A 60,634-nucleotide genomic window follows, 5' to 3' on the forward strand; every position below is an offset into this window, starting at 1 on the left:
GGAGGCAATCTATAATGAAAAAGTGTGAATGTTTACTCACTCCACTTATTGTCCGGCTTGTGAAGACAATTTGGAAACCGTTTGATGTTTAACACCTTTAACATTAAAAGTTCCATTAAATTAATAAGAAATCCATAAAGCGACATGTACACATGCAAAGTGTTTCCATGTATGGTGATGCGAACTACCTAGTTGATCTAACATTTTGATGAGACATAGTTTAATACCACGTTTTCCTTCTTTGGATGGCTTTGAGAGTTTTACGTACATCCATAGCTTCATGCTTGGGACCGGTAAGGATATACACCCCAATCAAATCTGTAAAAAGAAAGTGCATCCTCTTGCCATCTTCTTAAATCAACTCCTTTAAACTTCATCAACTTGCAAAACTTTGATGTCATGTCTCCTTAAATTTTGTAGATATCGATTATGATAAAAAAAATACAAAGGTAAGTTGTAACAACTCTCACTAAAATTAATACTTAGTATGATAATTATCCAATAAGGAAATCCTAATTGAAACACCCAAGTGATTCTGCATAAACCCAAAATTTCCAGAATCGGAATCAGGATCAGGGCCCCTAAAACTCAAAGGGGGTAAACCCTAGCTAACGATGATCAACATAAAACGTTGTTTAATTCTTATTGGTCAAAATCATCAAGTCAGCAAGGCTAGTCCCGAACCTAGACAGCCTATAAATAAAGTGCTTCCCTTACGGACCGTAAGGGATATGGCTTACGGTCCGTAAGCCTGCCAAATTTCGTGTATAAATAGCAGACATTGGCACTTGCTTTCTGTGATTGAAACGACGTCAATTCTCACTATGTACGTCGAATTAGAGCAGTAGTAGTGCAATTAAAACACACACGGGTCACGAAGTGCAGCTACGATGCCGGGTATTAACTCGATCGTTGTTCAATTCTTTTCTTTCCGTCAGCTTTTATTTTTGTAAATAATAGCTCGGGATTTTACCCTCTAAATCCCTAAACTCTGCTCGTTATCAGGGTAATAACTCTAATCGCTGCTACGATTCAATCTCCGATCGATCATAACTATCCAACGATTGTCTGAGTGCTGCTCAAATTGAGTTATACTTTGTTATTCATCGTGATTTCGACTTGAATGTTTGAGTGCTGTCCGAACTCGGGCTATACTCTGTCATTCGTTGTGAATCCGCGGAATTATTAAGTATTGCACTTGTAAATCGTTGTGAGGGTTTTATCTCGTGATTATCGTTAAAGTTGAATTGAGTTAATACAACTAATACGGGTTCCCTTGTATCTAGAAATTAGAACTCGTAAGCAAGGAATTGCTAGAATACTTAAAAGCTAAGTAAACTTAATAAGTTAAATAAACTTAGCAGTTAAGTTAGCTGAGTAGATTAATTAATTTAATTAATCAGTTAATCAATATTAATTAAGCTAACAAGATTAATTAAGCTAAGTAAGGTTTATAGATATATATGAGGTCGTATGAGAACGTTTAATATTAATAATTAAATATATTATTTTTTTTACCTTACTCCGTTTTTAATGAAACTTAGGTTAAAACGTAGATAAAAATATGCTCGTTCTGAAGACATATTCGTCGTTTTATAAAACGTCATATTTTAAAAGTTATAAGAGAAAAACGAGTGAAGCAGCTGAATTAATATATATAAGCAAGCTAGCTAGCATGTCAAGCAGGTAGGTAGGCACGTCAAATCCATCCCACATCGATCAGAAGATTATTTGAGGTGCTTGCTTGCTTGCTATAAATAAGAAGCTTAGGATTCATTTTTCTTTGCTCATTTCTCTTCTTCTTCTCTCTATACGTTGGTGTTCTAACCAATAATCACCGATACGATATTCTGTTCGGTCGATTTAGGAACCAACTAACGGATGCCAAAGTATTATACTTTGTGAATTTCGTTAAACGGAATCCAAAGTACTATACTTTGTGAGTTCGTTAAACGGATGCCAAAGTGCTATACTTTGTGAGTTCGTTAAACGGAATCCAAAGTACTATACTTTGTGAGTTCGTTAAACGGATGCCAAAGTACTGTCTGAATAAGACTACACTTTGTGAAGTTCGTTAAGGTTCGAATCACGTGACTATCGTTAAGGTTTGATTTAGGTTTTACACAAATACGTATTCCATTCTGTTAAACTATATGTTTAACTACCAAAAATACCCCCAACTACACACTCACAATCAAACAAACTAATAGATCATCAGAAGATCCAGAATAATAAAGTGCATGCTTAATTATCAGAAGAAGTAGAATCAAGAAGCTTGTTAACTCAATCTTGCATATTTATAAAGTGAGTCATTCTCTTTTTATCAACTGTTTTACAAAACTCCAAGTTATTTTCAAAGTTATAATTACAGGGATTAAGTCTATGTAATCATCAAATTACAGCCGGTATGCGGGGTTTTGTATACATTACTTATTTCCCGTCACACTTGGACAACGAGTTAGCCAAGGGGTGATCTGACCACAGTCACAGACACCATTTGGACAACGAGATAGCCAATGGGTAGTCGAGTGACAAGTACTGTGGGTAGTTGGTTTGATATCAGAAACATTGTAATTCCCCTTAATACTGTAAATTATAACAAATATGTTTTTGTGCAAACTGAATGAACTCACTCAGTATTTCCCGCTGACAAAACCTTTTTAAAACGCGTTTCAGGTAATTACAGTAGATTGGAGTAAGGATTAGATCCAGCACTGAAAGACTTCAAGAAGTGGCTTATTTTATTAATTAAATGAACTTAAGGAAATATTGTTTTTGGGTTTATCCCGTATTAAAAGCTACCTTTGTAAAACATGGAATTTATTCCATCTATTTAAATAAAATCCGGTGTTTCTAAACTCTGATATTTTTCCTAACTCACGGTCCTGATGAAATTTCCGCTGCAATGTTTTTCAAAATAATCACCGGTACCACTTGACTGCTCGCGGCTTCCGATTCCGGCTAGGATGGGGTCGGGGGTCGTGACAGAAGGTGGTATCAGAGCCACTGCTTTAAGCCTATAAGTGTTGTGATAATAATACTTAAGCTTAAATAAAAAGAGTTAGGAGATTACTATTTAGTAGCACAGCTGATAGCACTCCGAATGATATTTAGACTTGAACTTAAGAATTTTGCCTTAAAATAAACTTTAAGGTAAATTACTTATATAAGTACAATGTAATGGATATTGGTATTCCATAAGAATGACGATTAGCAGGCAATAGCACTTAATTGCTTCTTGCTTATTGATATTATTTGGTCTAGAATAAGATATGTTATGGGAATACAAATTTCCTTAATTCTGGATAAAATCCCTAATAAAAGAGGCACTTTTAAAATTTTGAAAAAAATTCTATTTATGGGAAATAGAAAATTTTCTCCGGCAAAACTGGGTATAGAGTAGCAGACTCTCCAGCTTGTCCGGATAGATTGAGGTTACCTCTCCGGCGCGAACCGGGTAAGATGGGGTATATAAAATGTCAAATTAGTGACAAGATTTCCCTAAATAAAATCATGACCAGATATCTGACTTGTTTTTGAAAATATGAATTTGCTAAATACAATGACCTTATAGAAGGTATGTATATTACAGCATGTGAAAAATATAATTATATAGATATGTATATCTATAAGAAATTCCAAAAGTCAGTTAGGAATAAAACACAAGCATATGTGTCTAGATTTCTTTATTAGGAATTTCTTTTCCGATATCAAACATTATTTCGTTTGATCATTTGTCTCGTAGTTCGTGTGACAAAATAAACAGTGGAAACTCTATAAGTTGGAACACCATCAAAAATATAAAGAATTACCAATACGTTATCATAAACTATTAACGCAAGTAAGAAACATGTAAAGTTGTGCTAATGCACAAGAAAACACATGAAACTTAAAATTATATGTCCACAGACATCAAAGTTTATCACACACGACTTCCAAAGCAAGAATATAAACTTGGGCACGATAATAATTCCGTCAGTAAAAGAACTCCTAAATAAAAAAGTGGCACTTTGCCACATGATCTTACAAACGATCTAAATCTCACTGAGGTATGTTAAAACAAGAATCCAATCTGAGTCATAATTATTAACACTGCAAAAAGAATCCCATACCTTCGCAAATCCCTATTTCATTTTATTTGACATTCCCTGATAATGTCACTTAACAACAGTTATCACACAAAATTCCAGATAAAGCTCTTATATTCCCTTCATTGCAATTTCTGACCTCTATGAATAAACTTTTGCTACTTCCCCTAATAGTCATCATAATGAGGATTTCTTTTATAGTGGCAAATATTGATCTATTTCATTTATTGGTAAATCTACACGGTACACATGCACTGTTTGTTGTACATATGGTTCATTTGAATTACGAAGACTATAGGAAAGCTTCATTCCAATTTGTTGTTTTATCCAACCTCAAATATCATTTCGCTATACTTGATCTTTGCATTGTAAACCGCGTTTTGCAAAATGATTACTCTTTGATATTTGATCGATAAATTTTTTTTTAAAAACACTCGATTTCCTTTTTAATGGTATACATGGTTTTGTTGTAACCATGACAGAATTTTCTTGAACTCGTTTTGTTTACACCAAGTTCAATTGTTTGAACTTACTCGCATTACGTATTCAATTCAAAGTCCCATATGATGGATTGAAGCCATCATATTCTAAATAGTCCCAACAAGCATTTCAATTCTCTTGAACCGTAACATGCTTGTTTAGTCTTCGAATTCAACAAATCATTTCTTTGATCACGATCACCTTGTGATAACATTTTCACAAAATTTGAAGATTGTGCTAATCTAGGAATTTAATTATTTATTAATCTATATTGAATCCACTTTGTTGATTTATTTTATAAAAACAATCTTAACTCAATTATGTGCTAAGATAATGATCCACCATTTCATGTCCTAATTCCGTAATCCTTACAACCTCAATCGAGCCTTTCGTGATATTTCTTACCTTATCATCATTGATCGAAAAACATTATATAAATTTAATTGATTATATATAGAAACTTCCAATATAGTATTCCTGTATTTAAAATTTTTGTTAAAACCATTAAGGTAAAGAATTTATATTTTTACGTATAAAATTTTGTTTAAAGTATATTCTCATTTAAGTTTATGCATTTATTATTGGCAATTAACATTAGTTTTATTATTAGTAATAATATATTAATAGTAATAGTGTTAGTATTATATTTAGATACTAGAGTTATTATCAGGGGCATGTATTGAATAGCCTAGCCTTAGTTAGGCATGGACTGGCCACCTATGCTTAAACAAGGCAGAACTAACCAATATCCAACCATGATAATAACTATTTAATGTATATAAATTAAGTCATCATACTTATTTAGTAAATTTCAATTATATATAAAAATATTTTTATATTAAATATATATAGAAATATATGTACTCTGTACTGTAAAAAGAAGACATATTTTCATAAAACAATTAAAGGGACGAATAAAATTATCTAAATAATTGTCTAAGTATTCATGAACAAGACGTATTATAAATAAATGTTCATCTTGATTAATATTTCACAACTATTAAATACTTATAGAAATATTCTTTTATAAAATATATATATTAAAATATCAAATGTTATTTACGCAAGCCAATATTTAAGTATGCTTGATAAACATTTATTATTTTACTTTTATGATTTAGAAATACCCTATTGTAAAATCTTATAGTTAAACATACTTGATTTTAAAAATGATAATTGTAAATTCTACGATATTAAGTAAACCTATTTATAAAACATATATCATTATTTTGTCAAAATTACCACGGGTTTTGATATTTTAAACCTATCTATCTATATTTATTTATTATTCTACTTTATGATAACATAAAAAGAAATGGTATTTAATAAATCAAAATATCACCTATCTTTAATCAAACATTTTGATTAAAATCATCTGAATAAAATTATGTATTAAGACAAAAATACACTAACTTTATTATCTTTTCGTGTATTCTTACAAATCACCCATCTCAGCACATTGATTTTCTCATATCATAATTCAATATTTGACGAATCATTTTCATGTTTTCATTTCATTTTGAACCTGTCAATCTTAAATCTTCCTTAGGTACCAATCAAGGTAAGTTTTCTTCTAACAAAGAATTTTACTAATTCCAAAAAGTTCTTCACATTCATTCTAAAAATCTATAGACCATATATCTTTTGGCTTAAACATAATCACCTTGGAAACTATATCATTTCATCGAAATGTCTCATCTTTTGAAATATCCAGATTCGCCTCCTTGAAACTCTCAAATTCGAAATCGATAAATTTATTCGGTCATCATTGAATTCTTTCAATCATTACAAACACTTTGTAGCATCCGAATAGATTTGTAGCCTGTGCTAAACCCTATTCATACGCCATTCGTTTGATTTGTCATATTCTTGGTACAATTATGTACTCAGATTACGATACACTAAATTCTATTGTTCAGTACCATTTAAGTAAACGATATTGATTTTCGGATAATCATTAACAAATCATTTCCCCTACTTCCATTCACAAATAGATATTTATCAATTCAGAATCTCCCTCAAATTGATCAAAGTAAGTTCATTTCAGATATTGAATCCAATTGTTCCTATAAACCATTTTTATTTTTTTCATACCCCTCAAAATATCTTTTGATTCCATTTCACGATGCATTGTTTCTCTTAATTAAAAGAAGAAACATAACCCTAGAAAATATCATAGTCCGAATCTCGAGGACGAGATTTTTATTAAGGTGGGGAGGATGTAACAACTCTCACTAAAATTAATACTTAGTATGATAATTATCCAATAAGGAAACCCTAATTGAGACACCCAAGTGATTCTGCATAAACCCAAAATTTCCAGAACAATCGGAATCAGGATCAGGGCCCCTAAAACTCAAAGGGGGTAAACCCTAGCTAACGATTATCAACATAAAACGTTGTTTAATTCTTATTGGTCAAAATCATCAAGTCAGCAAGGCTAGTCCCGAACCTAGGCAGCCTATAAATAAAGTGCTTCCCTTACGGACCGTAAGGGATATGGCTTACGGTCCGTAAGCCTGCCAAATTTCGTGTATAAATAGCAGACATTGGCACTTGCTTTCTGTGATTGAAACGACGTCAATTCTCACTATGCACGTCGAATTAGAGCAGTAGTAGTGCAATTAAAACACACACGGGTCACGAAGTGCTGCTACGATGCCGGGTATTAACTCGATCGCTGTTCAATTCTTTTCTTTCCGCCAGCTTTTATTTTTGTAAATAATAGCTCGGGATTTTACCCTCTAAATCCCTAAACTCTGCTCGTTATCAGGGTAATAACTCTAATCGCTGCTACGATTCAATCTCCGATCGATCATAACTATCCAACGATTGTCTGAGTGCTGCTCAAATTGAGTTATACTTTGTTATTCATCGTGATTTCGACTTGAATGTTTGAGTGCTGTCCGAACTCGGGCTATACTCTGTCATTCGTTGTGAATCCGCGAAATTATTAAGTATTGCACTTCTAAATCGTTGTGAGGGTTTTATCTCGTGATTATCGTTAAAGTTGAATTGAGTTAATACAACTAATACGGGTTCCCTTGTATCTAGAAATTAGAACTCGTAAGCAAGGAATTGCTAGAATACTTAAAAGCTAAGTAAACTTAATAAGTTAAATAAACTTAGCAGTTAAGTTAGCTGAGTAGATTAATTAATTTAATTAATCAGTTAATCAATATTAATTAAGCTAACAAGATTAATTAAGCTAAGTAAGGTTTATAGATATATATGGGGTCGTATGAGAACGTTTAATATTAATTATTAAATATATTAATGAAACTTAGGCTAAAACGTAGATAAAAATATGCTCGTTCTAAAGACATATTCGTCGTTTTATAAAACGTCATATTTTAAAAGTTATAAGAGAAAAACGAGTGAAGCAGCTGAATTAATATATATAAGCAAGCTAGCTAGCATGTCAAGCAGGTAGGTAGGCACGTCAAATCTATCCCACATCGATCAGAAGATTATTTGAGGTGCTTGCTTGCTTGCTATAAATAAGAAGCTTAGGATTCATTTTTCTTTGCTCATTTCTCTTCTTCTTCTCTCTATACGTTGGTGTTCTAACCAATAATCACCGATACGATATTCTGTTCGGTCGATTCAGGAACCAACTAACGGATGCCAAAGTATTATACTTTGTGAATTTCGTTAAACGGAATCCAAAGTACTATACTTTGTGAGTTCGTTAAACGGATGCCAAAGTGCTATACTTTGTGAGTTCGTTAAACGGAATCCAAAGTACTATACTTTGTGAGTTCGTTAAACGGATGCCAAAGTACTGTCTGAATAAGACTACACTTTGTGAAGTTCGTTAAGGTTCGAATCACGTGACTATCGTTAAGGTTTGATTTAGGTTTTACACAAATACGTATTCCATTCTGTTAAACTATATGTTTAACTACCAAAAATACCCCCAACTACACACTCACAATCAAACAAACTAATAGATCATCAGAAGATCCAGAATAATAAAGTGCATGCTTAATTATCGGAAGAAGTAGAATCAAGAAGCTTGTTAACTCAATCTTGCATATTTATAAAGTGAGTCATTCTCTTTTTATCAACTGTTTTACAAAACTCCAAGTTATTTTCAAAGTTATAATTACAGGGATTAAGTCTATGTAATCATTAAATTACAGCCGGTATGTGGGGTTTTGTATACATTACTTATTTCCCGTCACACTTGGACAACGAGTTAGCCAAGGGGTGATCTGACCACAGTCACAGACACCATTTGGACAACGAGATAGCCAATGGGTAGTCGAGTGACAAGTACTGTGGGTAGTTGGTTTGATATCAGAAACATTGTAATTCCCCTTAATACTGTAAATTATAACAAATATGTTTTTGTGCAAACTGAATGAACTCACTCAGTATTTCCCGCTGACAAAACCTTTTTAAAACGCGTTTCAGGTAATTACAGTAGATTGGAGTAAGGATTAGATCCAGCACTGAAAGACTTCAAGAAGTGGCTTATTTTATTAATTAAATGAACTTAAGGAAATATTGTTTTTGGGTTTATCCCGTATTAAAAGCTACCTTTGTAAAACATGGAATTTATTCCATCTATTTAAATAAAATCCAGTGTTTCTAAACTCTGATATTTTTCCTAACTCACGGTCCTGATGAAATTTCCGCTGCAATGTTTTTCAAAATAATCACCGGTACCACTTGACTGCTCGCGGCTTCCGATTCCGGCCAGGATGGGGTCGGGGGTCGTGACAGAAGGACCGTAGTTAGGAAATATGTTATCAGAGTAAACCACCACATTTTATAATATTAAACACATAGGTAAAACCCAAGTTTTCAGTAAATATAATTTTATAGGGGTACACCCTATTTTATTTAAGAAAAACATCTATTTCTTTTTAGGTAACTTTATTGCCACTTTTCCAAGCCTTCAGTGTTGTCCAGCTGGCTTCTATTTGGCTTTCACATTTTGTTACCTGAAATGCGTTTTAAAAACATTTTGTCAGTGGGAAATACAAACTGGTGAGTGAATCCTAGGTTAACCAATTTGCAGTATTGAGGGCACATCCGCAATTACATTTGTTTCCAAGACATCACAATTAACATCAGTGGTACGGTCATACTCAACTTATGGGATGTTACCACACCAGTAACCAATTTTGTAATCAAAACCCCAACATACCCACTATAATTTTATTCTTTACAAATACTCAATAACTACTTTTTATATATTTAATTTAGTGAGGTTTTGTAAAAACAGTAAACAAAAAGGTTTACAAAAGGTGGATCAACTCACATTGTTGTTTTAGGGTTTTCAGTAAGGATTTCCTGGGAATAATCTATAAATTACACAAATGCACGTGTGTTAGTATAATAACCCATTTTAACATTAGTAATACCCTCCCCGAGACGGCATTCCAACGACTACGTCGGGCAGAACCACGACAGCCGTTACGGAACCCTAGATCAATCGGGCAGCGTATCTAATACGTCTCCAGGGGTTATAATACTTACATCGTAGCAGAACCTCGCTATCTAGGGGGTATAATACCCGGGTATAATAACTTCCTACAAAAATTGTGATTTGAGAATTGAATTGTGAACGACGGAAATCGAAAACTGATGCGTTCTATTTATAGTTGTGAAATCTGACTTCCAGGCCGCCCGCGTAAAACACAGGCCAGGTTTACGCGGCCAGCGTCAACCTTGGTCAACACAATAGCTTGGCCCGGTCATCTACTAGGTTCGACATGATATCGACACGTGTCAGCTCAGGGCTGCGCCACAACTTAGGTCACTCGCGGCCCGCGTTAACTATCGAGAACTATTACGCGGCCCACTTCAACTTAAAGAAATCAAAGGAACCCGGTTTACCTCTTCATACGGCCCGCGTAAGATGTGGGGTGGGTCTACGCAGCCCGTCTCAACTTAATATTTATTGTTTTTAATTTATTTTAATACTATAACGTATTTTGGGCTTGGTTTTCACATACGGGATATATTATAATACATATTGGGACATTTTAAGATGTATTAGGGTGTCGGAAATTTTTTTTTGAGGGTGTCGGTTTACGTTCGGGTTGTTATATCGATAGTTCATTAGTGTTTTTAGCTTTTATATTTTAGAGTTAATTGCCCGGATGGTCCCTGCGGTTTCACGTTTTTTCATGTTTAGTCCCCACATTTTGAAACTAGCATGTATGCTCCCTATGGTTTATCAGTTTGTTACTCGGACAGTCCCCCAACATTTACTCTACTCTGGGGACTATCCGAGTAACAAAATGACAAACCATTGGGAGCATACCTGCTATTTTCAAAAGGTGGGGACTAAACGTGAAAAAAACATGAAACCACAAGGACCATCCGGGCAATTAACTCTACATTTTATTTAAATACTTCAAAATTCCAACAAATAAAATATTTAATAAGTGTCAATGTATTATATATTTTGTTCATGAACGTTTTTTTTGTGTTCATTTGTTACCATTTATGTTCATGAACATTAGTTTGCGCTCAATTGTGTTCATCATCGTTCATTTTCATTCGTTGCCTAAAATTAACAAACAAACACAAACAAACACGAACAAGTTCATTTCCTTAAGAAACAAACACGAACATAAAATCTTGTTCGGTAAGCGTTCGTGAACAGTTCGTGAACACATATATTTCTTAACAAACGAACACGAACAAGGACTTGTTCATGTTTGTTCGGTCCGTTTGCAGCCCTACTGGTGACGAATGGTGCTCTGGTGATGCTCCGGTGACGGATGATGCTCTGGTGATGCTGCGGTGATGCTCCATTGAAGATGGTTCGGTGACTGTTGGGTTTGTTTTAAGGATAAAGAAGTGGATGTGAATATGAAGTGTGTGTTTGTTTGTTTAGGAAGAATACAGCCCTTGGATCATGTTTTCATCAAGGGTCAAGAGTTAATGTTTAGTACATCACACGGATCGACCTATTACCAGCGACGCCAATAGCAGCGACGTAGTGCAATAGGGGCGACTGGTGATGTCGTCGTCGCTATTGCACAGCGTCATCGGTACGTTTTCTTGTAGTGTATCACTACAAGAAATTAGGGTGTTTACCTGTTAGGGCTGGATTTTTACAATACATGATCCTCACATGTGATCCTAACCAGTGATCCTTGTTTCTTTGGCAGATAGTGATCCTCAGCAGACTCCCAGGATCAGGATCACGGACCATCATAGGATCCTCATGCTAACAGTTGCTTTCGTTGAATTTAATGTTGTTTTGCAGGAATGACTAGCAGGATCCGCTCTTAGCATCACAATTAAAGGACACGTCTTCACAACTATGGCATGTGCTTAATCGGAGATGGACGTTGTGAAGGATATGGAAACTTGGCATGATTTAAGGGCGATAATTTAGGCTAGATTTACTTTTATTTCTAAAGGGGTAATGAGCTGATTATTAGTCTTTTTACCTAAAATAGGTCACCTACACTTGTATATATAACACTCTTCCTCATTCGGAAGAACACACAACACAATTCTCACACGCTTAGACACTCGAAACTATAGTGATCCTTGTACTCAGCTCATTATCATCCGAAGTTGTAACTATATTTTTCTTATATTGAAGTTGGTGATCGGTAGTTGCCATCACCCGAGGTTTTTTATGCCGGAGATCATACATTGATCAAGGGCTTTTTCCTCGTATAAATCATTGTGTCTTTGCATATTTCTCATAAAAGTGATCCTTTACTTTCATAATTAACCAAGCATCATACCCCGTTTACATAAAGTTTGGTTACATTATCCTTGTGTGATTTTTGACCAAAACAGTTTGGCGCCCACCGTGGGGCAATTGGTGCTTCATTCATAAGAAAACCTTTTGTTCGAAATCATTTCAAAGAATTACATGGCTTCATCATTGAAAAACATGTCCACGGCAATGTCTGCAGTCACCTCGTCCCAGAACATTCTGCCTCCACCACCGGCAGGATCCCAGAAGAATGCTGAGAAGAGACAAACTCCTACTAATTCTAAAACTCCATCTCCTTCTGCTATGAATTCTTATATTCCCAGTACTAGTGATGTATTTACTTTGATTTTGCAGATGAAGGATCGTATGCAGCGGCAGGATGAAACTAATGAAAGGATCCTCAGGGAAATTGGAGATCTCAAAAGACAAAAGAAAATGGCAGAGGATCATTCCCCACTGATGCCCAAATCCTTGAGCTTTGATACTCCAATGATTACTTCTCAGCCATCAGGAATTCCAAACGTGCAAATTATGGGAGAATCAAGAGGATTGCACCTCGGATCGACAACAATGACTCAGGCATCAGGCTCACACTTTCAGCCGGCAGGATCCTATCCCCAGCATATGGGATCCTTCATGAATTCGGGAGCCTATCCGGGAGCACAGCAGTTTCAAGGATCCTACTTTATTCCAGGATCATCCCAGGTTCAAGGATCCTCCTTCGTTCCAGGATCATCCCAGGTTCAAGGATCCTCCTTCGTTCCAGGATCATCCCAGATACCAGGATCCTTCCAAATACCAGGATCCTTCCAGATGCCAGGATCCCTAAAAAGTTTGCAAACAGGAAGTCTAGATGTCCATCAAGGGGACTTCATTCCAATGCAGACCATTGCTTCCACTGGTCCCTCCGTTATCCCCGAATCCCAGCAATATGAATTCACTAACTTGAACTCAATGGGAGGTAACACTTTAAATAATCATCTTACTACTAACCATGGATTCATGCAGGATACAGGTGTCAATCATGCTATGGCCAGAGAATTGCAGAAGCTAAAAGATATGATCTCAAGTGTTCCAGGGGTAGTCAAGCCTATCCCAGAGATTGCAGATGGAAGCCACAAGGTATCTCACTTTGCACCACCAATTTGTGATGCAGAGGTACCCAAAAGGTTCCATATCCCTACTATGAAGCTGTATGATGGCACAACGGATCCAGAGGAGCACATAGCACAATACAGGGAAAGGATGGAGATCAATCCTATCCCAGAAAAGCTGAAGGAAGCATGCCTATGTAAAGGATTTGGATCCACTCTTACTGGATTAGCTCTTAAGTGGCTGCTAAGTCTTCCCCCTTACTATATTACTTCATTTGCTAATTTAGTTAATTTATTCAATAACCAATTCTCTTGTAGTAGAAAATTTGAAAGATTAACCAATGATTTATATAGAGTAACTCAAAGTCATAATGAATCATTAAGGGATTACATAACTAAATTTAGTAAAGAATCCTTGGACATTCCCAACTTGGATATGGCTACGGCTGTTGAAGCCTTCAAAATAGGACTACTTAAGGATTCATTATTCTATGATGATCTTGTTATGACACCATGCAGGAACCTAGATGAAGTAAGAACTCGGGCACTCAGGTTCATCCGGCTAGAGGATGACAAGAGGATCCAGGAGAGACAAGTAGGATCCTCAAAACAGGAGAAGCAAGGATCCTCCTTCAAGAACAACAAATTCAAATCCTACCATAGAAATGAGAACCAGAATGTGCATGCTGTTGACCAAGAAGAGGATGATGAAGATTATCCTCCAATCTCAGAATATTGTTTTTCCGTTGATAATCAGGAACTAATCCTTGCAATGCAGAATCTAGGTGAAAAAGCTAGGTGGCCCAGGAAGAATGATAAACCATCCGGGACTAAAGACAAGTCAAAATGGTGTGCATACCATGAGGATTTCGGGCATCTAACCGAAGAATGCATAGCTTTAAGAAAAGAGATTGGATATCTGTTAAGCAAGGGGCACCTAAAAGAACTGTTGGGAAGAAAAAAGCAAAGGACTCAGGATCCTGAAAGGATGAAAAGGCTCCAGCACCTCCGGCAAATGCACAAGTGATCAACGTTATTTCCGGAGGATCAGACATCTGTGGTACATCCTTCTCGGCGGCCAAAAGGCATGCAAAGGAGTCAAAAATGGATAATGGAGAAAGACCTATTAGAACATCAAGTGTCTCAGAGGGGAAGATGATAACGTTTGATGAGGATGATCACATTAACATTCAGGATCCTCATCATGATAGTTTAGTTATTACTCTCTTTATCTCTAACCATTTTGTCCGCAGGATCCTTATCGATGGAGGAAGCTCAGTAAACATTATCCAGCTTGATGTTCTGAAGAAAATGGGTATCCCAGAATCAGACATCACACCAAGATCCTCCGTGCTTGTAGGATTCAGCGGAGAAACGAAGAAAACTCTGGGGGACATCAAACTCCCAATCTACGTGGAAGGACTACATAATTATCAAAAAATTTGCGTTATTGACTGTTTATCTTGTTGCAATGTTATCCTTGGCAGGCCCTGGATACATGATATGAAAGCAGTCCCATCCACCTACCATCAATGTGTGAAGCTCCCTAGCCCATGGGGAATAATCAAGATCGACAGTGATCAGCAGGAGGCTAAGGATTGTTATACCTCATCCATGAAGCCAACCTCGAAGCCAAGGGAGCAATAGCAATTACAGTATCCTCCGAGGAATGTCTTGGAGGCAAGGGAACAAGATGTGGACGAAATCCTCTTGGATCCTAGTGATCCTGAATCAAAGATCTATATCGGATCAGGGATCCTTGGCAAGATGAAAGAAGACTTAATATCCTTCCTCAAAAGAAGAAAATCTACCTTTGCTTGGAAACATGAAGATATGACAGGTATATCTAAGGATATTATTACTCACAAACTTGGCATTGACAGGTCTATCAAACCAATCCATCAAAAAAGGAGGAAGTTTGCACCGGAAAGGAATGCCATTATCCAAGAAGAAGTAGAGAGACTACTTCGAGCAGGTATGATCAGAGAGGTAAAATATCCAAAATGGTTAGCCAATGTGGTCGTTGTCCAAAAGAAAAACGGAAAGTGGAGGGTATGTGTCGATTTCACTGATTTAAATAAGGCATGTCCCAAGGATCCTTTCCCATTACCCCACATTGACTCCATGGTGGATGCAACAGCGGGGCATGAACTGTTAACCTTTATGGATGCATCATGTGGATTCCAACAAATTCAGATGGAACCATCTGACCAAGAGGATACAGCCTTTATGACCCCAACAGGTTTGTATTGTTATATTGCCATGCCTTTTGGATTAAGAAATGCAGGTGCAACATATCAAAGGCTGGTGAATATGATGTTCAAAGATCAAATTGGACAAACTATGGAAGTATACATAGATGATATGGTTGTCAAATCAAAGAAAGCTGAGGATCACCTAAGGGATTTGGAGGAAGCATTTGATATCCTTGATAATTATAACATGAAGCTTAATCCTTCAAAGTGCCACTTTGGTGTTAAGGCAGGTAAATTCCTAGGATATATGGTAACCCAGAGGGGCATTGAGGCAAGTCCGGAGCAAATTAAAGCACTAGTAAACATCAAGTCCCCTGCCAATGCTAAGGATGTGCAAAGGCTAACAGGCAGGATAGCAGCTCTGAACAGGTTCATATCAAAATCCTCAGAAAAATGTAAAGAATTTTACGATATCCTAAGGAAGAACAAGAAGTTTGAATGGACTGAGAAACATGAGAATGCTTTACAAGCCCTTAAAGAATATATGTCCTCAGCACCAGCATTATCAAAGCCCGAAAAAGGAGATGTGTTATCCTTATATTTGGCGGTATCCTCAACCGCTGTAAGTGTTGTCCTTGTTAAGGATCACGAAGGTACACAATATCCTATCTACTATGTAAGTAAGAGTTTACTTGATGCCGAATCCAGGTACTCACACCTCGAAAAACTTATTCTTGCATTAATCATGGCATCAACTAAGCTAAGGCATTATTTTGAAACCCATACTATTGTTGTTAGAACTAACTTTCCAATTAAGAATGTCCTCAGGAAACCAGAGATGTCAGGAAGAATGCCTAAGTGGGCAGTAAAGCTTAGTGCCCATGATATAAGATATGAGCCAAGAACAGCCATTAAATCCCAAGCACTAGCTGACTTTGTGGCTGATTTTAGTAGTGATCTGCAAAAAGAAGCAGAATTGGAAGTCCAACAGCTGGATGAGACCAAGGATCCTTGGATACTACACACTGATGGATCCTCAAATGTCAAGGGCACAGGGCTCGGGATACTACTAAAATCGCCACAGGGGGACATAATACCCCACTTCCATAGCCTGTGAGTTCCAAGCAACTAACAATGAGGCTGAATATGAAGCCTTAATTGCTGGCTTGCAAATTGCTAAGGATATGGGGGTAAAATATCTTAAAGTATATGTAGACTCATTATTGATCACCAATCACTTTAATGGATCCTATGCTGTTAAAGGTGAAAAACTAACCAAATATTTAGAGATAGTCAAAGAATTGGCACTCTCTTTTGTTTCTTTCAGCCTAACACAGGTACCAAGGGAGGATAACACGGAAGCTGATGCATTGGCCAACTTAGGATCATCCTTAAAAATTCCAGAAGACATAAGTATCCCTATCATCCATATCCTGGCTCCTGCTATTGAAAATCAGGTGGCCATGGAAATAGAAGAGGATACTGCAGTAATCCCTAGTGAAGAAGCTCAATCTTATTCAGGATCATGGATCTCACCAATCATGAGATACTTGCAATACGGGGAGATTCCGATGGGAGAAAATCCTAGAGCTTTCAGGATTAAGGTATCTCAATTCACAATCTTAAATAATGTATTGTATAAACGATCTCTTGCAGGACCATATTTAAGATGTATCGAGGATCCTGAAATTGAAGAAGTATTGAGAGACTTCCATGAAGGAGATTGTGGAAACCACACTGGGGGCAGGGCATTGTTCTCAAGGATCCTTAGAACAGGATACTACTGGCCAACCATGAAAAGGGATGCTGTAGAATATGCTAGGAAATGTGATCCTTGTCAAAAACACAGCAATATCCTTCATCAACCAGCTGAACTGCTACACCCTATACCATCCTCTTGGCCATTCATGAGATGGGGGATGGATATAGTTGGCAAGCTCCCTAAAGCACCTGGTGGAAAAGTATTTATGCTTGCCATGACTGACTACTTCTCTAAGTGGATAGAAGCTGAAGCTTTTGCTCAAGTCAGAGAAAAAGAAGTTATATCCTTTATCAAAAGAAACATTATAACTAGATTTGGCATTCCCTCTGAAATTGTATGTGATAATGGTTCCCAATTCATTGGAAGCAGAACTACTAACTTTTGTGACAGTTGGGGAATCAAGATGATAACATCAACACCAGTTCATCCACAGGCCAATGGCCAAGCAGAATCATCCAACAAGATCATCATCAACAATCTGAAGAAGAAGCTAGGATCCAAGAAGGGAAAATGGGCAGAGGAGTTACCTTATGTGCTATGGGCTGATAGAACAACTCCCAAGAATGCCACTGGTCAAACACCTTTTTCTTTAGTATTTGGGGCAGAAGCAGTGATCCCAACAGAGATGGTGATCCCAACTGCTAGAACAAGTGCTCGTGATCCTGAAGAAAATGCTGCAATCCTGGCTCAGGATTTGGATACTATTGAGGAAATCAGGGATCTGGCTAGGATAAGGATGGTAAGCTACCAACAAAGAATGGCTGGTGCTTACAACAAAAATGTTAGGATAAGGAAGTTCCAAGTCGGAGATATGGTGTTGAGAAAAACATTCCAAAACACTATTAATCCTGCTGACGGGAAGTTAGCACCAAAGTGGGAAGGCCCTTACTTGATTGAAGCTGAAGCAGGAAAGTGGGCATACAGATTGCTAACTATGGAAGGAAACTTGTTACCAAGAGCCTGAAATGCTGTTCACTTAAAGAGATACTTTATGTGAACATGATCCTTCAAGCATGTGATCCTTACATTGAAGTATCCTCAAAGAATCCCGGTGATGTCAGTGATCCTTACTCTGGTAATGTCCTTATCTTAAAACTATTACATTTCCTTACTCTTTACCAAAGGATAAGGATCCTGTATCCTTCATCCTCTTCTCACGAACCATTTGAGTTATGATAGTTCAGGTATCTACAGCATATCGTCAAGGATCTTCAAAAGCAACGCAGATCCTTGGGCTTGTCCCCAGTTATCCTTGGGATTATCCCCAGTGTCCGCCAGCAGCGCACGATGATCCTGATATAGTTCACGTCTTTGGGACCAGTACCCACTTCCGGGGCTGACAACCTCATCGTACTGGCTATACCCAGGATCCTCCGTATAATGGTAGACGTACCATACATCCGTTCCTAAGGTTTCTAACGTTTTCACGTTAGCTAAGGTTTTGACATTTTCATGTCACTAAGTTTGGATAGTCGCCAGTAAGGGCCATACTCCAGTTTACATACGATCCTTTGGGCTTGTCCCCAGTTATCCTTTGGGATCATCCCCAGTTATCCTTTGGGCTTGTCCCCAGTTATCCTTTGGGTTTGTCCCCAGTTACTAACTTATCTTTTATATTGGCTTAGTCCCAAGTTATATTCCATTTTTTCAGGTTTTCGAAGTTAAACAATTAAGGATCCTTAATCCTTATTATCCATTAAAGTTTTACTTATGGTTATCCCGTTTAAAGGTTAGGATCCTAACTTGGATCCTCAGGTATGATCCTTAACTATTTTTAATTTCATTATTCATTTGAATAACCTTTAGACCTTGACAACTGAACCTATGATCCTTAAAATAAACTACCTTGAAAATTTTCGATTATAGGATATTTGATCCAGGATCATATCCTAAATTTCTTAAACATAATTTGCTCAACTTTTCTTACTCAAACAAACATGTGTCAAAACAATTGAAAATAAAAAGGATAATAACACAAGATAAGCGACAAAAGTTTAAGATTTTATTTATTTACGAAAGGATTAACCCTTCAAAAGTTGTCAAAATTGCCAACCCACATTTCTACCAGCAAAACGTGGCCCGTCCACATGGGTTGGCAAAGGGTGTCCATTGTCTGTGCGGTCTTAGCATGTGCAGGAAATTAAAAGCGGCAGGATCACAAAGGTTTCATCCCCCAAACAGAGGATCCCTCCACCTTTTGTAATCCTACCTATTGTCCAAAGGATCCAGGATCCTTAACCCTAAAAACTATTGTTCAAAGATTACAGACCATCAATTGTCTCAAATACCACAACCACAAACCACTACCAAGCTTAAAAAATTGGGCTCCGGCCTAGTCACAAATATCCATCATCGCCCAATCATGCAGCTTACACATTTGCTGCTCCATCACCACCAGCTTCTCCGCCCTGATCCTTGTCAGCATCACCACCCTCCAGCATTGGGATATCCTCAGCTTCATCCTCGTCCTCCAGTTCCGCCAGTCTTGCCTTCCAACCCTCAACATCCCATGTGCTTTTGTCAAAGGCAGGATCCTGAGCCTCCGCAGCCATCTGTAGTTGTATCTTGTACATAGCAATTGCTGCAGAAACCTTGGCATCCTGGGTGATCTCCTGCTTCTCGCCATCCATGTCAATCAGCCTTTGAGCAGCCTCATCCTTTGTAGCCCGGAGTTCCTTCTCAAGATCTGCAATCTTGAGATCCTTCAACACGCCCATTTGTTGGAGGTCAGCGATTTGGCTTTCCTGATCCTCGACATGTCCAAGATAGGTCTCGATCTCAGCAAGTTTCTGCAAAAGAGAAATAAGGTAGATTCAGGATCAGGTGATCCACAAAAAAGCAGGATATGCAAGCAGGATATTCAAGAAGGATAACCAACAGGGGCAGTGATCCTTACCTCATTAACATAGTCGAGAAACTGTTGGCGAAGCAGAGGAAATCCATGGAGATCTTCAGAAGTCTTCCTCTTCTTTCCCTTACCCCTAATGGGTGCTTTAGGGGCTGAAGCGGAGGGACTGGCAGCAGAAGTCTTCCTCCTCGAAGACTTGACGTTGGCGAGATCATCTATCCCAAACTTGGAGGCAGACTTGGCAGATTTGGCAGACTTTCCAGCGCCTACACAATCAAAAAACAAGATAAGTTCCCTTATTAATCAAACAATCTCACATATAACTTACTTTTTACAAGGATACTTACTTGACATAGTGGCAGATGCGGAGGATACTTCTTGTGAATCTTGGACGGTGACTTGGAAACTTCTAACCTCAGGATCAAGCTTTTTAAAGGCTAAAACTCTTTCTCTTGCGGTAGGGGTTAACTTAAGATGAGCAATGGATATAGCTGCACAAAAGATAAAAAGGACATTAGTGATCCTCATCATAAGAGACAAGTCTTATAGTGATCCTTCGAGGATCCTCTATCCTACCATGAGTGGCCCACTCCTTGGGCAGATCCTTCCCATAAGGGATGGTATCCCTTCTGACAAAGAAGAAGCGTCGCTTCCAATTTGTATCATTTTTTGTAACCTTAAAAACAGGGTGATCCTCCCCAGCTTTCCGTTTCAACAAATATCGATAAGAGCCAAACGAGGTAAGATCATAAAGCTCGGCCAACTCCGCCATCCCTAGGTCAATCCCCTTCTGCTCGATGATCCTCTCGAAGGTATACAGAACCCTCCAGATCATCGGCATAGCTTGGATATAAGAGATGCCGGTTAAGGAAAAGAAAGATTGGGTGAAGGCTGGAAAAGGATACGAATTATCCTATGGAGAACGGAGTTGCAGGAAAAGCCACCCAGGTGTCGGAGATAAAATCACTTAGGGCGATAGGAGAAAAAGATTTAAAGACGGTATCCGCCGGAAAACAGTGCCGAATCCTATCAATGAGAGCATCGGTGTAACAGCATCTCTCAGTAGGAGAGTCCTTGATGATCCCTTGGCTTTTTAGGGAACTACTCTTCTTGTGATCCTTATGAGGAGAATTTCGGAGCCACATCCTTGCGGGAGAATAGAAACAGGGGAGTAGAAAACAGAGTAATAGAAGAAAGAAAGAGAAGATAAGGGAAGGGAATACCTGATCAACCTTCGGTGGAGATTATAAAGGGAAGATATCTTGAATTTAATGAGGATCGATCCCAACCCTATCTCCTATTTATGATCATGATTTGCAGGGATGTCACTTCAGTGACGTAATGATCGCAACGGCTAGTCCGGTTGTAACGGCTAGTTATTCGGAGTTGCCCGTTGGAGATAAGATCAAAACAAAATATAACTCGTTAATTTACAATAAACTCCTTATATTTTGGGGGCAATTGTTAGGGCTGGATTTTTACAATACATGATCCTCACATGTGATCCTAACCAGTGATCCTTGTTTCTTTGGCAGATAGTGATCCTCAGCAGACTCCCAGGATCAGGATCACGGACCATCATAGGATCCTCATGCTAACAGTTGCTTTCGTTGAATTTAATGTTGTTTTGCAGGAATGACTAGCAGGATCCGCTCTTAGCATCACAATTAAAGGACACGTCTTCACAACTATGGCATGTGCTTAATCGGAGATGGACGTTGTGAAGGATATGGAAACTTGGCATGATTTAAGGGCGATAATTTAGGCTAGATTTACTTTTATTTATAAAGGGGTAATGAGCTGATTATTAGTCTTTTTACCTAAAATAGGTCACCTACACTTGTATATATAACACTCTTCCTCATTCAGAAGAACACACAACACAATTCTCACACGCTTAGACACTCGAAACTATAGTGATCCTTGTACTCAGCTCATTATCATCCGAAGTTGTACCTATATTTTTCTTATATTGAAGTTGGTGATCGGTAGTTGCCATCACCCGAGGTTTTTTATGCCGGAGATCATACATTGATCAAGGGCTTTTTCCTCGTATAAATCAATCATTGTGTCTTTGCATATTTCTCATAAAAGTGATCCTTTACTTTCATAATTAACCAAGCATCATACCCCGTTTACATAAAGTTTGGTTACATTATCCTTGTGTGATTTTTGACCAAAACATTACCCACACATAATTTACCTACACATGTAAATGTGTGGGTATTTACCTACACATGTTTGTATATGTGTGGGTAATGGTTGATAATATATTTTCATAATAATTAACACTTAATATGTGTTGGTAATGGATTTTAGCCACAGTTGGTGTTGGTGGGAAAATTTCCCCCCAAAATTGGCAATCGATTAAATATTAAATTACCTACACATGTGGCAAATTTTCGTCATGTGTAGGTAAATTATCTACACATATGTAAAAAATTAATATATGTGTAGGTAAATGATTATGGTTACCAACACATAATTTTTTTTAAAAAATATGTAGATAAACTAAGTTAATATGTATTTTTTTAAATGATGTGGCAAATTAAATGCCTACACATGTTTAAATGTACAATATGTGTAGATATTAGATATATACAAAATAAGTAAATATACATTTTTTGAGATGTGGCAAAACAAATATCTACACATATTTAGAAATGTATAATATGTGTAGATATTGAATGCATATAAAATACATATTTAAATCTTTTTATAAGGTGGTGTGGCAAAACAAATACCTACAAGTATTTAGAAGTGTACAATATATATAGATATTGGATACATATAAAATAACTTATGAGGGCTCCAAGTTCCATCTAAAGCTCAAGCACTACAAAAAAAAGCCATTTAGTGGCACACATTTTTAATGTCATTTAGTTTTTGTGCCACTAATTTAGGTTTTTAATGGCACTTTGTGTATGTTATAGCTGCTTAGCACACATTTAGTGGCATTTAGTTTTTGTGCCACTAATTTAGGTTTTTAATGGCACTTTGTGTATGCCATAGTTGCTTAACACACATTTTTAGTGGCATTTAGTTTTTATGCTAAAAATTTTGTTTTTAGTGGCGTTTTACATGTGTCATATTAGCTTAAGGGTGTAAACGAGCCAAGCTACTCGCAAACTATTTGAGACCGGTTAAAAAAAACTCGTAATGAGCCCATGCCTAAAAATAAGCTTGTTTGTAAATGAGCCCGAGCTCGAGCCGACTCACGAGCCTGAACGAGCTTATTATATATATGTTTTTTAATTAATACATATTATATATATAGTATAGATTATTAATATAAATTAACTAATAAATAATAAACGAGATTACCCCAAGCCGTTCTCATGCTTGAAAACTACTTAATATATAGTTGAGCTCGAGCTTTAAAAATAAAACTCGAAACGAGCTTAGCTCTAACTTTCATAAATTAAATGAGTGGAGCTCAAACCTAATTGAGCTCTGACTTAACTCCTCTTGTTTGCACCCCTATATTAGCTTTACCCACTCTTTTAATGGCGTATAACTTATATGCCACAAAATTAGAATTTAATAACTTAAAATTTTCAACTTCTCGTAAAAGTAAAATTTTTAAGAAAAACATTAATTTCCCTCCCACTTTTGGTTTCCCTCCTATCCTAAATTTCAAGCCGACTCGTTTTCCCTCTTCTTATAAAAGTCTAATTAAACTTTCATTGCTTTTCCCATTCACTCGTCTTTCATTGTTCCTTGTTTTTTCTCCGGAACCCTAGCTTCCAGGTAATCTCATTAGCGGTTCAATTCGATTTACTGATCAATCAATTATTAATCCTATTAGGCATTAGCGAATTCAAATTGATGGAAACCCTAACTTGCAGGTCTAACCTATGTCTCTTCTTGGTTTTTGCATGTCGTTTTAACGGATCTCGGTAGGTTGACTCCTCTTTCGTGAGTCATCTTCTTTGTTGTCAGGTATATTGCCCACACTTACATACATCATAAATTTGGTTCGCGATATTGTGGTTACTATAGAATTGAGTATAGAATTTAATTTTGTTCATATATCAAGCATAGACCACTAGTTGGAAATATACATCAGAACCGGATGGTATTCTTTATAGTTTTTTTTTTTTGGTTATTGTTAATTTGTTATGTGGTTTTGCTTGTGGCACTTCCTTGAATTATTGGCTTCATATTAGACTATTAAACTGGAGGTTTACACTCATTGTCCTGGCCAAGTACCCTTTGATCATCAGAAGTCACACAAGCGAGGTTTCTTTACTTTTTTATTAGTTATTATACATTCTCATACCACATTTTTCTGTTTTATGAGCATGTTTTCTTTTATTATAAAATGTTCATGAAGGGGTATGGTGGTGACTTGAGCAAAGCTTATCTTAAAGCTAACATTCTTGCTGGTGAGGCTGTGAGTACCATTAGAACGGTTACAACATTTTTTGTTCTGAAGATCTCCATTTCGGGTAGTATAGCCACCTTGTAAAAGCACTATGTTTCTGAAGTTCTGGTATGCTGATTCGTTCCCTAAAGCAAATATCTTTGTGTAAATGATCATCAAAATCAGAGCATTATGGGTTTGTAAGCCATTCTCTTTAACCCTTTTAACTTAAAAGTAAAACACTCACACACATGGTTATAAACAGGCTATTTTTAATATATTTGTTTTAGTTGATTGTATGGGACTTGATCTTTGTTTTCCAACTATCTCTTTTAAAATTGTTTCCAACTATCTCTTTTAAAATTGTTTTAAGTAATTGTTTTAAGTAATTAACTTAAAAGTAAAACACTCACACACATGGTTATAAACAGGCTATTTTTAATATATTTGTTTTAGTTCTTTTTTGGACGTCTAAAAGACTAAAAGCATTCACATCCCATCCATCATCCCTTCCCCATCTTTAAAATTAAAAAAAAAAAATTCTTGTAAAAACTCACTGCATCTCATTCGACTCACTTTTTTTTTTGTTTATAAAAAAACGAGATGCATATCTGATTGAATAAATTGTTTGACCTATGATGGTCAAGTTCACCATCAAAGAACGAGATGAAGTTAAACTGGTACTTGTATATATCAAGATCTGCACTGAGATGAAGAACGAGATGAAATTAAATAATCAAGGATAATTATTTTATTTAGCAGCTTTAACTAGTGTTTATGAGCCCTAATCTGCAACTGTATAAATCAAGATCTGCACTGAGAGAGGTTCTTTCTTGTTTGTCCATAGTGTGAATCATACCAATATATAACAAGTAGCACTGTCAAGGCTTTCTAATGCAAAACTGCTTATCGTTTTTACGTGCACATTCAAAAAAAAATAATAATAGGTGTCCTACTAATGAAACTACCAAAACTTAGCTGTGATTACATGCGAAATACCCTTACTGAAAATTTTAATTTACAGTTTGTTGAGCTTCGTTGGTTGTGCTTTAATGCAGTCAAAAGCATCATGAGATAGGTTATGCATGATGCAACTGGTGTGCGATTGCTAGCTGGACGCCTAGTTGATGGCTGTTATTTCTCGGGTGTGATCTATAGTATGATGGCAGTGGTTGTTGGAGGTATGCTTAAGTTGAAGATATTTTAGTTTGTGATTAAAAGGTCATTATTTTTAGTTTTTGCATTTGAATCCATCACAGGTTCAAGAATTTAGTTTTTTGATATTGGCATTCAAGGCCTTTCTAGGTGATTTTCATTCTTGTATATTACTTATACGTTAAATTTTTGTTGGGTTGGTGCTACAGGTGTTAATCGGGTCGTGTTAGTTGGGTTTTGGGGTTTTGAAAAGGTAGCCAAACACTGACCCAATAAGCTCGGTTCAGTCGTAACCCATTTATCCTCCCTATACCCATGGTTACTGATTTTGGAAACAAAAAGAAAACTGAAACTTAGGGAGCTGAACAAATGGCTGGTTTTAGGGATTTGAGACTTCAATTTTTTGCTTTGCATTTTGGTTCAAGAAAGATGTGTAGTCTTTTTATTAATGAGTAATTGATATTGTAATTATGTTGATATGGTTTTGTTTCAGGAGTCTAAAATCAAAGATTAAAGCCGCACATTCTTATGCATTCCCGGATTCTTCAACGTTGGTAGCACTCGATGAACGACCAAATCTAGAAGTATACGGTAAAACTCTATTTAATGTTCTTTTTTCTTATTCTTTTCAGTGACAAAACATTGACTTTCTTTTGACATTATATTTCGCTACTGTTAGTAACCATATAAATCTAGACCCTAACTGTGAAACTACCATCTTTTGTATTCTTCATGCTTCTACATATATACAAAATACTAAATATAGCATCATCATCAAATAGACTTGTTATTGCTAATTTCATATAAAATTTTTATTCTATAGCGTATGGCTGGTCTGTAGAACTTATAAAGTGGATCAATAACCATTAGCTAATCCAGTGCAAAGTAGTGGTCTCAGATCTATACTTCTTTTAGATGGTTCAATCACAACCTTTGACTCTAGATCGTAGTATTGTGACATTGGGACCTATTTTTTGGTTGGGTACATGTCCTATAATTGGAATTTGTTTTTTTATTATGTTTTTCATGAATTATGGTTTACTGATTTGATATTATTTCACAGGAACTTGCTGATGAAGCTTGGTTTTGGGGTGCATTTGGCTTATATGCTTTCATCAGCATGGTTTGTATTATTGCAATTCTTTATATTTTGTGCCATCATTTTTTATATTGATATCTATTACGTAAGAGTAGAAGTGCACCTGTTTTTATATTTTTGGCATCATTTTTATATTGAGGATTACAAGTCATTTTGTTTTTATAGGAATCAGGATGAAGAGGTCTAGAGACGACAATGTTGCCATGCTGGTTTTCAACTTACATGTAATTCAGATGTAAATCTACAAATCTGACGTGGAAACTAAACATGATAATGAGTGAGTGATTCATAAATAGTTGTAGTTTTTACTTTTTTTGGGAACGACTCTTTCATACAACACCGACGACCAGCAAGACGCTATATCCAACAAAACATATGATCATTGTTTAGGCTGTTTTTTAAGTACCCATGATCATTGTTTTAAAAAACAGTTTAGGCTTGCACCTCGAGGTTGCGCCTCAAAGCGAAACACCCAAAAAATGAGTCTAAGGCATCGCCTCAGGGGTTATTTCTATATGTGCGCCTCAGGAAGTTTTGATGTTTTTTTTTTTTACTTTTTGTGTGAATTTCACGCATTTCATATCTTTTTATGTGTTTTTTGAAGTTTTTGATGAAATTAGTTAGTATTTTCTTTTAATAAGATATATAGAGTTTACATTTATTTTTTAATTCCGCCTTGGGCTTACGCCTCGTGAGGCGAAGGGAAAACGCCTCGAGGCACATTCCGTACTTTTAAACCTTGCCCATGATATTTGGCACAATTCATTTGGTTTTGCTGGTTTAAAACTTGTGACAGTGAGTCTATTTCAACATTGTTTTTGTTTTTATTTCAACAGCTGGATATACATTCTATTCATCCGAATCTTTGATAGAGGTCCTTGATTTACTACATGCAGTTTATGAAAGTCTGAAACTTAATCACCTTCGTAGAAGGTACACTTCATGTTTAGTTCATTTTTGCACAATAGTTTTTATCAGTGTTGGAATTCTAGACATAATATATGCTTTGCTATTGCAGGGATTTAGGTCTTCTTGTTCTATTATGTGAGGTTTCAAAGATTTTAGGTGAAGATGGTTACCTGGATTATTTCATACGTGACTTTCCCGCTCAATGGTCAAGATCCAACTCTTGATTCTCTTAAGTTGACAAGCCTTTTGATTATTTATGATTTTAGTGCCTTGTAGTTTACATTTGTTTCATGTATTAATCAAATTGGCACTTTGTTTCATGTATTAAACACTGGTGACGTTTGTGACATTATGTATGATTTTACTGGTTTTTAGTTTACATTTGTTTCAACACATATTAAGATCAATACCAACATATCTTCAATATTTACCTACACATAATATTACTTTTACCTACATATAAGATTACTTTTATCTACACATATATTCATGCCACGTCATCCGCCACGTTGGATGCCATGTCACAAGCCACGTCGGATGCCACATCACTTGCCACGTCAGATGCAACGTCACTTGCCACGTCAAATGCCTTCTAAACAAATTGTTGTACTTTTAACCACACATATAAATGCCTTTTAGCCACACATATATGTGTAGGTATAGCTTGCTATATACCTACACATAACTTATGTGTGGGTAATGGCCTATATCCACAGTCACGAGTCTACACATCATTACACTTAATTTATGTGTAGGTAAAGATAACTACCAACACACTATATGCTTTTTCCCACACATACTTTGTGTTGGTAAAACACCAAATTTCTTGTAGTGTATGAAGATGTATGTTGAAATAATCTTGACCCATATGCTAAGCGAGTGATGTTGGATTTGCATGTTAACATATTTGTTAGAGTTTGTTTGTCAATGGAAAGAAAGCAAAACATGGTAAATCCTATGGGCGAAGATGAGTGCTTCATAACTCTTGTTGATAAAATTTACATCTTCAAAAAATTATAGATATAATGGTTTGATTAATGATTATTGGGAAATTAGTGTACTAATATGGACACTTGAGATATGTACTAATGATACGCCCCGCATGCGGTATGCGCATATAATGTACATGTGTGTGGGCCCTCGGGGGCAAAAGTGAAAGTGCACTAATTTTAACGTTATTTTACTAATTTCGTGAAAATAACTTTAAAAAGCGAGGGACGGTTAATCATGCATCATGTGGTGGCGTTGATAGCCGAAAGACAAGGGGGTACATGCACTAATCAGCTTTTGTTCCAATTGTTGAGTGTTATGTGCCTTATGTCCAAGGCTTGATGCAAAACTACTATTGGAAGCAGCCTCTCATTCTTATGGGGCAGAGGTAAGGCTGTCTACATCTTACCCTTCTCAGAGTCTACCTTAGCTTTGCTATTTGGTAGAATTTACTGGGTATGACAATGATGATGGAGATATGTACTAATGAAGGGATGAAGTAATATAGTTTAGCATTGAGGTTACATACAAGGTAGATATGAAAACAACAATTGAAGCTAGCAAGATGGTGATCTATGTTATTATGGATTTTCAATAAGATGGTGATATGAAAATAACATTGAGGTTACATACAAGGTAGATATGAAAATAACAACTGAAGCTAGCAAGATGGTGATCTATGTTATTATGGATTTTCAATAAGATGGTGATCTATGTTATTATGGATTTATGAGTATGTTACATAATGCTACTCTATTGAGTTTAACGTAGACTAAGAATTAAGGATCAAATTGTTAAGAGGTAATTGCTTCTTGTGGGTAAACAGATGGATATCGAAAGGTGCCAACTGGTCGAGCTAACTCTTACGATGGAAAATATAAACATGTATGTGGAAAATATAATTGAGCTTGATACGAGGGTAAAAATCCTCATGTGTGAAAAGAATCAAACTAATAATCAAGAAATTAGGTACTAATGAGGGTAAAATCCTCATGTATAATTGGTCTATAACAAGTAATTAGAAGAAATTAAACAAACCTGGAGCCCGAATTGAAATTGCAAAATTGTGATGAAACCTAGATTAATATCTGAATCGTATGAGAACTATAAACCTATTTGCGGGTTATTCGGAATGATTTATCGGATTAGACATAGATAAAGCCATCTATAATTAATCCCAAACAATTATTAATTAGAAAATTAATAATTAAAAACAAGGCCCGAATAACGTTCGTGTTACGGCACTCCTACGTCACCTAACTCGATTAATTACCGACGTTGTTATCCCGATCAACAAGTTAATCCAATACCCTAAAATCCGTTAGTAATACTAAAATTCAGTTTATTTGTTTTTGAGTTTGTCAATGAAATTACCATGCCATTTTTATATGGTATATTTTTTATGGACACCATTTGTTGTTAAAAGTAAGAGAGTTCAATTAATCAAATTTCTAGATACTCAAGAAATTCAAGTTAATGAAACTTTAAAAATTTAGATCTGAATTTAATTAAAAATTGATTTGAATTTGAAATTTGTACAAATTTATTCATTCCAATAAAGGGAAAGGTTATAAATCAATTACACACGTAGATACATACAAATATAATATAATATAATATAATATAATATAATATAATATAATATAATATAATATAATATAATATAATATAATATAATATAATATAATATAATATAATATAATATAATATAATATAATATAATATAATATAATATAATATAATATAATATAATATAATATAATATAATATAATATAATATAATATAATATAATATAATATAATATAATATAATATAATATAATATAATATAATATAATATAATATAATATTGATTTAAATTTTTTTTCCAGCCCGTTTGGAAAGCGGATCGTGGCAGCAGACCAACTCCTCCATTAGGAAAGTGGTTGTGGTAGTGGATGATTTAGAAATGGTTGTGCTCCTCCATTGATCTCTTTAAGGTTCAGGTTGAGGAAAAGCGGTTGTCTAGTGCTGGTCAATGGCAATGGTGTCATTATATATTCTAAATTTGCAACAATTTGTTGCATTGCAAGTTGTACTTTATGTTTGTAAAGTTGTATGGTTGTTTTCTATCAAACCATGTGTTGGTTCCATGGTTTTTATTTTGATGGTTTTCTTGGTCATTAAAACTGACATTGGTTTCCATTGTCTAACTTTCTCTGTTTTTCTAAATTCTGAGATATTCTCTCTCTCTATATGAGGCTCCACCGCCCCCATCTTCGCCCTTTTTCCGCCGTCGCTTACGGTTTTTACAACATTACATATCGTTTTCTCATCGAACGATTGTGCGGACCTCGTAGAGGGCTTTGGCCGGAGGTGGTTAACCGGTGCGGTGGAGTTTGTTGGAGCACTGGTACGATAGTTTGGAGGTCTTTTAGGCTCCCATCCGATGGTGATGAACCGATGTGATACTGGTTGTTGGATCATTTAGCTATATTAGTGTGCAATGCCGATTGTACTCTTTGTTTTACAAGTTGTACGTTAGTCGCCTTGGAGACCATTTGCTGGATCTGTGGTTTTGTTTTTGTGGCTAAACTTGATTCCTTATTTCATTTTATCACGACTCTTCTTAGATTTGGGTGTTGATGAAGCCGACCCGTGAAGCCGTCGGATGTTGGTGATGAACCCGGTTTGAAAAATGTTACATGCGAGTGTTCTTGACGGTGATGATGGTGGCCGCTACTTGGCATGGCAACTCCGGTTGCAGCCGTAGCGGCACTGAGCCGTGCGTTGTTGATGATGGCAATGATGACGTTTGAGTCTGAGCCTCTTTCTTTTCATTTTTTACTTCTTATTATTCGAGTTTAATGAAGGTGTCTGGTGTGGTGATTAGTGTTTTTTGGATGTATTGAAATGATAATCTGTCCAAGTGAGTTATTTCCTAAATGCAAATGAAAACTCCCATACATGGTTCTTGCTTTGCTAATAATCATTGATTATTGTTCAATATCGGTTGTTAAGGGAAAAGCGAATGAGGTTTTTAGCTGATATGAAGTTGGCGTGAAATAGTAAAAATGTACTGTACAGTAGCGGCTGGAATAAAAGCAGTATTTGATCAATTAGGGTTTGGTGTGTGGTTTGGCATAAAGAACAACAAGAGACATAAATTAAACATATTGATATGAGGTTAAAAGCATGAAAAAACAACAAAATAAATTAAGTTTTTCAAATAAAGAAGCATGGCTTGGAAAAACATATTCACTAAAATAGCTGCACGTATCCTTTTGATTCTTTTAAAATACGTTTGAGCTGTTCATAGCACAGAAAATAGAGCACAAGTCTTTGGTAACAGAAAATAAAAATAAATTATTCATCTTTTTATCTCTCACTTCCAAGTAAAACTTGAAGTTGTTATATATATACAAGTCATAAAAAAGGATACAACTCGCCAAGGAAAAACACATAAAAGGTGTGTATAAACTAAATAGGATAAAATTACATTATGTGAAGTAAAAAATGATGTTGGTATTTTAACAATTTGTATCGAGGAGTTGTAAAGTGTGAACAAATAAATATTTTTAATGATACTACATCGAACGATTTATCGCCCATGCCACCGCTGCATTTTGCATTGTCGTGGGTCTCTCTCTCTCTATATGACTATGGAAGGTTGGTGTAACAAAACACTTGGGTTTTAACTATGATGCGTATGAAATGGATCCCGCCGCATCGCGGCGGGTGACAAAACTAGTTATGTGTGAATTTTACATCTATACAATTACAAGATGGTTTTACATCTATACAATTACAAGATGGGGGAATAGTGCCAGGCAGCTGCCTGGCACTCTCCCATTGGACCAACATGTTTTTTGTTTTATACTCGTTTTAAAATTACGATTTCGCCCTTCATTAAAAATAAAATTATGTTTTCGCCCCCACTTTAAAATAAAATTACGTTTTTGTCCCTCGCTCAAAATTACGATTTTGCCATCGGTTCAAAATTATGATTTTCTCCCCAGATTACAACTACAATTTTGGCCCCAGTTCAAAATAAATTTTTGCTTTCGCCCAAACTAAAAATGACGATTTCGCATTTTTGCCCCTTTCAAAAATTATTATTTCGCCTTAAGTTTAAAATTATGTTTTTGCCCGGTTCAAAATAAAACTATTCTTTTGCCCCCTATTCAAAATTACGATTTTGCCATCAGTTCAAAATTTTGAATTTGCCCGAGTTCAAATTAAAAATATAGTTTTGTCCCCAGCTTAAAATAACGATTTTGTCCTTAGTGCAAAGTTATAGTACGATTTTGTCTCCGGTTCAAATTTATAGTATTGCCACCACTTTAACTTTTGGCAAATTATGATTTTACCCAAGTCAACAAATATAACTTTGCCCTCAGTTCAAATTACAGTATTGCTATCGTTTTAGTTTTTTTAGCAAAATTATAAAAGTTTTTTTTTATATTAGTTTACTGTATTTAATTTTTTTCCATGTCAAGGAGCTTACTAAAACTCACTCATTAACCCTTACAAGCTACAGTTTTGCCCTGAGCTCTGAACTACGGTCTTGTCATCGTTTTAGTTTTTTTTTCCTAACAAAACAATAATAGTGTTTTTTTAATTGATTGATAATTATCCGGCCATCGCCCCGCAACGCGGGCGGTGGCATTAACTAGTTAGTAACAATGTGCTGCATATTGATTGGTACCCTATGCATTGAGGTTTTTTTTTTTTTTTTTTTTTGCTTTGTTTTGTTGTATTTTAATTTAATTTTAATTTAATGGAGTGGAGATCCTACGGAAAGTGTGTTTTTCCTAAAAAGTGTAAAAAGTCATAAAACACAATAATTTCAGGCATAAAACACACCTAAAACTCACAAATAATAGAATGAATATTACTAAAACACCATATTCAAACTCTAATAGTCCATAAAAACTTCAAACACACCATCGTAGAACTATGAATATAAAATACACAATGCTAAACAACATAAAACACAATAATATTTGTCATTCTACAATGAGAGCCTTAACATCTAAAACACGACACAAAACCCACATACATGATGTTTTAGTAATCTTCATCATATTATTTGTGGGTATTTGGTGTGTTTTATGGTTGACATTATGGTGTTTTATGACTTTTTAGACTTTTTAGAAAATTTGGACTTTCTGGCCAACTCCTATCCAATTTAATGTATTGTGTTTATACTCTCTCCTTAGCCTGCCGCGTGTGCTTTAACTTTCCACCTGTTTTTTCTGCCACGTTATATCCCACCACAATCTAATATTTAGTTTTATTTCCTCTTTACGCCTTTTAGAGAGAGAGAGCGGGTCAGGTGAGAAAGAAGTGGAGACACCGGCAGTGCACGACAGGCATGGAGCTCTTCCATGGAACCGAACGATGTCGGAAGAGGTGGAGCTAGGTTTCAGGGATTGGTCTCCGGTGTAATTCCTTTTATCTTGATTAAATTCTCCAACTTTAGGTTGAAATTTGGATCTCCACCATGGTATAAGTGACATGTTACAATTACTCACGGCGGCTAGGGTTTTTAAGATTCCAGTGAGTTCACTTTTATATCGGGTCATGCTCAAATTTGATTGTAGTGTTCAGATAGGGTTTGCTTGCTCATTGTGTTTTGTAGGTTGTTTTTGGTGAGTTACAGCAATCAAATCCAATCCCCTGTTAATGCTCCTCATCTTGCTGGTTCTTTTTTTTCAATTTGGATTTTTGTTTGGTTTGATTTGTTTAGTTTATATATTATTAAGAAGTTTTAGAGTTGTGGTTTATGAATTGATTGGTAAACTAAGGAATGGTGTTTGATTCTACAAGGTTAATAGAAGGGTGAGGGAAACACCAAAAAAAAAAAAAAAAAAACCCTTGGGGTTAAAGTGTTGAAAATTTAATGCATGGCAGATTAATCAAGTCAATGTCAAACAACTGATGGAAAACGTGAGTGAACTAGAGAAGTATGTGTATGGAAGCTAAAATAATTGCAACTAATGTTTTTCATCAGGTATTATGTGATGTTATGTAACCAATGAACTGTGAACGTGAATATGTTACCACGAAGGAGATAGACGCCCCATGAATATGCCTTGATAATGATTCAATAAGGAGAACGAATGGTGGATAAGCTTGGACATGCTAAGATATTAATCACGTGAGGTATGTAATGTTTATTTTGTTAAACTTTGATGAATGTAAACTTGGAAGAGAACAGACTTAGCGCAATCAAGTGACCTGTTAGGTTGGACATGTTTTCAATGGGTTCCATATGGTTTTAGTTAATGTGTAGGTTGGACATGTTTTCAATGGGTTCCATATGGTTTGAAATTCTTGGTTGATATTAAATGTTGTATACTAAATGGTTTGGTGCATAAAAGAGAAAAACGGCTCGAAATACGTGCAGTGGTGTATTATTCAAAAGTCTACATGTCATATAAAAATAAGGGGACTGAATACGCCATGTTATGCTAGGTGCCTAGATGGTTTAGGTAACAATTTTTTTTCATTTATCCTTTTCAAGTATGTTTTGATTATTCACGCATTTAGCTTTGCTAACTACTTTGTTTGCATATACTCTCCGGACTAATGGGAGAATCATGATTGAATCTTGAGATGGAACTATTCAATTTAAGACCACTATTGTGCTATGTCGAATATAGTGTTTTGACTTAATTAGGAGGCTAATATGGTTCTTTGCTATAACTTGGTGATGTAAACTTTATGCTTTGAGGTCCAATTGAATACATCGATTTTAATTGTTGTGATAGGATTCAGGTTACTTTGATGGGGAACCATTGAGTATGGCAGAAGTATGATGGATGTTCACAAAATGAGCCATGTTTTGAATGCTATCATATGGGGTACTAAACTATTGATTACTTCATCAGAGCATATTCACAACCCAATGTTCTTTGGGGACGTATATCAAATAATAATTATTGTTACTATAATATAATATAATAATATTAAATTTGCAACATAATGAACTATAATATGGTTGGGAAATTAAAGGTTTGTGTATCTAAATGTTAAATAACATTGTGGTGCAGGAAGGTGATGAGGACTCTAATCACAACTATTGGGAGCTGGCAGAAGACATGAGTACACCATGGACAGCTTATAAACTGGATACTGAACACTCGGGTTTAGAAGGGATATAAAACGTTGTCTTTTTATGCCATCGTATAATAAACCTAATCGTAATCGAGTTACTTACCTTTCTATGCCGAATTTTATTTGGTTGTTCATTGTATAGTAAAACAATTCAGAATCAAAGTACATAAGTTTCTACACCATGTTTCTACGCCGCCGCAACGCGCGACGGGTAAAAATCTAGTTAAACTCAAATCTCTATTTTATAGCATCAACTAGAAGTGTTTGACAAATAGATTCTCGATTTACTTGAGTTAATGGATAAGGCATATAAAATATTTGAAATTTTATTTGATTCAGAAATTCTTATTTGAATTTTGCCCAATTTCAAATCGGTTCTTTTTTTTTTCTTTTCTTTTTTTTTTTTTTTTTTTGACAAATGGGTTCTATAGTTTCATTAGCCAAATTCACAATTGGAACTCGACTAAGTTCTTCTAGTTCAATTGGAATATTAAACATGTCCTCTCAATCAAAAAGTTAACAAAATGACGATAATAATTTGCAAAACAAAGTATAACATGTCCATGAATTTTATTTAATCAACAAGATACAAGTACACAAAGTCTCTTAGATAAAAGGGTAAATTACATTTTAGTCTCTATGTTTTAGTGGTTTTAAACCACTTGAGTCCAAAATTAAAATGTTTAAAGCTCTGAGTCCCTATAGCCACTTTTCTTAACCATTTGAGTTCAAATTTCTAACACAGTTAGAATTCTGTTGTTAAGTTTTGTTAAATGACCAAATTACTCCTATAATTAAAAAAATAAAAAAAAACTAATTTATTTAGATTTCCCACCATCTACACTACACCACCAAAACAAACAGTAGATTTCTAGCATTGCGTCCTTTTCTTAATTTCTAGATCTTGCAGATTTCCGCAGGGTGATTGGTGTAACGCTGCTTCCAGGTACAGGTGCGGAAGCCTCTTCTTATCCAGAAAATACGATATCAGTGGTAGGTTCACGATCCAAACGCTCAGAAACAACACCTGAAAGAAACAAAATCAATATTTCAAACGTAATTAAGGTTATGCTTAATTAAAAGGTGCATTTGTTTGTATTCAAAAGCAAAACCTAATAAAACAAAACTGCTTGTAACTTACCAAAAGTTAAACGCCTTTTCTCTAGGTTCTAACTTTTTGCCAACTATCTGATTTCAAGAAGAAAACACTGTTAAAAAAATGCATCCTTTTTTATGCAATATAAGCTACATAGTAGAGCAGAAACAGAAGAATGACCTCAGAGGAGGATGAAGTGATCTTAGACTGTGGGGTATGGTGGGGCTTGAGTTGGGAGCTGGGGTTTGGGGCATGAGTTGACACATAGCCATTGAGAGCCTGCCATGTCACTTTGCTAGCCCGCCCCACGCCCGGCTTCAAACCCACGAAAAAGGGGCCACGCCCAAACCCATGCCCACCCGGGGTGGTGGCTTGGGCGTTTTGAGCCCACCCACGCCCAAACCCCCGCCCCATACCCCGCAGTCTTAGCAGATATAATCACAACTTGATAACGCCCTTCACCCTAAACACGAGTATAAGCTACGGTTAGAGAACTGTAAATAAGAACGAGATCAACGACATGATACGAGATAGGCAACAGGATGCAAATGACGAATAGATCTGATGTTCAAGAATTACCGACTCTGTCGGTGCAATTGCTTCCATGATGCTGCCACGCATAACAAGTTATTAAGTTTATATTCAGCATATATATATCACATCAGAAAACAAGACTAACAAAAGCATAATGTTACCCGAAATCCTTTGAACAGTCAACCTGTGATGATACCATAAGTCGGATCCAACCTGCAATTGTGATGAAGATTGTGGCGGTTGATGAAGGTGGATCGTGACCATCAGGAAGCTGCTGCTGGTGGTGGTTTTCAGATGATTTCGAGATAGTGAAAATGGGGGTATTTATAGAGTGTCAATATCTGGGGTTTAGGTGGAGTAAAGGCAGCAATCAAGATATTTTATTTTAAGATAATATAGTTTTTTTTAACGGCTAATTTCTTTAAGTCCCTGTCGTCTGTGGGACTTGAACCCAAGACATTTCCCTTCCCAATCTAGGTGTTTTAAAGGCTTTGTTTTTGCCAATGGACCACCACCCCATTGGTTTTAAGATAATATACTTGAATGTATGTTTTTCTCACCTCTCTTTCTTAATAGATAATGATATTAAATAAGGGAATATATTATTTACCATAATACTGGTAGGTAGACTCGCGACGTGTAACACCTTTTCCTTTTGTTACGTTGCAGCCGGTTGTCTTTGAATAATTTTTAACTAATGTAGAATTAGTTTCTCTGTTCAACTAATGTATTTCTGTATGATTATCGTTTCTAAAATTATTTATGGTGAAACAACAAATTTAAGGCCGCCCGTAGTGGGGTTTTTTAACGTTTTTTTCCCAAAAGAAAAACGTCTCTTAACGCCCATCAACCGCCCCCGGGTGTTTTTTTCAAAAAAAAAAATTGTTTTGCCGTCCTTTTTTCCACACCCTTGTTCATTCTTTTTGGCCAATGACTAAGCCGATGGTTTTTGTTTGGCCAATAAGATTTTTTTGATGGTTTTTATTAATTCTATTACACCCATTTTAACACAATGTGCACATCCCCACTACACCCATTTTAGAAAAACGTCTTATAATACTCCATTGCTGACTGAACTGCCACATGACACACAACGTCCATGAGTGGAGGCATTACCACTACACATGGTCTAACACCTTTTTTTTTACTAAACATTTTAACAATTTTATAACTTTCTAGAAACATTAATTATTCTTAAAATAAATTCTAAGTAACTATTGTAAATACATTTAATGCTTTCATTAATTGAGTGAACTAAAGAACAAGTTTTTAATGCTTTCATTAATTGAGTAAACTAAAGAACAAATAATGGCTTAAATGGGAAGGATACACATTCTATGTATCGGTAACATACGAAATAAAATTTAGGGTGTTAATATTTCCATATCCCTCCTTTATATATATATTTAATGTTTGTGTATCGTATAAAATGCCTTAACGTACGAGTGTACGCTGGGGTAAAATCACACGTTATATTATAGAAATTGAAAATCGCTTGTGTTTTAAAAAACTGAAATCGCACGTTATGTTATAAAGAATGAAATCACATGTGTGTAAACCACTAGAAATCGCATGTGTTAAAAAATGGAAAATCGCATGTGAAAAAAAATGGAAGTCGCATGTTATAAATCAAATTTCGCATGTTGTGACTGAATCCCGTACGCAGCATACGTTAAGCCAATTTGTACAATAACCAGCCTATATATATATATATATATATATATATATATATATAGTGAAAAGGATGTGGAAATAAGATTTAAGGATGTGTTCAATAACCAAAACCGATTAAGTTGTTTACCCAATGTTTCCCTTCCAAATGTTTACCAGTTGTCCCAAACCACCGGGACGCATGCTTGAGAAAAATGCAATGAACTCACCTTAGGTTTGCTCGGTTTAGACAACGACTTGTTAATTTATTCAATACTCGCGACCTAGAAGAGTGTTTGGTAATGATCAGTTTTACAGTTTGTTTACACATAGATCACATCAATGGTTGTCACGTATGGCACGTATAACAGTTAAGCAACAATTCAAGCAAGAACAATGATTATTCAATAGTACACAGTATCGCGTAGCTCAATCAAGTTACAAGGTTCGATCCAATCAACAATCCCAATCCGGTTATCTAACCCTAACCGGATTGCCCTTAACACTATAGAACCGATCCGGATGGCCCAAGTCCATCCGGTTAATATATAGTCCCATCCGGTTCGTCATGTATTCAACCTATCAATCCCATACCTCATATTATTTATGAAATCGTTTGTCATAATGTAACCCACTTAACCAACTGTGCGGCCCAAATCAATACATTAAACCCAATAACACATATCAGAGAAGAGGTGCGGCCCATGAGTGTTGTTTGATCCCAAAAGTGGTGTATAATATATAAATGGTGTGCAATTTAAAATAGGTGTACGGTATGCGCAGTTAATGGTACAAGTTCCATGTGCAGACACAATCATCCTTAAAATCAATATCAAATCACCACCTCAAAATACTCATGTGTTTTGATTAGACAAGACTATACATGGGCGCCCCTTATTGAACCTTTGCTCGGCCCTATAACCGATCAACACATGTGGCCTTTCCACCCAACTCATCAAAAGTCACATGTATAATATCAAAACAGTAGCCGCCAATTATGAAAGGTCCCTATCTAATTGCCTAGGCTTTCAAAACAGCACACACACACATACATGGCCGAAACTGTTACTTATCATGTTAATATGTGTTCATCACCCATTGGACCTTTTATTTAATGGGCTCTCCTCATTGGGCCTTCACTCGGTCCACTAGATGATCAACAAATCAAAAAGGTCACATGTACAGGATAAGCTATTATTTTGTGGAAAACATGGCCGCCACTTTCTAAACAACACACACATGGTTATTAATCAAACAGTACACTTTCACATGGGACAAGATCGGTTTCATTAACATATTGCACATGAATAACAACAATTATCAGACTCACATGATCCCTAGATTATGATCCCTATAACATTCGGCCGATTACATGTATACATCAAGAACAGATCATCACGCAACTATTAACCCATGCAATATTGTAAGTTATTGGCCAACAAAATAGAGTAAGTTATGCTAATACTAACCGAATTCTTGGATGACAAGATGATAGTTCACCGAAGCTCTGCTATGTGCGATCAGAGGGAGACTAGGGCGTATGGTTGTTTATTGATAATAGCGTAGGGTTTGTTATAGTTATAAACTTAATCAGAGTTTGATTTAGATTAGGATACGTATACATGAACCTATAAAGATAAAAGTGTTGGGCTGATTATTCAAGCAAGGAAGTTGGGCCGGTTGTAAATGATTCCACAGTGGGCCGATTTTCTTTGCCATACCTCTATTGGTATATTGGGCCAAGGTTATATTTAAATAAATGGGCTGCCAAGATTGAAGTAACATGAGTGGTGCATTGGGCTCGATCATGAAGATGTGGCCCAGTTAAGGCGCGATCCATTGCGTTATACCTTAGTTATTAAATTAGTGTACCGATCAATCTATTGCGGGCTATACGAATAGAATGTTTTAACGCATTAAAGGAAGATAACGAAGAGTAAGGATCAAAAGATGGAGCGTTACTTGCCTTGAAAGTTCGGGTTGTCACATCATCCCCAACTTGAAGGAAATTTCGTCCCGAAATTGGCAAGCGTCAAGTGAGAGGAACGAAGTGAGAAATCAGGATTGTTGCGGGTTCTGCTCAGTTGTGACATCATCCCCAACTTGAAGAGGAATCTCGCCCCGAGATTCGCCATTTTTGCTTGACTCTGCTTTATCTTCGGGAAATAGGTGGGGGGGTACTTTAGCTTCATCTGGTCCTCGCGCTCCCACGTGAACTCTGGTCCACGCCTTGAGTTCCAACGAACTCGAACAAGAGGCATTGTATCAACCAATAGGCACCGGGTAGTACAAAGGCCAGCGAGAGGTTTACCATAATTAAGGTAACTGTCGTAGAGTCAAAGATGTGACTCTTGTGGTGCAAGGGTAAAAAGAGGTAAGGTGACGACTCAGTACAAGAAATATCCTTTAAACGATAAAATAAGAAACCTATTCAAATTAAACCATATAAGTCACTACATCGAATATTCGCAAAAGTTTTAATCACCATGATTGTTTATACGAAAATAACTGAAAGAAAAATAACTAGATAAACGATTGAAAGACGAGTCAGTCGTCCACGTCACCATCCCCGAGGTCACTACCATCATCATCGTCTCCGTCATTATCCGAGACCTCCTCTGGCTCTTCTTCCTCCTCTTCGGGCTCTTCATCAGACTCTTCCGCCTCTGGTTCGGGAGGTGCCGGGACTGGGGCTGGCTCGGGTTCAGGTGCGAAGCGGGCTTCCTCCAACTGATGGACCCTCCAATCCATCATACCTATCCTTTCGGCATGCGAGTTAAGCCTTTCATGATCCACTCGAGCGTCTCTCAGTATCAGACCTTGTACCTCACGCCCTTTTAGGGCTTCTGCCTTCAAGTCAGTAGTTCTCCTATTAAGTTCCTGTATCTGCTTCTCTTGAGCTTCCACTCGCCCTCCTAGGGTATCAACCTTTCTTAGTAATTTCTGATTTTGCTCCATTAAGACTTGGTTTTGTCCTATTAGAATCTGGTTATAATCTCGGAGGGCCTTACTCACAGCCGACTCGGCCTGAGCGCTGAGGGAGTTAACTGGTAGTGCATGCGTAGGTCGGGAGGACGACTCCCCGCCTTGTGCGAGTCTCTTCCTATAAGCAGCACGCGTCTCCATCTGACGCGGGGGTGAGTGAGTAGCAGCGGGTGCCTTCCCTGGCGCCCGGGATTGGTCGAAAGATGCGGACGGTGCAGACATGGCTGTCGAGTTGATGACGTAACGCAAGTTAAACGAAAGAATGCACACTCACAACGTACCAAAAGAGGGTATTAACGCAGAAAAGGGAAAAAAGAATGACAGAAAAGAGTAAGCACACAAGGTTTCAATCAACAGTTGCTACGTCTGTTACCTCGTCCACTCATGTTTCCATATATGGAAATGAACTAATTTAGGGGTCGAAAACGAGGAAAGTGTTCAGGTTTATCACGTTAAGAACGATTAACTACCATGTTCATACACAAACAGGGAAGAACCCCTCTTACACTCGTTAAGCCTCATTGGGATTTGCATGCACCACGCGTTATTATTATGTGTGCACCCATGATAATAAGGCGGTTTGCATGCTCCTCTCAATGCTTCTTAACTTATGTTTGAAGTTTCTTCCACCCCAATCAACACAAAATAAGCACTACCAACAAGATTAGAATTTACTAGATGCAAGTGTTATGTTACACTAACAATGTGTCATGATGCCTACCATGTCGTATCGCGCATGCTATAAATATAGTTACGTTTTACTAGGCATATAAAGCACAAGCTAAGGAGGAATGAACCTTGCAGTCTGAAGCTGAGTGTCATGGTCATCGTTTGGATCAATTCGGTTATAGTCTGGTTTTATGAAAACATTTTTAAAACCGAGTTCTCTATAACCAGTGGCTCTGATACCAAACTGTCACACCCCCAAATTACCACCTAGGGTATGTCCCTATTGGAGGTGCAACGATCCAACAAAGAGCCACCAATCATATCAAACACAAGTTATAATGTATTGAAATACCCAATTGAAAGAAATATATCGTTTGAAAAGTTAAACCAAAACCAAAGTATTGAGCGGAAGCATAAAAGTATAAATGTATAAATGTGTCGAAACCCAATCAATATAAATGTTTATCATGACCATAACCACTCCAGCAGCATCAGACAGCAAGTCCCCAAGTTCCTTCAGTAATTACCTACAAGCATGTAAACAAGTGTGTCAGACTACGCTGGTGAGTTCAAGGTTTTGTTAACAAGTTATGTTACCATATGTATGTTAATGCAATTTAACGCTGCGATACAATGTTGCTCATGCTAGATACCCTAGGGAATGTGCCCATGTGTATCCGGGGAGTGGGTACCCCTTAACAACCGATTGCTATGTTGCCTTCGTTAGATACCCTAGGGAGAGTGCCCATATGTATCCGAGGAGTGTGCCTCTAACAACCATAGCCATACCCAGATAATTAGTTCACGCCCGTCCTTACGGCCCGGTGTGAGGTTTCCCACCTAATAGCGCTATCAACTAAATACCTCCATTGCCCTCCAGGCAATCAGATGATCAACCCCATGTTCAATAACCAAAACCGATTAAGTTGTTTACCCAATGTTTCCCTTCCAAATGTTTACCAGTTGTCCCAAACCACCGGGACGCATGCTTGAGAAAAATGCAATGAACTCACCTTAGGTTTGCTCGGTTTAGACAACGACTTGTTAATTTATTCAATACTCGCGACCTAGAAGAGTGTTTGGTAATGATCAGTTTTACAGTTTGTTTACACATAGATCACATCAATGGTTGTCACGTATGGCACGTATAACAGTTAAGCAACAATTCAAGCAAGAACAATGATTATTCAATAGTACACAGTATCGCGTAGCTCAATCAAGTTACAAGGTTCGATCCAATCAACAATCCCAATCCGGTTATCTAACCCTAACCGGATTGCCCTTAACACTATAGAACCGATCCGGATGGCCCAAGTCCATCCGGTTAATATATAGTCCCATCCGGTTCGTCATGTATTCAACCTATCAATCCCATACCTCATATTATTTATGAAATCGTTTGTCATAATGTAACCCACTTAACCAACTGTGCGGCCCAAATCAATACATTAAACCCAATAACACATATCAGAGAAGAGGTGCGGCCCATGAGTGTTGTTTGATCCCAAAAGTGGTGTATAATATATAAATGGTGTGCAATTTAAAATAGGTGTACGGTATGCGCAGTTAATGGTACAAGTTCCATGTGCAGACACAATCATCCTTAAAATCAATATCAAATCACCACCTCAAAATACTCATGTGTTTTGATTAGACAAGACTATACATGGGCGCCCCTTATTGAACCTTTGCTCGGCCCTATAACCGATCAACACATGTGGCCTTTCCACCCAACTCATCAAAAGTCACATGTATAATATCAAAACAGTAGCCGCCAATTATGAAAGGTCCCTATCTAATTGCCTAGGCTTTCAAAACAGCACACACACACATACATGGCCGAAACTGTTACTTATCATGTTAATATGTGTTCATCACCCATTGGACCTTTTATTTAATGGGCTCTCCTCATTGGGCCTTCACTCGGTCCACTAGATGATCAACAAATCAAAAAGGTCACATGTACAGGATAAGCTATTATTTTGTGGAAAACATGGCCGCCACTTTCTAAACAACACACACATGGTTATTAATCAAACAGTACACTTTCACATGGGACAAGATCGGTTTCATTAACATATTGCACATGAATAACAACAATTATCAGACTCACATGATCCCTAGATTATGATCCCTATAACATTCGGCCGATTACATGTATACATCAAGAACAGATCATCACGCAACTATTAACCCATGCAATATTGTAAGTTATTGGCCAACAAAATAGAGTAAGTTATGCTAATACTAACCGAATTCTTGGATGACAAGATGATAGTTCACCGAAGCTCTGCTATGTGCGATCAGAGGGAGACTAGGGCGTATGGTTGTTTATTGATAATAGCGTAGGGTTTGTTATAGTTATAAACTTAATCAGAGTTTGATTTAGATTAGGATACGTATACATGAACCTATAAAGATAAAAGTGTTGGGCTGATTATTCAAGCAAGGAAGTTGGGCCGGTTGTAAATGATTCCACAGTGGGCCGATTTTCTTTGCCATACCTCTATTGGTATATTGGGCCAAGGTTATATTTAAATAAATGGGCTGCCAAGATTGAAGTAACATGAGTGGTGCATTGGGCTCGATCATGAAGATGTGGCCCAGTTAAGGCGCGATCCATTGCGTTATACCTTAGTTATTAAATTAGTGTACCGATCAATCTATTGCGGGCTATACGAATAGAATGTTTTAACGCATTAAAGGAAGATAACGAAGAGTAAGGATCAAAAGATGGAGCGTTACTTGCCTTGAAAGTTCGGGTTGTCACATCATCCCCAACTTGAAGGAAATTTCGTCCCGAAATTGGCAAGCGTCAAGTGAGAGGAACGAAGTGAGAAATCAGGATTGTTGCGGGTTCTGCTCAGTTGTGACATCATCCCCAACTTGAAGAGGAATCTCGCCCCGAGATTCGCCATTTTTGCTTGACTCTGCTTTATCTTCGGGAAATAGGTGGGGGGGTACTTTAGCTTCATCTGGTCCTCGCGCTCCCACGTGAACTCTGGTCCACGCCTTGAGTTCCAACGAACTCGAACAAGAGGCATTGTATCAACCAATAGGCACCGGGTAGTACAAAGGCCAGCGAGAGGTTTACCATAATTAAGGTAACTGTCGTAGAGTCAAAGATGTGACTCTTGTGGTGCAAGGGTAAAAAGAGGTAAGGTGACGACTCAGTACAAGAAATATCCTTTAAACGATAAAATAAGAAACCCATTCAAATTAAACCATATAAGTCACTACATCGAATATTCGCAAAAGTTTTAATCACCATGATTGTTTATACGAAAATAACTGAAAGAAAAATTGTAGGTCCAGGTTTCGGGATCAAAACCGTGATTTTATGTTTATGTTCAAAGATGGAAGAGATAAGAGAGATGATAACAAACAAACTTTGTATTAATCCGGTAGTAAACATTACAAGTCGGCCCGGTTACATGACAACCGAACTAATACCAAAGAAGTATACATCCGGGGAGAAACCAAGTGGTGATTTCTCCCGGTGAGGTCTCAGACCTCCATTCACTCTCTAGCACACACTTGTGCTCTCACTCTTGTGTTGCAAATGACAAAGTGTTGGTATTTATACCAAAACACAGGCTGTAGGTCGAAGGATCAGACTGACTGGTCGAAACATCATCCTTCGATCAGACAGTCTTCGAAAGATACACACATACCTCGAATGATATCCTTCGAGGTCCATCCTTCGATGGGTATCTTTCGAGCGCATCGAAGGATATTCATAATCCTTCGATGCCTTATCCTTCGACACCAATAACAACACAGCAACTTTGTCTAGCAACACACACACACAGTCAAACCAACAACCCTCTCGTTTGACCACTTCAAACGAGCGGGTCTATACACGTTCGTTTGACCGTTTCACTAACTATTACAAATTCAGCATAAAATAAAACTAATCTATTCGACAAGCATCGGACACAAAATCTGCATCAACAAATTCCCCCTTGTCCGTTGCTGTCGAATGCTGAAAATGTAATTGCAATCATCGATCTTCAGCCAAGTATTCATCTTCTCTGTGTAGACAAATTCCCCCTTGACCGATGATCCAGGTAAGTAGTATCCTGATGCTCATTGTATAAGATTTCCCCCTCAAAGTACGCGTATCCGTGTTGAGTGTTGTGCAATTTCCTCAAAAGGATCAATTGACCGATCTTCCGCTGATCTTCCAATACTCCAACCGGCATATGATAAAGGTTCCATTCTTAAACAACTGCATCAAGTCTTGATCTTCAAGTGTCTGTGCAAAACATTCCACGCTGAACCGTTTGAATCACTAGAAGATCATAAACTCTACCACCTGAGATTGCGTTTAGAATTTTACCGAAGAAATTCAACAAATGAAAATTTTTATCCCCCCATTTCTTTGGAAAAATCTCTAAACCTTAACAGATTCTTTCCACTTCAAAGAAACTGTCGTCAAATATTCACCAATTCCCTCCACCAAGCGGAACTGTTGTGTTTGGCCCATAATAGTCACGTTACCATTTTTTTTTTCATTGCATTGGTAACCGTGACTACCCCACAATTTTTCAAACATCAAGTTTTCATCATCTCTTGTGTTCATCATGCTGCATCACCCCGCGTGTTCCCAAAGCCAGTACGAATTTTGATGTTGAAACTTTGAAGCCCGGTTTGAATAATCCTTGCGAACACCCGACCCGACTCCAAGTGAATTAAATGATTAACCCCAACACACTGTCTGAGCTCATAAAATTCCACAACATCTGGATCCTTCGAAACATCTGCATCAAATGAAAGATAAACACCAAGACAGCTTCGAAAGATGATCTTTCGTAAGTCTTTCGAGCGCATGTCACATATCTTTCGAGCATCTTTCGAAGTTGGACATGGCTGATCCTTCGTACACTTCAGAGTTGATCCTTCGAAGTCTTTTTGATCCTTCGAAGAACTGATGATCTTTCGAGCACTCCTGTTCATCTTTCGAATCTCCTTGTTCGAAGGATGATCTTTCGAGATCGAAAGATATCTTTCGATGGTTCTGACACAAGGACAGAAAGTATGACAGGTTGGTGAAAAGTTGATGTGGTAGGTGACCAACTTTCGCAAATTTCGAAGCATGAAAATTTGAAATTTGAATTTTGTTTCATCCTTCGAAAAACTGTTCAATCTTTCGATGGACAAACAGCATCTTTCGAAATTTGAAGCTGTCAAGAACATCAAGAACACGGAGGACTGTTCATCTGCAGATCTGACGAAAACACTTTGTATACAGTTTTTGATGATGGAAACTTGAAGATTTAGGAGAAAAACATAAAACCCAACACCCGGTTTAGCACAGATCTGGATTTCCGGGTCCAGATCTGGGTTTTTCTCATTTTCACCTTTTTACATCTTGAACAAAAACCCACAAAAATCACAGATCTAGAGCACATGTGACTTAGTAAACGGTTAGTTTTACTAAATCGGGCACCATGGCTCTGATACCAATTGTAGGTCCAGGTTTCGGGATCAAAACCGTGATTTTATGTTTATGTTCAAAGATGGAAGAGATAAGAGAGATGATAACAAACAAACTTTGTATTAATCCGGTAGTAAACATTACAAGTCGGCCCGGTTACATGACAACCGAACTAATACCAAAGAAGTATACATCCGGGGAGAAACCAAGTGGTGATTTCTCCCGGTGAGGTCTCAGACCTCCATTCACTCTCTAGCACACACTTGTGCTCTCACTCTTGTGTTGCAAATGACAAAGTGTTGGTATTTATACCAAAACACAGGCTGTAGGTCGAAGGATCAGACTGACTGGTCGAAACATCATCCTTCGATCAGACAGTCTTCGAAAGATACACACATACCTCGAATGATATCCTTCGAGGTCCATCCTTCGATGGGTATCTTTCGAGCGCATCGAAGGATATTCATAATCCTTCGATGCCTTATCCTTCGACACCAATAACAACACAGCAACTTTGTCTAGCAACACACACACACAGTCAAACCAACAACCCTCTCGTTTGACCACTTCAAACGAGCGGGTCTATACACGTTCGTTTGACCGTTTCACTAACTATTACAAATTCAGCATAAAATAAAACTAATCTATTCGACAAGCATCGGACACAAAATCTGCATCAACAAAAATAACTAGATAAACGATTGAAAGACGAGTCAGTCGTCCACGTCACCATCCCCGAGGTCACTACCATCATCATCGTCTCCGTCATTATCCGAGACCTCCTCTGGCTCTTCTTCCTCCTCTTCGGGCTCTTCATCAGACTCTTCCGCCTCTGGTTCGGGAGGTGCCGGGACTGGGGCTGGCTCGGGTTCAGGTGCGAAGCGGGCTTCCTCCAACTGATGGACCCTCCAATCCATCATACCTATCCTTTCGGCATGCGAGTTAAGCCTTTCATGATCCACTCGAGCGTCTCTCAGTATCAGACCTTGTACCTCACGCCCTTTTAGGGCTTCTGCCTTCAAGTCAGTAGTTCTCCTATTAAGTTCCTGTATCTGCTTCTCTTGAGCTTCCACTCGCCCTCCTAGGGTATCAACCTTTCTTAGTAATTTCTGATTTTGCTCCATTAAGACTTGGTTTTGTCCTATTAGAATCTGGTTATAATCTCGGAGGGCCTTACTCACAGCCGACTCGGCCTGAGCGCTGAGGGAGTTAACTGGTAGTGCATGCGTAGGTCGGGAGGACGACTCCCCGCCTTGTGCGAGTCTCTTCCTATAAGCAGCACGCGTCTCCATCTGACGCGGGGGTGAGTGAGTAGCAGCGGGTGCCTTCCCTGGCGCCCGGGATTGGTCGAAAGATGCGGACGGTGCAGACATGGCTGTCGAGTTGATGACGTAACACAAGTTAAACGAAAGAATGCACACTCACAACGTACCAAAAGAGGGTATTAACGCAGAAAAGGGAAAAAAAGAATGACATAAAAGAGTAAGCACACAAGGTTTCAATCAACAGTTGCTACGTCTGTTACCTCGTCCACTCATGTTTCCATATATGGAAATGAACTAATTTAGGGGTCGAAAACGAGGAAAGTGTTCAGGTTTATCACGTTAAGAACGATTAACTACCATGTTCATACACAAACAGGGAAGAACCCCTCTTACACTCGTTAAGCCTCATTGGGATTTGCATGCACCACGCGTTATTATTATGTGTGCACCCATGATAATAAGGCGGTTTGCATGCTCCTCTCAATGCTTCTTAACTTATGTTTGAAGTTTCTTCCACCCCAATCAACACAAAATAAGCACTACCAACAAGATTAGAATTTACTAGATGCAAGTGTTATGTTACACTAACAATGTGTCATGATGCCTACCATGTCGTATCGCGCATGCTATAAATATAGTTACGTTTTACTAGGCATATAAAGCATAAGCTAAGGAGGAACGAACCTTGCAGTCTGAAGCTGAGTGTCATGGTCATCGTTTGGATCAATTCGGTTATAGTCTGGTTTTATGAAAACATTTTTAAAACCGAGTTCTCTATAACCAGTGGCTCTGATACCAAACTGTCACACCCCCAAATTACCACCTAGGGTATGTCCCTATTGGAGGTGCAACGATCCAACAAAGAGCCACCAATCATATCAAACACAAGTTATAATGTATTGAAATACCCAATTGAAAGAAATGTATCGTTTGAAAAGTTAAACCAAAACCAAAGTATTGAGCGGAAGCATAAAAGTATAAATGTATAAATGTGTCGAAACCCAATCAATATAAATGTTTATCATGACCATAACCACTCCAGCAGCATCAGACAGCAAGTCCCCAAGTTCCTTCAGTAATTACCTACAAGCATGTAAACAAGTGTGTCAGACTACGCTGGTGAGTTCAAGGTTTTGTTAACAAGTTATGTTACCATATGTATGTTAATGCAATTTAATGCTGCGATACAATGTTGCTCATGCTAGATACCCTAGGGAATGTGCCCATGTGTATCCGGGGAGTGGGTACCCCTTAACAACCGATTGCTATGTTGCCTTCGTTAGATACCCTAGGGAGAGTGCCCATATGTATCCGAGGAGTGTGCCTCTAACAACCATAGCCATACCCAGATAATTAGTTCACGCCCGTCCTTACGGCTCGGTGTGAGGTTTCCCACCTAATAGCGCTATCAACTAAATACCTCCATTGCCCTCCAGGCAATCAGATGATCAACCCCATGTTCAATAACCAAAACCGATTAAGTTGTTTACCCAATGTTTCCCTTCCAAATGTTTACCAGTTGTCCCAAACCACCGGGACGCATGCTTGAGAAAAATGCAATGAACTCACCTTAGGTTTGCTCGGTTTAGACAACGACTTGTTAATTTATTCAATACTCGCGACCTAGAAGAGTGTTTGGTAATGATCAGTTTTACAGTTTGTTTACACATAGATCACATCAATGGTTGTCACGTATGGCACGTATAACAGTTAAGCAACAATTCAAGCAAGAACAATGATTATTCAATAGTACACAGTATCGCGTAGCTCAATCAAGTTACAAGGTTCGATCCAATCAACAATCCCAATCCGGTTATCTAACCCTAACCGGATTGCCCTTAACACTATAGAACCGATCCGGATGGCCCAAGTCCATCCGGTTAATATATAGTCCCATCCGGTTCGTCATGTATTCAACCTATCAATCCCATACCTCATATTATTTATGAAATCGTTTGTCATAATGTAACCCACTTAACCAACTGTGCGGCCCAAATCAATACATTAAACCCAATAACACATATCAGAGAAGAGGTGCGGCCCATGAGTGTTGTTTGATCCCAAAAGTGGTGTATAATATATAAATGGTGTGCAATTTAAAATAGGTGTACGGTATGCGCAGTTAATGGTACAAGTTCCATGTGCAGACACAATCATCCTTAAAATCAATATCAAATCACCACCTCAAAATACTCATGTGTTTTGATTAGACAAGACTATACATGGGCGCCCCTTATTGAACCTTTGCTCGGCCCTATAACCGATCAACACATGTGGCCTTTCCACCCAACTCATCAAAAGTCACATGTATAATATCAAAACAGTAGCCGCCAATTATGAAAGGTCCCTATCTAATTGCCTAGGCTTTCAAAACAGCACACACACACATACATGGCCGAAACTGTTACTTATCATGTTAATATGTGTTCATCACCCATTGGACCTTTTATTTAATGGGCTCTCCTCATTGGGCCTTCACTCGGTCCACTAGATGATCAACAAATCAAAAAGGTCACATGTACAGGATAAGCTATTATTTTGTGGAAAACATGGCCGCCACTTTCTAAACAACACACACATGGTTATTAATCAAACAGTACACTTTCACATGGGACAAGATCGGTTTCATTAACATATTGCACATGAATAACAACAATTATCAGACTCACATGATCCCTAGATTATGATCCCTATAACATTCGGCCGATTACATGTATACATCAAGAACAGATCATCACGCAACTATTAACCCATGCAATATTGTAAGTTATTGGCCAACAAAATAGAGTAAGTTATGCTAATACTAACCGAATTCTTGGATGACAAGATGATAGTTCACCGAAGCTCTGCTATGTGCGATCAGAGGGAGACTAGGGCGTATGGTTGTTTATTGATAATAGCGTAGGGTTTGTTATAGTTATAAACTTAATCAGAGTTTGATTTAGATTAGGATACGTATACATGAACCTATAAAGATAAAAGTGTTGGGCTGATTATTCAAGCAAGGAAGTTGGGCCGGTTGTAAATGATTCCACAGTGGGCCGATTTTCTTTGCCATACCTCTATTGGTATATTGGGCCAAGGTTATATTTAAATAAATGGGCTGCCAAGATTGAAGTAACATGAGTGGTGCATTGGGCTCGATCATGAAGATGTGGCCCAGTTAAGGCGCGATCCATTGCGTTATACCTTAGTTATTAAATTAGTGTACCGATCAATCTATTGCGGGCTATACGAATAGAATGTTTTAACGCATTAAAGGAAGATAACGAAGAGTAAGGATCAAAAGATGGAGCGTTACTTGCCTTGAAAGTTCGGGTTGTCACAAATGTAGTTTACCCACAAATGTATGGTTGTTGGTTTGATTCTTCTAGTTATATAATATATTATCTGGATTATTTAGTAATCTAAGGTATATTATATTATCTTGATTATTTAGCGAGCAACCTCTTTATCTCCTTAAATAGGAGAAAACTTTGCCTTATCTCACCCTCACAAGACCCTATTAACACCTCTGCTCTAAGTGAGATTCTACTGGATACGTTCTATTAAGGGTTTTAAGGTATATAAATAAATGTTCAAACCCACACTAGAACTTCGGAGTAAAGACTTGGAAAAGAAAAAAATCCTAATTGAAGAACTACAAAATTAAACCATAACTTGAAACCATTAGATGAATCAATAATTTTGAGATAGAAAAAACAAATTGGCCTAAAATTAGAACACGGGAAGAATTATTTCTTTCAATGACAACGATTTAGGAATTCTTGTTGAATGCATCAAGGTAAAAGGTATTATGCATTTATGCTTCTTCAATAACGTTTTTCCCATTGTTTTAATCGCACGATTCTAAATGTTATTGTTGAATTGCAATTTGGCACGAATTCTACTTCTCTCATGTGCTTTAATCGCCTTTGTTGAATCGCATGTGAAATACTTAAAACTATTATTGAATTGTGTCATGTAGGTCACTACATTGGTTTCTCAGTTCACTTTTAAATTTTTTTTCCAGCCCGTTTGGAAAGCGGATCGTGGCAGCAGACCAACTCCTCCATTAGGAAGGTGGTTGTGGTAGTGGATGATTTAGAAATGGTTGTGCTCCTCCATTGATCTCTTTAAGGTTCAGGTTGAGGAAAAGCGGTTGTCTAGTGCTGGTCAATGGCGTCATTATCCACCCTATAAATAAGCAACTTTTTAAGGCATCATTACTTGTACATTGTGCTTAGGGAGTGTTTCAAAAATAAACTTTGATTTTTCTTTTTTTCCCCACATATGTGTTGCGTTTACATCAGCCTTACACATGTGGATTGAGATATCAGACATAGAGAGGGAGGCGGAGCTACCGGCGGAGCACGGCGGCAATGGATCTCTTCATTGTCATGACCCTTCTCCTTCCGATCATCATCAGTCAACGCTACCATGATCAATAACGAAGCCGCTGTTTCCACCACCACCACCGTCGCAGCACCATCCACTTCTTCCTCTAACATCGCCGCTCAATCTCTCGGTCTCAAAAACTTCTTCAAAACTCCCGAAAGTCGTTACAAGCTTCGTCACGATAAATGTCATCCTTCTTCTCTTCTTCCATACGCTCTCACCAAATCCATCACGCAGGTTACAATCTCTCGCCCTCTCAGGTGTTTGAATTCGTGTATGATGTTAGGTCGATTAAGTGTTGTTTATGTTTGTGTTTGTGAAATTGCAATCGAAAGTTAAAATTAGGTTTTATGCTGATTAGATAAACCCTAGGTTACTTGAAGGATAGTTACATACACATGCCTAGGCTAAATGTGTCACTAAAATACATTAACGTTTGCAAACTTTTAGCTGTTTGGAAGGTTTGTTAGTTGATTCTGATTTACCATTTAAGTTTTTGAAACCCTTTCTTCATAGGTCTGTTTTGTATAAGCAAGAGAGAAGAGAGAGAAAACATACTGTAGAGAGTTAGAGAGAGAGAGAGTCAGAGGAGGTTGTGGAGACACGGCGTCGTTTAGGTTTCCTTCAAACACTGATAATTAGTTTTGAATATTCGAAATCTTGCTGGATCTGCTTCCAGTTTTTCATTTGAATTGAGTGTTTTTGCGAATTCGTCAAACAGTTCTTCAAATTAGGTTAAATTTGGAGTTAACATGAAGCCATTTTCTTTTTGCAGGTAATACGATTTGATCGCCGGTGGTGAAGGATATGAGGGTTGTGTTAGGACCGGTTACAAAGGCAACGATGGCGGCGGAGGTATGGTTGTCAAAGTTGAACGGTATGATGTCATCATCTAAAATTCATTAAAACTGTAGTATTCACGATTTTATTTTGCTATCTATTTACTTGATTATATTTAGAGGATATGTGGTAGTTAGCTTGTAGGTCCCTTTTCGCGGAGGATAACGAACCTAAACCTTGTTATACTAACCTACTAGCAAGTGCGGAATCCAAGCTAGTAGGCAAACCGGGATGAAGCAAGTAGAGAAACAAGCACACAAGATTTCACCGATTAACACCACTGTATTAATACGTATGAAGGTTCCGGTTACAAGCACAATGTTTACAAAACCAAAGATGTAAACTCTCAAGTGTGTGTGTGTGTTTCCAGCAGAATGCTCTCAAGCTCTCTAACTCTTGTCTGTGTGCATCTGCCTTTCACACTACACTGCATGGGTATATATATACCCAGCTCATGATGCCTGGTCGAAGGATCCGATAGATGGTCCGAAGGATCATCTTTCGGATAGAAAGCTTTCGAAGGATTAGCAAGGACCTCGAAAGATCACCTTTCGAGGTCTATTGTTCGAAGCCTATCTTTCGATCACCTCGAAGGATCAACAGAATCCTTCGAGTCTATCCTTCGACATCGACACACATATCAAACATATGTTATCTGTTGGCCAAGTCAAACTAGGAGGATAGTTGACTTGGTCAACTTACAGACTAACTTTGGACATCGTTTACATACAGACCGAATACAGACAAAGTACAGACACAAGTGCACCAACAAACTCCCCCTTGGCTGTAGCTTTGTCTTTATCTTCTATAGTTGCAAACTCGTCTTGAACTTCGACGGTCTTTGGTCTTCGAGTTACCAAAACTCTGATGTCCTTTCAAGTCTTCAATGTCGGAGGATCTTCAAAGTCTTCACGTCTTGAAAGCAGAGAGTGTATCAACAAACTACCCGTATCATGTAGGAAGTGTGTTGACAAACTCCCCCTTAACATAAGCTCCCCCTTGAGTTATGCTCGTGAATGGACTTTATCTTTATGAAGTGAGATCCTTGTGGTGTTGAGGATGGTCAGCGGCTACTCGATCATCTTCATCAGTTGAGCGCCTTCTCGTCGTGTCTTCATTCCAAAGCTTGTCATCGACCATGTTCTCCTAGCCTTTAGAATCTGCACATGCAAGAAATCTAAACGCGTAATGAGAACAACTGCTTGGAACATAGTATAAGCAAATGACACACGAATGACCATGTCACAATCAAACACCGTCCGACAGTTTGAAAGTTTAATAAATTTTTTCAATTTAAGTCTTTAACTTTCAAAACCATGCAAATTTCGACCGTTTATGAAGATTTAGTCAGTTTGGTTTTCAGTCAGGTTTCAGGTAACGAAGACTCGAGCTCCAACATCGTACGATCGAAAATAAAGTAGAAGTAAAATCTTTTTGGCTTTTATAAAGTTTATATTAAAACACACCTAAAATCTTTTTGGTATTTTTGAAAGTAAAAGACAACAATTTAAAATCCTTTGAGTGTTATCAAACGACATCACCGCTAATGTCGTGCTGATATGCACCAAACGACGAAACTGTTTAAAAGAAGAACAATAAGGGTTAAGCAGTAAATAAATATATACAAACATTCTTTTTGCGAGTTTCGAGGGTAAGAGAATCATATCAGTATACGGTCATGCCAAAACACTCTTGTTGTTCAGTTAGTTAACATTAAGATAAGCATCCTATAACAATTATCGGTATTGTTATCCACTTAAGCTCAAACTTATCAGATGTAATCATGGCGAGGGGATACGTTAAGGTATGATTTATACTTACCAACCGGTGTTCATCCACATCACGACACATTCCCGTATCAAGGTATGCACGAGAGTTCATCTTACCGGTGAGTATACCGATTATCATCTGTTTGACCGTATAAAATGTGAGATACTCACTTATTTTGAATTGAAAACAAGCCCTATGTGATATAATCACTTATTGATGAGGAACTTGATTTTCGTATGCATGAGGGCACAGGTGCAAGTCCGTGAACAGGTCAGTACTTCCGTACAGCAGAGAGACGAACTTGACACCCGGATAAATGTGATATTTTATCACTTATTTGATTTGGACATGTGATTGTTTATCACTTATTGAGGTCGAATGCAGTATGTAATATGTACACGTATGTATAGTATCATGGAAGATCTAGACTTGCGTCCCCGTTATTTTTCGGTAAAAGATACAACCATGATACCCAGATGATAAGCAGCATAAAGACCGAATATCTCAGAACCTCGGCAATCTATCAAACGAAATTTCGGTACTAAGACCATATGCCAATGAATGGTTCCCACCTGGTCTTCAGTCGATTAAGATTTATATCACCCTGCACACTTTAAAATGATTGTGAGCCTACCGATACATCTTATATAGAGCTGCTTATCGTTTTGCATTTAAGGTTTAAAGAGGTTTGGATAGACCACTGATGTACTATCATTTTCTCTTTTGCTCGCCAGGAAACTCATTTTTGTTTTTCTATTGTTTTTGTGTTTTTGAAATTTTTCGGTGTTTTTGTATTTTCCGATTTTTTGAATTTACTCCCCCTAAAATCAATAAACTAAGATAAATTTAAAAACACACAAAGATATTTACAAAAATGATTTTCCGATGTTGGTTTACTCTTGCTTGACCTTAATGCCGTTTACCAATAATAAGAAGTCAAATCTAGATTTGTCAAAAGCTTTGGTAAATAAGTCGGCACGTTGGTCATCGGTGTGGACCTTAACAACATCGATTAGCCTTTTCTCAAAGCAATCACGTATGAAGTGATATTTGATTTCGATGTGTTTGGTCTTTGAATGCTGCACAGGATTTTTAGTGATATCTAAAGCAGCAGAATTATCAACGTATATAGGAGTAGTTTGGAATTCAAAACCGTAGTCCCGCAATTGTTGTTGGATCCAAAGAACTTGTGAACAACAACTTGAGGCAGCAATGTATTCAGCTTCGCATGTTGATGTAGCTACACACGTCTGCTTCTTGCACTGCCATGTGACTAGGCGATTTCCTAAAAACTGACATCCAGCCGTTGTGGATTTGCCGTCGATTTTACATCCGCCAAAATCAGAATCACTGAATGCGACCAAGTCAAAGTTATTATCCCTAGGATACCACAGACCGGTGTCGGGGTAAGCCTTCAAATAACGAAAAATCCTTTTGACAGCTGCAAGATGTGAGGCCTTCGGATTAACTTGATATCTGGCAAGTAGGCAGGTTGGGTACATTATATCTGGCCTTGATGCTGTGAGGTACATAAGGGATCCGATCATCGCGCGATAGTATGAAGGGCTAACAGGTTCACCCTTCAAATCAGGAGTTATTCCGTGATTAGTTGGCAATGGGGTACCAACGGGCGTTGCATCGGACATCTGGAACCGGCTCAAGATGTCTCCAACATATTTAGTCTGATGGATGAATATCCCAGACTCCGTTTGTTGCACTTGTAGGCCCAAAAAGAAATTCATTTCCCCCATAGCACTCATCTCGAACTTATCCTGCATGATGCGCTCGAAATTCCTACACAAAACATCATTAGTAGAACCAAAAATAATGTCATCAACATATACCTGTACCAAAAGAAGATCTCCATCTTGTTCTTTGATGAAGAGAGTACAATCGATAAGACCTCTTCGAAAACCGTTCTCCAACAGATATGTAGATAAGGTTGCATACCAAGCTCGTGGCGCTTGATGAAGACCATAGAGAGCTTTGTTGAGCAACCAAACCCGATCGGGATGGACAGGATCTTCAAAACCTGGAGGCTGTTCGACATATACCTCTTCTTCAACCACACCATGTAGAAATGCACTTTTGACGTCCATCTGGTAAACCTTGAATCCTTTGAATGAGGCATAAGCCAGAAAGATCCGAATAGCTTCCAGACGTGCAACTGGTGCATAGACTTCGTTGTAGTCGATCCCCTCTATCTGACGAATACCTTGAACGACTAAACGAGCTTTGTTCCGAATAACCACTCCACGGTCGTCTTTCTTGCATTTGAAGACCCATCGAGTGCCAATCTTCTTGTAATTCTCAGGCTTTTCAACAAGCTTCCAAACACCCAGCTTGTGAAATTGCTGTAATTCTTCCTGCATGGCTTCAACCCAGGCACTGTCTTTCAATGCTTCTTTCCACGACTTTGGTTCTTCTTGTGACACGTAACACGCGAAGGACCAGTCATTCTGTTGGCCAGATTCTCGTATAGCTGAATACAAACCAGCATTCCGGTTGTTTCTCAGCTGATTACGCGTCTGCACACCGCGATGGACATCTCCTATGATATTCTGCTGGGGATGGGTATCATGAATCCTCATTTCAGGATTATCTGGCACACGAGCATTGATACCCAAATTATTCAGATTAAGATCAACAACCAACTCTACACCTGGAATGTGGGTAGAAGTGGATGCATTCCCTTCAGCAGTATCTATATTCTGCGTATGAGGTGTGTCACCAGAGGCACCTTGAACAGGAGCAGCTGGAGCTGAAGATCCTTCGGCTGCATCATGATATTCATCATCTTCAGAAGAGTCATTATAATCAGCAGCATCTTCAAAAACCTCATTTTGAACCATATTGTTGACTGACGAAGAAGCTTGAGGGTCAACAACAATAGGTCTGACCAATGGCGAGACAGCAGCGTTGTCACTTTCCAACAACATCCGAGCCGCTGCTGATTCTTCATCAAAGGTTGGCAGATTAAAGGAGTCAAATAGCCCATCATAATCGAACATCCACGGATCACCCGGAGCCCTAACAGGACTCGTGTACCTTTGAACCCTAACTTCGCTCCAAAGCTCAATCTTTTTAGTAGCTAGATTCCAAACACGGAAATTCGGAGTAGCATATCCAAGAAAGAAACCCTCGATAGCTTTTGCACCAAACTTTCCATCCGGCTCAATCATAGTACAAGGAGCACCAAACGGTTCAAGGTAAGAAAGATCCGGTTTCCTTCTCTGAAGGAGTTCGAAGCAAGTCTTGCCATGTCTCTTAACTGTAAGAACTCTGTTCAACGTGTAGCATGCAGCCGATACAGCCTCCCCCCAGAATTGAATAGGGAGTTCCGACTCTACTAACATTGTTCTTGCAGTTTCAATAATAGTTCGATTCTTCCTCTCAGCGACACCATTTTGTTGTGGAGTATAACGAGAACTGTACTCATGAAGAATGCCTTTAGAAATACAAAACTCATCCATAACTTGATTCTTGAATTCAGTTCCATTGTCGCTTCGGATCCTTTTCACTTTCAACGTATAGAGATTCTCCAACATTGTAAGAAGATCCTTGAGGATGCCAGGAGTTTCACTTTTGTGTGCCATAAAAGATACCCAAGAAAATCTAGAGTAGTCATCAGTAACTACTAAACAATAAGCATCACCAAACGTTGTCTTGTGCTTCATAGGTCCAAAAAGGTCCATATGAAGACGTTCGAGAGGCATGCTAACAGTGTTGATTTTCTTCAAGGGGTGAGACTTCTTTGTTTGCTTCCCCTTTTGGCACGAGACACAGATATCTTGCAAATGAAAACTTCTCACAGGCACACCATTCACAAGATTATTTTTCACCAAATGGTTCATTTTTCTCAAGTGAATGTGTCCCATTCTTCTGTGCCAAGATATAGACTCCTTTTCTGTGGCTTTTGAGACAAAACAAGTAACTTGTGCAGATGTTGTAATCGCCTGGCTCATGTCGAGAATATAAAGATCATTAACTCTCGGAGCCGATAAGAGAACCCATTCTTGTGGAATTTTGAATCCAGGTTTCAGCACATAGCAGCCAGCATCATCAAAAATCACTGAGAATTTTTATCGCAGATTTGCGACACACTGAGAAGATTGTGATCAATTTGCTTCACATAATTGATCTTATCAAAGCACACGATACCATTGGAGATACTTCCTTCTCCAGTGATGTACCCGCCTTTATCACCCGCAAAAGCAAC

At 37.6% G+C, this 60,634-nt stretch overlaps 3 long non-coding RNA genes across 4 annotated transcripts; 1 reads left to right on the plus strand and 2 right to left on the minus strand.

Moving 5' to 3' along the window:
* The first annotated feature begins 33,984 nt into the window (after positions 1–33,984).
* Positions 33,985–35,785, plus strand: LOC110914698. 2 transcript variants are annotated; one of them, XR_004877537.1, is made up of 4 exons: positions 33,985–34,229; positions 34,684–34,835; positions 35,444–35,536; positions 35,726–35,785. It is a non-coding gene; the product is annotated as an uncharacterized LOC110914698 (long non-coding RNA). The 2 variants fall into 2 exon arrangements; XR_002578519.2 differs by having other exon boundaries at positions 33,986–34,114.
* Positions 35,786–36,781: 996 nt separating this feature from the next.
* On the minus strand, positions 36,782–37,197 carry LOC110909549. Its single transcript, XR_002575436.2, has 3 exons — positions 37,066–37,197; positions 36,931–36,977; positions 36,782–36,816 (listed from the first exon to the last, which is right to left on the minus strand). It is a non-coding gene; the product is annotated as an uncharacterized LOC110909549 (long non-coding RNA).
* A 93-nt stretch (positions 37,198–37,290) lies between these two features.
* Positions 37,291–37,689, minus strand: LOC110910503. The gene is made up of 3 exons (XR_002576218.1): positions 37,581–37,689; positions 37,465–37,495; positions 37,291–37,348 (listed from the first exon to the last, which is right to left on the minus strand). It is a non-coding gene; the product is annotated as an uncharacterized LOC110910503 (long non-coding RNA).
* Positions 37,690–60,634: the final 22,945 nt, after the last annotated feature.

Source organism: Helianthus annuus, chromosome 13 (genome assembly GCF_002127325.2).
Source record: "Helianthus annuus cultivar XRQ/B chromosome 13, HanXRQr2.0-SUNRISE, whole genome shotgun sequence".
NCBI classification, from domain to species: domain Eukaryota; kingdom Viridiplantae; phylum Streptophyta; class Magnoliopsida; order Asterales; family Asteraceae; genus Helianthus; species Helianthus annuus.